Consider the following 72,089-nt stretch of genomic DNA (forward strand, 5'->3'; position numbering starts at 1 on the left):
GACGTTTGAGTGTACCACAGCCACAACATCCATTGAATGAAATCAATGTTCCACTCATGTCAAAGGAATCCACTAATATATAAGGAAGCTCTATACTTGAACTTCAAAGTAGGTCAATAGTTCGATCATGCATCATTCATGCATATCCAAGTGATTGACCGAGCATCACTATGCCCCTATAGCCCATGAAACTGCGCTATCCAATCAATCTTACATGCTAGTTCATTTATTGAAATCATTTATGTCCACTTTAATGATCTCGATCTAGGAACTTTAAATAATATATGAATTTGGTTCACCTGTGGGGTTTCAATTCACCAGGTCATCAACCTGATGAGCCCATCAATTCATAATTATTTTGGACATTTTATTTAATTTCCAAAACCATAATTAAATAAGAGAAATGATAATTTCTGTTTTAAATATAATTCTGCAAATTGATGCATTTCTCATGTAATATGTTTTCTCAAAACATATACAACTTAAATTACACAACTTGCTTCAATCCTAGGACTTTAATATGACTCTCATACCTTAGTCCATGGAAGGGGTTTAGTGATTTCTCACTCATAATAAAACTGTGCAGAACACGACCTTCCGCTGGTCAATGATCTCATATTTGAGGTTATATCTCATATCCTTTTGTTTGGATTTGTGATCTGACGCTGGCCTCTTTGTTTTTGGGCAAAGGTGACCTGTTAGTCACATGACATTCTAATCCGATCTTCCTCTGTAACTATCTCACTATAGTTTAATACACATATTCTGACATTGGGTATGCAACAGTGCTCTGCTTTTAACTCTTCAAGCTCACTGTCCTTTTCCATCCAGAAACAAATATGAGTTCAGATCACCATCTAGAATCATCTTGCTTGTTTGGAAAACTTGCATTCGTGTATCCTTTTGACAACTTGATTAATTTACCATTTAACACAATAGCTAGAAGAATTCCTTTTAGTGTTTCTCAAGTACTCAAGGATATGTTCCTGGTAATTCTCCGTATGCTTATTCTGAATTTGCTTGAAAACTGTTACATATGCATCAGTCATATGCAAAATCTTGCTTTGTACATTTCATGGCATAAGTAATGGACCCTTTTGCAAAAGCATGAGGCACATTATCCGTACAACTCAACTCTATTAGCTTTTGAAGGAACTGAGTTTTACTGAGTTTAATACCATGAAACATGGGAAGACATCCTCTCTTAGAGTCTTGCTTTATGAACTTGTCAAGATCCTTATCAACATAAGTCTCTCGATTCATTCTAATCATTCTTCAAGATTCACTTCATGGATCTTAATTCCCAATATGTACTCAACATCTCCTAAGTCTCTCATATAGAAACAATCTTTCTAACCATTGCTTGATTTATTCAAGCATTGATATATCATTTCATATGAACTATATGTCAACTACATACTAGACAAAAAAAAGACCAATTGCTCCCACTAAAATTCTTGTCTCTACAAGATTCCTTTTCGTTCTATTAAGGAAATCAAACGGTTTGATTGCCTAATCAAAATGAATGGTCTAACTCTTTAATGCTTACTTTAATCCATAAATGAATTTCTGAAGTTTGCAAAACTTTCTAGGAATTTCAAGATTTCAAAACTCTTAGGATGTATCATATACATTCTCACCATCAAGAACATTTCATGAAAGTGATTTTGATATCCATTACTAGAATAATCCGAATAGGCTTACCCAACTAATAGGTTTGACCTTATTTGTAAGACTATTATGGACTAACACATTTTTACAAACTTGGAGTCCATACTGGATTTCATGGCTTTGAGCCATATCCTGAGTTGGCACTTATCCAAAGCTTTCTTGTAGGGCATGGATTCTAACCGTTCTAATAAGAAAATTTTAGAATCCATCTTTCCTCAGAATTTCAACAAACTGTTTGTTTTGATCCCAAGTATCCTACAATAGGTATGAGCCACAATAGAATTATTCTCTTCAACTCTTTGAAGCCTTTCATTCTAGTGGGACGATAGAAGCCTCGCTAGTGGAATTAGCTTGCTTCGACACATGTTTTATCTAATTAGCTGATTTCATATGCCTTCGTCTCTGATGTAGTGTTATCCACATCCATTTGTTGCTCGTCTCAAATCTCATCGAGATCTAACTTTAACTTTACTCCCACTTGGCTTTGTAGGAAGACATTCTTTCTATAAAGACACTATCGCGAGCAACAAACACTTTGTTTCTACGCGATTGTAGGAATAATACCTCTTAGTTTCATGAGAAAAACCTATGAAGAACTACTTTTCTGATTTAGGGTGTATTATGTTATCTTTGTAAACATTTTACATTGATTTCATAACCCTTAATCCTATTTAGAAAAGATAACTTTTGGAACATTTCCAAATCATAACTCTTATGACATCTTTTCTACTGCTTTGGTTAAGTTTCTTGTTTAGTTTATCGCAATTGTTGTTGTTCTAATGCATATCCTCAAAACGATATTTGTAAATCATTAAATCTTGGATCGAACAATGGCAAGCAAAGTTTGATTCCTTCTTCATAAGCATACAATTTAATTATAATGTTTCTGGATTGTGAATTAATTCAACTATTCTCTTTAGATGATCATTCCTTTTTGAGTTAAATATTTATCACAACAATCATATTATGGTGTTAAATTGTTTATCTCAAATTGATTTTACATTTAATTTTTGTAATTTTTGAATATTTCAATGTTTCCAAGCTTTACTTCATTAAGTAATTATCGATATATTTACTTAAATCGTTAGTAAAAGCAATGAAATAGTTAAATCTCTTTGCTAATTTTGAACTTATTGGTTCACGTACATCATATGTATAAGTACTAAAAGGTCATTTTAGCTTCTTTTACCCTTTCTACTAAAAGGCAACTTGGTCATTTTAACTTTTATCAAGCATGACTTCTAATTCTCAAGTGATTCATAATCATATAAGAATGAGAGTCCATCCAAAACTTTGGATGTGAAAAAGGTTAATGTGACTTAACCTTACTTGTTATAAGTAAGTGTATTTTGAATCATCTAAATATTATTTTGTGATCTACTTATATCAATGTCATAAAACAAAATTAACTCATGTCTAGCAAAATGAAAACAATTTATTACCTTGGTCATGGATCAACACTTGTCCTAGCCAAGTAAACCAAATTCGGTATTCAAAACAAGAAAACCGAAATATTGTCTCATCAAAACTGGAAATTGTTCTAAAATCATGAAAAACTAATCAAAATTTAAAACTATGAAGCTATCTCTGGCCACTCAAATACTTCTAGTGCACCTTCAAGCTCCATTTCCAAGCTAGCTTCACTTATTTGCAGTTCCTGCGCAACATCACTATGTTAAGCACTGCAACTTGGTATCACATACCTAAGTAAAAGTTAAAATGTTTATAACAAGAGGGTAAGGTAACTCTTACCTGGCACTTCATCCTAGTGAGGACATCCATGTTGAAGCACTGGCTTATTCTCCTTTCAGATAATCCTCTGCATGATTCTTGAGTAAATCAACTAGTTTGAATCCAGAATCTTCATCATCTTGACAAAGTTTCTCGAGGTCAAAACCATCATGTAGAGAATGCAGAATTATATCATGAACTTGATGATCTACATATGGTCTCCCTAACATACTCATGCGGTCAAATAGTTCAATCATCGTATCCACATGAATCTATACTGACTGGCCTGGCAAGAGTTTTCTTGAAATTATCTCGCCATTGAGCTTGTAGGTTTCACACCTAATACTGCCAGTCCAGGAATAGTCATTCTTGGGAACCATATTAATGATTTCCTTGACGTTTTCATCCATTTCTCCATCAACATGGGAATTAAGAATTCCATAGCAAACATTACGTAAGCACTTGAATAAGAGATAAGGTTCATAGTTCATGAATCTTTTAGCCCAATCTTCTGGAATAGAAGACAACATCATATGCGCAATTCTCTTACAATCTGAAACATTCCTCAAATGCTTCTCAAGAGTCATGCCTGGACTAAATCTGCCCTCAATTGGTAAGTCTAAACGAAATTCAAGATTTTCGTTCCTTAGAACACTTCTAAGTTCGCTTTCCCAATCATTGAAGTTGAGAAAGTTAAGCCTTGTTATCATCGTTGGAGGTAAAGAATTGTCATCATAGTTACGGCTACCCATCTATATCAAAATAAGGCAAAGTTTAACAATTATTTTTAATTTAAAATTTTAAAGTACCATAAACACATTCATTTGGTAACTTTAAAACACTTTGTTCAATAATTAACTGATCCCAATTGAATTTAAGTGATTCCAAGAACCTTTATTTGTGCAATAATTGACCGGAATTTGGCCCTACCATCAACCATTACATTTTCAAGGTGAGTAAACTCTTTACTGATTACAACTCTTGTAACTCTTGGTTGAATAATTAATCATCACATGCTTAATTATTACCCTTAGCTTCAAGGTTCTAAACTCTTTAGGTAACCTTGTTGAGCATAACCAATTAAAAGTGTAAAATTTGTTTTACCCCCACTCCCCTAAGATATAATATGACACCCAGCTTTGGCATGACCCATCATAAATATCAAAGGTTTCATCGGGTTTTTAATTGGAAAAGCAATCTCAATATTACTGGGACCTAGATTTATTATGTTGTGATTATTTTATGAACTCTAGCGCATCATCAATCAACATAAATAAAATCTAACATGCATAATCTACTAATGCAATAAATTATGACATAGTATGGCCCCTTAGTCCTAAGAAAAATAGAAATGAAAAAGCTCCCACTTGAATCATCATGGATCTCCATCCACCTTGCTCCTTTGGGCCTTCACTTCATGGGATTATTTGGACTAACACTATTTAAATAACTATTCTATTTACTTTAAATAAAAGTTACAGAAATACTTAACGGTACGCAGACCATATTTAGATTACAAAAATACATGACGATGCGCAGATCGTATTTAAGAATCTATGGGCCATACTAGTCTATATATATATAGCAACATAATATTATATATTATAAAAGTGCCATATAATAAATCACTCAACATGCTTGTCTAAACTACAACATCGAATGTTCATAATAAAGTCAACGCATTTCCTAAAATATCTCATATTTTAATCATAATTAGATAATATCATATATTATTCATGACCGTTTATTAAATATCATATATTTAATTTAGTCATGAGATGTAATCAAATTATATTTTAATCTAGAAAGATAAATCATATTTAATCTTTCATGATTATCCTAACAAATTTAGGAGATTCTATCCTAATTACTAGCCAATTAAATAATTTTAAAATCAATTATATCCTAATCTAATTATGGGATAATCACATTATTTAAATCAATTATTATCCTTTTGGAATATGCTCAGAATATCCTAGTCAATCTTATCCAAAATTAACCACTTTAATTAGGATAATTACCAATTTAACAACTTTAAATATGGATAATATCAAATATAACAACTTTTGAATATTTGATTTTATCCTATAATAAAAGATTTTATCCAAATAAAACCAACTTTATCTTTTAAAATTAAAAGATCATATTTTCAAAATATTTTATCTTATCCAAAATAAAACTGATTTTATCCCAAAATAATTCATAATTATCTTGCATTGAAATAATTTTTAAAATGAGATAATTAATTTTTTTTTAAATACCGCAAGCCACCACCGCCGGCCACCGTGGTTGGCTAGCCGAAGCTAGCCACGATGGCTGGCTGCCATAAGAGCAGCCACTACCGCAAGGCAGCAGCGGGTAGCTGCTCTGGCAGCCGTGGCAGCAGCTGTGCAACGCTTGCACGCTGCTGCCCATAGCCACCCCGACCTCCTGCCCTCCCTCCCTCCTTCTCGGACTGCCACCTGGTCGGCATCCGCCGTGGCTGCGCCACCCAGCCGCGGTTGCCGACCAAAATAACACTTATTAAAATTAAATTAGTCCAAAAGATGAAAATTAAATCACATTCAACTTTAAAATTAGGGTTCTTCATAAAATTAATCCAAATTTAATTCTAACTTTTAAAATTAAATTGATCATCATACATAAAACATTTTTATGCATAAATCAATCTGATTAAAATTTGAATCATAAAATAAATCAAATGAAATCAAAATCAAGCACAAAAATCATATTTTAGGGCTAGAATTTTTTAAAAAAATTCGAAATTTAGGGTGAGGGGGTTCGAAAATTTCGAACATATTAGGGCTAAAATTCGGTCTCTTCATGGATATTTTGAGCATAATTAAATCACATTTAATCAATTCCAAAAGTTTAATCACAATAAATATAATAACTGAACTATAATTAAATTATTTTCTCCCTCTCAATTGATTATAAAATTAACGTGGACATCAAATGATCGTATAATTATGATCTAGCGCGTTCATGCAAGAGGCTAACTGATACCACTGTAGGAGTTTATAGGTACTACGCAGCGCAAAAACATAAATCATATTCAATCAAGTACCAATCCCAAGAATCACATGCATAACACACAAGACACATAATCATACCTTTGACGCGTGAATTCCACGAAGCTATTCAACAGGCAAATCTAGGAGAGAATAAAGCCCTAAGCGTTGCTCCTCTATTTAGTCCACGAGATTCGAACGAGCCATCCACCAATACTAGATTGGTCGAGTGATTGAGGAAAACCGCGATCACCACCTTTATGGACAACCAACCACCCGCACGAACTACCACCACCGCGACACACCACCGGCGCCTAGGAGGAGGAGAGACCCGTGAGAAAGAGGACTATGAGAGGGGTTGGGTTTCGTGTTTTCTAATTAGGGTTTGATCACAATGATCAGTTAGTTTCTCACTTACTGCAAACCTAGGCACCTAGTCTATTTATAATCTCATTATAATTAGATTAGGGCACGAAGCCCAAAACTTCCTTGTCAACTCCATATGGCCGGCCACCTAGAGTGATGAGGCCCATGATGGGCCTCGTCCTCTAATGCTCGATCTAGCCCCTTTGTGTGACCTTATAGGATCCGTCCAATTGGGCTTTGGCCTATTTTACTAGTCCAAAGATCGTTAGTACCTCTAGCTATGGCAAAACGACGACCCAAATGTACGAACTTAATTATCTCCATAATTTGATCCAATTATATATCTAGTAATTGCACACAACGAAGACATAACTCCTTCAAGATAACCCTCACTTCCATCTAAGAGCTTTTGAAACTATAATGAGCATTAAGGGTATCGATAAGAAGGTTTCCCCTCTTTGTTCTCACTATCTCTCGAGACCGTTTTCCAGCAATGGTTCTTTTCTCTCGTGAAAGAAAAAACCTCCACCTGGGGGTCCATAGAAAACGCTTTCATAGATAGATATAAGTGCAACATCCAAGACGAGACAGACCACAGACAACTTGAGATGTTAAAACAAAAAGAAAACGAAGGGTTCACTTCTTTCTTCAACAAATGGAAGGAAACTTCCGCTAATATGGTCAAGGCTGCTATCGAAAAAGAATCTGTGAGGATGTTTATCAAGAACCTCCAAGGGAATTATTCAAGGCACTTAAAGTACCAACACAACTTAAATACTTTCAAGGTTGTCTATAATATAGGCATTGACATTGAAGTTGAACTTCTGAAAGATAATAGTGCGAGAGGAAAGAAGAACGACCATCCTTCTTCTTCCTCTCCCATTAATGAGGTACATACCACGAATGCCTCTAAATCATGAATCTAAAGGTTAAAAAGGGTGTTCACTCCACTTGGTATGAGCTATGAAACAACTTTCGAGAAGTTACACCACAAATGACTAGTCATGCCTATAGGGCCTATCAAAGATCCATTTCCAGAAGCCAGGCCACCCAAGTGGGACCCTAATAAGCACTGCAAATATCACCATGGAAAGGGTCACGACACTTAGGAGTGTTGGAAACTCAAAGAAGCTATTCAAGATCTGATCGATAACAATGAAACTTTCGAAATTCTAGCCATCGAAGAAGATCAAACATCCTTCGATCCATCACTTCTTATCACATCTGTAGGAGAGCCCATGATCGAGACCGCTTATATAACCTCTCTTGATGAAGTGGCCATGATTGAGGAGGATGAAAGTCTTTTCTTAGATAATACCAGGGAAGACTCGTCAAGCCTAAAAGAGGACGTCCGAAAACTGCAAGATGTCATTTCCATGCTCTTGAATGTGGTAGAAGGATTAGCAAATCGGGTGATGGTCATCGAACAAAATCCTCGCCAAGGGTTTAATGAAGAACTCAATGCTCCTAAGCCACGAGCAAAATGGACCATTGAAGAATACACACCAATAGGAATGACTTACAATGAAGCTTTTGACTATCTTCATGATCAACGTCATATTCACTCCATTGGTCCCAGTCAAGACCCTCCATTTGAAAAACGTTTTCCCAATTGGGATCCAAATTCCTATTGTCGATACCATAAAGGTCGCGGTCTCACTAGTGAAAAGTGTCTCGCCCTCAAGGATCGTGTTCAAGACTTCATTGATTCAAATCTCCTTCATGTTCCTCCGTGCGACAAAAAGGCCAAGATTAGTAACGATAGTAACAGTGGCTGTAAAGGGAAGAAGAACGACTATCCTTCTTCTTCCGAAAACACCTACTCTAGTAATAGTGTTGGTACTTTCGACCTTAATGAGATCTTAGCCATGGATAATTGAGGATTTAGAAAGCAACAAAAAAAGGATTTTACCCCTATTGGAATTAGCTACGATGACGCTTTCAATCGACTCCATGCTAAGGGACTCATTACTCTTATTGGACCTCTTCAAGATCCCCCACTTGAGAAGAGGTTGCCTAGTTGGAGTCCAAATGCGCGCTTCAAGTACCATCAAGGTAGGGGTCATGCCACTGAACGCTGTTGGAAAATAAAGGAGGCTATCTTACATTTGATTGATAATAACAAGCTTCCCATGCCTCCAATTAACAAGAAGGACGAGTGATGATAAAACAAGACAAGAGGCGAGCTTCAACAACGAGATTTCATGACATTTTTTTTCTTTTTCTTTATTTACCCATTCCCCAATAAGTCTAGCATCGGCACCTTTCTTTTCCCTTAGATTACTTTTGTAAGATTATTTCTTTTCCCCTTTTTTTAATAAATGAGCATTTATTCTCTTACATATGATCATTTCATTATATTGCATTTAAAAAAAAAATCCATGTCGAATTAAGCACAAGGTATACCAATGATTTGAGGCACCTCTTGTGGCCACATCATATTACCTTTCACCCTTTAAATATGAAATCTTTTTTTTTTTTTTTGATAAACCACTTTGAGCCTCATCTAACGATAGAACTTTTAGTTTTCAACCTACATCTACCTAACCTTGGGATGGGATGGTGTGCAACTTATGCAATTTTTAATATCATAAAAAGCTTGGATGACTTCAAAAGATTAAAATAGCAATAAAGTAAGCTAAAAAAATAATAATAAAAGTGTACAAAAGGGCAAGTGTTCCAATGTCTTTGATATGAAAATATCTTATCGAGTGCTCAGTACCGTGCCTAAAAAACATGAATACCAAGTGAGTGATAGACCGCATGATCGGGATTGCCCACACTTATAAAAATAAAAAAAAATGCAAAAGAAAAAAAAAAGAAGAGAGAAAAAAAAAGAGAAAAAAAAAAGAGTAGAATACCTCAAGCATGAAAATATAAATATTCAAAAGCAAGGTTGCACACCTTGGGGGCTTATCGAGGGTCTTGAGCCTTTATCCCTTTCTTCTTCAACCTTTAGCCTAACCACGTTACAACCCTTAAAAAGACCTTTTTGAGGTATACACACACTTGTGCGAGGTTCGGCTAGAGCTACGTTCGGACTGATTCCTAACGGATACGTAGGCAACATCACATCGAGGTGCGGTCGTAATAAAAATGCATTCATATTCAAATTCACACAATTACACCATGATCATATCAAGGGATCTCCTATGCTCATCCCTATCCATGTAGAGCTAGACTTGGGGGCTTGATCCCTACATCATTAGCTTACCAAGCCTAAGAGTCACCACCATTTGACTCTTTTAACAATATCTTTCCACACACTTAGCCCTTGCGGCCTGACTTTAGTGTCACTTTCACACATTGCACATATACATGACCAAATATACTTCCCTTAGGAACCCTTTGTCATGAAATCTTAACATAACACTGAAGCATGCCTTGTCATGTCAAAATGCCCAACATAACTCATAATCATCATTGCATATCGAAGTATGAAGTGCTTAGCCTCCGTGCCTAAGTTACCTAAATACTTTCATTATCGAGTCAACTAGGATAGTCTAAGATGTTACAATCCTTGTACTGTGAGAAACAACATTTGACTAAGCTCATTCAACATGCACCTTTAAAAACTTGGGTTCTTTCTTTTTTTCGTGTCTTTCTTTTTCGGGAGAAAGTCGGTACCCTCCACAAAAATGACGGAAATTTTTTTCTATTTAGCATTATCGAATCTCACAATCATCATAATACAATGCATACACGGGTCATGAGTCACACATGTCATTTCACTTCGACTCGAGTCAACCTCGAGTCAATCACAGCGAGTCAAATTTATACCTTAAGTCGAGTCAAGTCGATGAGTCAAGCGACATTAAACCTTAGGTCAACCCTAAGATAATTAAAGAGATTAACAAATTTCTATAGTAAAAAATAAATACAGGTGCAGCAGAATAGGGAAGACCCTACTTCAGCGCCAGACGACAACATCTAGCGTATGGAAATAGATTTCAGCGCTTGGCGCTAGATCCCAGCATCTGGCGACAGAGCGAATTCTTGGCGCCAGAGATATTTCAGGAGCAACAGAGCTTGAAGCCTCTCTGAAAGGTGATTTCAACCTCATACAACAAATTCGGGTTCCTTGGTGCGCCAGTTAGCCCCTATAAGTAATTTGACATGATTAAGTAGTCGGTTTGATTATAATCGCAATAAGTGATCGACCTGACGAAAGATCGTCTCACTTAGCTTAAAGCGCATGAGCATTGGCTCATCACGGAGACACCCACATAATGGTTCGCAAGTAGCAAACCGCCGACGTACTGGCATAACGGAAGCAAAGTTCAAGCGAGCTTTAGAGATCGGCAAGCGTTGGTCTTCGGAAATTTTTCTTCGGAATATTATCATCGAAGCTCTTTTGTTTAGAGACGCGTGGACATTTCTTTCAAGATCTTTTGCTCGGAGACGCGTGGGCATCCTATTTTCAAGCTCTTTTGTTCACAGACGCGTGAACATTTCCATCAAGCTCTTTTGCTCTAGAGACGCATGGGCATATCATCAAATCTCTTTTGTTCAGAGACGCGTGGAAATTTCTTTCAAGCTATTTTTCTTAGAGACGCGTGGGCCTCCTATTATCAATCTCTTTGTTCAGAGGCGCGTGGACATATTAAAAAAAAGAAGCTCTTTGTTCAAAAGCACGTAAAAATATCCAAAAAAAAAGATGATATTTGTTTAGAGACGAGTGAACATCAAAACAGCAAGATGGCGTTCCCTAGATTGTGGAGAGTTGTCAAAAACAACTGAAGGTAATTTCAAGCGAAGTTATCTTCGATCGTGTTCCCTTAGACGTGGAAGATGGTCACAAAGCGGAAGAGGATTGTTTCAAGCGAAGCAATCTTCGACAGTGTTCCCTTAGACGTGGAATATTATCGAAGCGGAAGAGGATCATTTCAAGCGAAGCAATCTTCAATATTGGAAGTAGTTACAAGCGTAGCGGTTTTCAAGCAGGATGGCATTCTCTTGGATGTAGGTCATCAAAAAAGGAAATACGGCAGCAAATCGGTTACTTTCAGAGACGTGTGCTCGACGGTGCAAGATACGCGTTTCTTAACTCTTTTATCTGTTTAACTAACGCTAGTTTATAGGTATCGGCGTTACAAGAGTGATTAAGGATTGCAGAACGTTTTAAATCATTCTTCGTCCCTATCGATACTTTTGAATTTTGTTTTCGAAACTTACGTTTCTCCAAACTCAGTCAAAGTGGGGGCTTCTGTAGACACCCATTTGTGTCTCCCCAAAACCAAACACAGTGATGAGTACCTTTCGCGTCGAATCATAATCGAATGAAGTGAAAGTGTGGAAAGTCTAGTGTTGCTGATAGTTTAAATTTCTTTTCTCTTCTCTTTGTTTTTGAAAACTTATTTTAAGAAAACAGCCAATTCAGTTTGGTTGGTCCATGATATGGGTCCAATAGTAGTATAGTTCTATGGCGCTTGACAAGAGCTTTCCAATGATATATTATAAGCCCAATTCCGATGAATATTGAGGAAGTTATGACCAATTTACTGAACTAGGCCCGGTTTGAGCCTTATATGCGGCCCAATGATCTAGGGGAAGGCCTAATATAGATTTATCATTCCTAATGCAATTAGAAATGGTTTTAGTCTTCTAGATTCTTCTAGAAGGTTCTTTTCATTCCTAATTCAATTAGCATTGATAAATTGACTTTTGTTGACTTTTTAGAGTTTTAATTAGAATCAAAGAATGTTTTTTGACGAAAATACGATTTTATCCTCCTGTACGGCAATTTCTATCTGATTTTAAGAAAACGCGTGAATTTTTGAATCAACGCCAAAGGCCAACTGTAGCGCCTGGCGCTAATCCAATTTTATTTGCGTCAGAACTCTGTTTTTGATTTTTTTATCTTTTTGGCTCATTTTCTTTATAAATAACGTCGTAAAAACTCCGTTTTCATTCATCAATTCTTATTTTCACCAATTCTCACCAACTCTCATCAAGATTTTCTTGATTACTCTATCTCTCTCATTTCTAAACTAGCCTTCTCTCAACTATAAAAATTCCGCATTCATTAGATTTAGATACACCTAGCCATATTCGAAGTTGCCTTCGTCCTAGACGTGAAAGGTTTAATTTCTAAGGGTTTGGTCCCAAATCTCTCTTTCAATTATTTTGGCCAATCTCTCTATAAGAACCAAATCGGGCCTAGTTTTGTATTTTGGCCATAAATTCCTCATTATTCACCGGAATTGGGCTTATAATATATCGTTGGAAAGATATTTTTGAGCCCCATAAAATTATATCATTATTGGACCCTTTTCATGGAGCAAACTGAATTGGAATTGCTATTTTCATAAAATAGAGCAGGTTTTCGAAAACAGAAAGAAGGATTTTTTAAAAAAACTATTCGCAACACTAGGCTTTTCACACATTCACTTCATTCATTTATGATTTGACGCAAAAGGTATTCATCATTGGGTTTGGTTTTGGGGAGACACAAATGGGTGGCTACAGTTATACTTGTTGATTGTGAAGTAAATTATAGTGTTAGAACTAGTATTACTTTCATGAATCCTATTTTGAAAATTTTGAATCCCAAAAATGGCACAAAGTATATTCTTAGCTTGTTTTTGCCATGTTTGAACTTCAAGATTGTTTGGTAGGCGATAATTATGATTGTGTTACCATTATTCGCCTAAAAGTAGTTGATTATTTGAGATTTAGGAATATAATCTCTTGAAAGCTTTAGTTGAAACTGGTATAGGATGGCTTTTATGGGTGTTAAAAGCCCCCGTTTACTGAGTTTAACTACAGGTATCGTAGCCCCCAAGCATGGGTGGCGTTTGGTTTTTGTGTTATGTCCTTATAGTAGCCGTTATGCTGCCGAAATGGGTCTAGAACATGTGCATTTAGCTTAGTTCCAATTTTAGGAAATAAACTCATAGAGAACTTTTTCTGTTTATAGCACGGATACCCATCCGTTTGTTGATGCTGAGGAGGACTTGGGAGTTCTCGTACCTGACGAGGAAGTTCGTCCTTGAAAGAGGGTGACACGTCCTCGTAAGGAGGTTCAGAAGCGACGCGTCGGAGCTGATCGACGTCGCCAGGAGGATGTGGTCTGGGAGGCTCCTCCCAATTGGGACCATTGAGTTCTTAAGTGGGATCCAGACCATCACGAATTGATTAGGAGTTGGTGTGGCATAGTGAGTTTTTTTTACGTCTCCGTTTTTTGTTTCCCTCTTCTTTTTCCTTAAAATAAGACGTAATCGCATTATTTTTCATATGTTTGTTTTAGAGTGAGCCTAGCATGCGTTTGTACGGCTCGGGTGACTTGAGGGGCCGTTTTAAGAGTTTACCCGACATGGTAAAGGAGGTAGTGGAGCTTTCGAGGATCAGCCCCCAGCTAGCGGCTTTTCGGGATTTATCGAGTCAGCTTGCGTCGTCAGCTTTCTATCGTGGGTTGTTGGAGTTTTGGTTGGATTCCACCAACACTTTCCATTTCCCATGTGGAGAGATGACGGTTACCCTTTACGATTTTTCTATGTATTACAATTTTCCTTTCAGAGGTGAGCCTGTAGTTATAGAAGTCCTTAAGGGGTCAGACGAGAGACCGCATGACCTTGTGGGGGATCACCTTACAACGGCCCTCCACTTGTATGCACTGCCTTGCCCGTACTCGGTTCTTGCCGACGAGGTTGATCGGCAGTGTACACCTGAGCAGCTGGCTCAAATATATACATTGCTCACGTTCTTTCCGTCACTATCTTGAGTGATCGGGTAGAGCATCTCGCTATCGGGTTACTCATTTGCCTTAGTGATTTGAGGCTTGTACATAACCTGAGTTGGGCGGAGGTGTCGTATGCCCGTATGCTTATTGCTATAGGCAAGGCGACTCGGGTGATGGATTCCGCGGCGGCTAGGAGGTGCTTTGGATCTCAATTTCATGGCATGGTCGTATCCTCGAGGTGCATGTTCATTTTTAACTTTGTTATCTTTTTTAATCACAATTAAGATCTCTGTCCTTGGAGTTTGATCGTCGGAGTCCCTGAGGCTAATCGGTCTGGTATAGTTCGTTGCCATTTCCGGGCCCTTTATCAAGGACTTGCGGTGCTCTAGAGTATAGACGCTTGGTTTTTAAGCGAGTGTGTTCTCTGGCAGGTTTCGTTCAAGGAGCCTTTGGTTCATGCGAACCCTCCGATCCGAATGTTGCGTCTGGACCTGCTGTCTACCAAAGATTGAGCTTAGGCGATCCTTGGTTATCCAGCGGAGCAGCTGGTGCTACCGGATACATCTTACTTGACATTTATTGCATCCAAGCTGACTCCTTTTCCAGCTATTGTTCTGATTAGTATTTTTACTATCTTTTTATTTATTATTTATTTTATTTTCGAAAATTTGACTCTTTTATTGTATTTTCAGCGAGTCGAGCTTGGCGGTTGGGTGCCTCCTACGGTGGAGATCACGTATACTGATGCTTTTGGGTCAGTAATTCTTGAGATTCTCCCAGCAGCGGAGGATGAGGAAATAACGTTTGTTCTTGAGACGATTGAGTCGGTATGTTTATTTTGTATATGTATTCATTATTTTTTCTTTCATATACATTTGTTTGATAACTGTCATTGTATTTTTGGAAACAGGTTCCGCAAGAGACCGTGAACGACATGGTGATGACTTTGCGTGCTTCCCGAGCTACTTATCGGAGAGCCCTCGTGGCTTTGTCATGCCGTGTTCATTGGATGATCTCGGTAAGTCTTATTTTTATATATATATTTTTTTCAAAGTTATTACAAATTTGTGTATTAATCTTTGTTTTGGATTTTGTACAATGTACAGCAGCCTTCCGGGAGTCGCCGAGCACCCTGACTTCCTTTTGTATTTTTTTTAATTATGGAAAACAAATGCATATATATATATTATTTTTTGTACATATGACACACATATTTGGTATATATACATACATACATATATATATATATATATATATTTTTATATCATATATTTCTTTTGTTTCCATGAGTTTAAAAATTTCCGAGGGAGGGAAAGGGTTCCCGACTTACCCCCCTCGAAAAAAAATAACAAAAAATAAAGGGAAAGGCTATGAAAGGAAAAAGAAAAAGAAAGAGGAATAGGAAAAAAAAAGAGGTGAAAAGAGAAAAGGAAATAAAGAAAAATAAAAATAATATAAAAAAGAGAAGTTAGGAAGAAAATAAAATAATAAAATAAATGGCACAAAGAAAGAGGGAAAAGAAAGGATACCAGTGTTGACAAAGTCAAGCGTATGATTTGTTATAAGATTCCGTTATTTTGTAGTTCAAAATATGGAAATAAGCCTAATAATGTGTCGCGACAACAAAATCGCGCTCAACAAGATGGGTTGCGCATGTGAATTAGATGTGCGCGGCTGGTGAGCGGAATTCATGAGATGCGTGCGCCGCCTGCGGGTAAACTTCCCTTTGAGTGAAAATTACCGAATATTTTCCCCTTTTGGGTCTATTTAAACGGAGTTTCGTATAGGATTTTGATCATCTCGCATTCATTCCTAAGTAGTAATAAAAAAAAGAATTAACCTCTTGACCCTCTATTGAACAACCTTTGAACAACGTTTGAAACAATAGGTCACTTTCCTTTCAATTGAGGATAAATTAGCCTTCAAAATATACCATCTTGACCCTCTATTGGACTATATGCAATTAGTTATCAATTTTGACTTTCTTCATGCTGCTGTTAATCATTGGGATTTGAATCACCATCTTTTCCTTTTCAAAGAGGACAAAATAGTGACTTAAGGAAAATGTAATTCGTTTTCTAACCTTCTCTAGAGCCAAACAAAATTTATAAATACTCGATTAACCTAATAAGAGTATATGGTAAGTCAAGGGTCGAACCCAAAGGAATGAGTAGGTGCAAGCTATAGCCTAGGTCAAGCTACTTCGAAGATTGTAGAAAGATATGGTTGGTACTAAGGTATCAAAAGCAAGATAAATCGAGAAATTCAATATGCTAAACACTAGGGATATATGTTCCACATGCAAGCTCAATTATTATGGTAACTGATGGATCACTAAATCAATTCAAACATTACAAAGGACAAACAATAGTTACAATCAATGGAATCTAAAAGCTATCTCCTATAAGCCAAGCTAGAGTTCACTAAGAAAGGCTAACAAGGAAAATCACAATAAAATTCAATCAATTAAAGAAATTCTTAAATCAAGGGTCCATGTCATTGAAATTTGCAATGCAATCTAGATTAATCTTATAGGCTGATCACTCTTGGTCTAATTAATCACATGCACAACTATGTCAACCAATTTAATTGCCACAATTCAATCAATTAAGGATCATGAAATAGCAAAAATCATCAATCAAGCATGTTTCCCCTTCTCCCTAACAACAAATCTACTCACTAATCATGGTGAAATTGAAAAACAAAATAAATTCAATCCCAAACATATTCTTTTCAAGTTTAATCAAGAAGAAATTCAATCATTCAACAATTTCTTAAACAAAGATTAAAATTCAAATAAAACATTCAAGAATTAAAGGAAATTGCAATAAATGTAAATTCAAAGGAAAGGAATCTCACAAAATTTTATTGGTATGAAGAAGAAATCAAAGATCAAGTTTAAATCGAAGATAAAGTTAAAGTACAATAAAGTAATCATAAGCTTCTCTCTCTACTTTCTCTCTTTTCTATTTCTGGAAAATAGGTGTCAAGTACAATATAATTCATCTCCCCTATAAAAGGAAAAGTCAAAAGCTATAAATAGAAAATCGAGCGAAGAGGATCGGAGACCCTGGTGCGTGCGCACCACCCAAACCGCGCGCGCACAGCAGGGTCTGCGTGCACACATAGTGAGGTTTGCGCGCGCGCACCCCTGCTGTGGTGCTCGTGGCTTGACTCCTTTACTTGCTCGATCAATCTCTGCGCTCCCGAGCATCCCTATCACCGATGCAATAGAGACGATGCCTGCGAGAAGGGAAACCCTTTTAATCTCCAAGAACTTGAATACTTCAAACCAAAACATTGCTTTCATGGTCCTTGTGCTTGCGGAGCTACTATTAATTGCATGTTTGGATTCCCACACATAGCTCCATCAACTTCCTTGAATGCTCTCGAGATTCCTCCTTGATAATCAAACCTCGAGAAACTCAACACACCTAAAAAATAAGTTAAAGAAACAAAGAAGCAAGAGAAATAAACGAGAAATGAATAAAATAATAAGAAAACCATCAAAAGCACGCATTTCTCTAAACTTACACGCAAACACGCAAACAAGTATTATTATGTAAAAACATGACATAAAAGACTAAAAATGAGCATAAACCTATAAAGAAAGCCCAGCTTAAGAGTGCCATAAATGACACTCATCAAATAGTCCCATTACCTGGTGAGTTTGAGGCTCTACTAGGTTTCCCTGCAAATACACTCCCCGTGACATATGCCCCTAACTTGTCGAATTATAAACATGTATTCCAAAGATTTTTTGGTTTGAATCACAACGATATGGCCAATATGGGAACTGAAGAAGGCGTGAATTTAGTTCAATTTATTGAACACTTTGTCGCCCCTCATGACAACTTGACTAAACAACGTTTTAAAATTCGTGCTTTATGTTTTTGTCTTGTTGCCAACTGTTTTCTTAGGATAGGTAAAAAGTATGGAGATTATTCTATGGTGTCCATATTGGAGCAAATAAAGGGGTGTCACTCATTGGCCCCATTAGCTCTAGCAAAAACTGTTCTTTGCTTGAATAGCCTTAGAGGAGACCCTAACAAGAATGGTTTCATGGGAAGTCCACTCCTATTACACATACGGTTTTTTTTTGTCGTGTTTTCAGTGCAAGTAATAAAGTACCAGCGCAATCTTCTGAAATGTGCGCGAGTGGCGCGTGCAACTAGATGTGATGCTCGCGCCGCCTGCTTATGTAACGTCGAAATAATTTTTTTTCCAGATTTGGCTCATGGAGCATTTGCAAATCGTTGATTAGTCACAAAATCTTAAGGCTAACTAAGTGAGAATATTCCCCGCACATCAAATTCTATACAAGATTAAGAATAAAGAAGAATGGACATTGTTCTTTCTGTCACGGGGTTCCTAACATACACTTTGTGATTCCTTGGTGGAACATAAGTAATATGATTGGGAATAGTTTTAATTGTCCCTACATTAGGCTTTTAGGCCTTTCTGTACTACTTACATCTTTCCTTGTAGGGTAATGAGACAATATGGGATGAAACAGATTATTCCCCCACAAGATTGTGATGCCCCTAAGGATGTGATCATTAAACTCGAACGAATTCCCCGTTAGATGGAATATTGGTCAAGTCTTCTTAGGTGGATAGTGAAAAATCCCAAACCGAGAATTGTACTATCTTCCTTTTACAAAACTTGGATGAATGCGTTGTACAAGGGAGGGCTAAATAAGGCTCGATTTCAAAATCAAGCTGATTTGTCTCACAATCAACCCAAGTCTTTGATGCATTCGACCACTACTACTCCTTCTAATGGCTCCTCCTAAACCCGCGCAAAATGGTATGAAGATTAAGGAATCTTCATCAAATCCTCGCAAAAAGGCTCCAACGAACGATAAAGGAAAAGGAAAAAGAATTGAAAAATCTCCTATTCCAAGGTTAAAGAAGAACGTTTGGGTCAAGACGAAGAGCGAAGCGGAAAGCTCTAAGGTTGCTGAAAGCACTGCAACGGAAACTACTCCTCCGTCCACTGTGACAATTAAGGATATAGTAAAACCTTAGAGTCTTACATAATTATCAATATTTTAATTCGAATAAAGTGTAATCACTACTATGTTTTTTTTAATTATTATCTAGTTCAATGATGCCTTTTGTTTTTTTTTTTAAAAAAAATTTTGAATGGCCGAATCATAATGATTGCTTACGTATTCGTATCACGAAATCGGGTCTTTACGTAGTTCTTGCAAAATTATTATATTTTTTTATTAAAATTTTTCTTTAATTCCATTTGTAGAAATTAAATGAAAATTAATCAAACTTCGTTTAATAAGTCATAGTTTAATTTTTGTTTTTCTAAGTATACGATGTTTGAGAAACACCCCTTTTTTATCGCAAGTAAAAATTGAAATTTTATTCGAGTCGTAAAACTCTTGGTTTGCAGTTCGTCATTAGGTGGCGCACAACTGATTTAGTTGCGCTGGACATCCGACTGCATCTGTTTTAGTTGCGTGCGACACCTGTGTTACGATTTTTTTTTAAATTTTTATTTAATCGTATTATTACCCCCCAAGTGTGAAGTGTTTTTTTCGTGATGTTTGAAAAAATTTGAACACTTTGAATGGTATGTGTTTTTTTTAAATTACCCCCCAAGTCTTATGAACTTTACTATGTTATTCGGTAAAGTGCATAACAGTTAGGCTCTTTATTTGAATGCTAAAATGATTGTTTAATGAATGAACGAGTTTATCCGGATTTCATATGTAATATTTTTTTAAATTGATCAATGTTTATTAATCGGCGAATTTCATCACCCCAAATATCCATTAATCTGACAGCTCCTCCTGATAGAATTTCAATTACGCGGTAAGGTCCTATCCATTTAGGTTTGAATTTCCCTCTTGGATTGGTTGGTGGACCCTAACCTCTTTTAGTACAAAGTAACCTTCTTTAATATTTTGGGGTCGTACCCTTTTGTTAAAATGTCGTGCAATACGTCGTTAGTAGACTTGTACATGATGTAAGGCTCTTTTTACCTCGCTCTTACCCATTCAGCTTCAGGTAACTTACTTCCAAGTACGATGCGTAGGGATGGTACATCCAGTTTAACTGCGTCAATTTCGAAAACTAAGGAGTATTATTGAGTTACTCCTACTAATGTTCGTATGGATGTTCTATAACCCCATAGAGCGAAGTGTAGTTTATTCGGCTAGTATTCATAATTTTCTGCCATTTTCTTAATGATGAATGTTATGTTTTTATTTGCCAATTCTACAGCTCCGTTCATTTGAGGTCTGTATGGAGATGAGTGATGATGTTTTACTTTATAACGAGCTAAGAGGGTCTCAACTTCTGATTTGAATTGATGTCCCTGATCACTAATTAGTTCGTGTGGAACTCCATATCTACAAAATATATTTCTTTCTAGAAACTTTGCTACATGTTTAGAAGTGATATTTATGTAAGAAGCAGCCTCGATCCACTTAGTAAAATAATCGATGGCTACCAATACGTACTTGTATCCTCATGTTCCTGTTGGAGAAATTTTACCAATTATGTCAATTCTCCAAGTCGAGAAAGGCCGAGGGGAAGTGAGGTTGTACAGTTTGGACGCACGGGAGAGGTTGTAAGTTAGCGAACATTTGGCACTCTAGATATTTCTTGACATATTGTATGCAATCATATTCCATAGTGGACCAATAGTACCCTTGTCGTAAGATTATTTTAGCAAGCATTTTTCCGTTCATGTAGAGTCCACAAAAACCTTTGTGAGTGTCTTCCTTAAGGCGTGTGGATTCTGGTTGGTCTATACACAATAAGCTTTGACCATTAGGCCCCTTTTTGCATAATTGACCATTTCATAGACCATATTGGGCTGCGAGTGTTCTCAAGGCTCGTTGGTCTTTCGATGGAGTATTTTCAGGATATGCGCGTGCCATGAGTAATATATCGGAGGATATAATCATACCAAGGATTGCCTCCTTCAATGTCATTTATTTCCTCTATTGCGTTGCAATAGCTGGTTCTTCTCATCTATCAACGCATAATGGCATCAAATTTAAATGATCTGGAATGTTGATCATTAAGGTTACTTTTGCTAGTGAATCAGAAAATTGATTATCATCCCTTGGGAGATATTTGAAGTCAATATGTTCAAAATGCTCGATGAGTTGCTCTAGGTGTGCTTGGTATAATATCATTGTGGTGTTCTTTATTTTCCATTTTTATGTATATGATTTATTATCAAACTAGAATCTCCATATACCTCTAATTTTTGCACACCTATGCTAGCTGCTGCTTTTAGTCCAATAATGCACGCTTCCCATTCCACGACATTATTAGTAACCTCAAAGTTTAGTTTAACAAAGATTGGAGTATGTGCTCCTTTAGACTTATGAGTAACACTCCCACACCACACCCTTTTTGATTTGATGCACTGTCGAAGTACATTACCCATTTGTCATCTTGCGTCATAAAAATCTCTTCATCCGGAAGATGAGTAGATTCTACATGACTTGTTTGAATAGGATGTTGGGCCAGAAAATCAGATACGACTTTCCCTTTTATTGATTTTTCAGGGATATATTTTAGTTCGAATTTGGCCAACATTACCAACCACTTGGATATTCATCCTTGTATGGGTGGTTGTTCAAACAAATACTTTATCGGATTTTGTTGCGAAATCACATGAGTAGTGTGTGGTAGCATATAATGTCCTATTTTTTTTCAAGGTACTATATTTTGTTTCATATTAAATGAATTTTTTACTTATGTAATATATTGCACGCTTGACTTTTTCTACCTCTTGTGCTAACATGGCTCCTGTGGCCGTGTCTGTGACTGTGATGTATAGCCTAAGAGGTAGTTTGGGTACTGTTAGTACTAAAACTTGTGGACTATTGAGATAATCTTTTATTTTCTCAATGGCCTTTTGGAATTGATTGTCCCATTCATATTTTCCCTTTTTTTTTAATTTTTTAAATATTGGCTCACAAGTCATAGTCAATTTGTTGATAAATCGACTTATGTACTGTAGTTTACCAAGGAACCCCCTAATTTCTTATTCTGTTTGAGAGGGAGGCATATCAACAATTGCCTTTATTTAGAGGGATCGATCTTAATACCGCGCGTGCTAACTACGTATCCGAGTAACTTGCCAGAAGTTACTCCGAAGGCGCATTTTTGTGGATTTAATCGCATTTTATATTCTTTTATGCGAGTGAAGGATTTGCGTAAAGCTTTTATATGTCCCATTTTATCTTTGGAATTTACAATCATATTATCCACATACACTTATATTTCTTTATGCATCATATCAAGCAAGAGAGTCGTAGTCGTTCTTTGGTACGTAGCTTCTGCATTTTTTAGACCAAATGACATTATTGTATAGCAATATGTACCCCAAGGGGTGATAAAGCATGTCTTTTCTTCGTCTTCTTTTTCCATTTGAACTTGGTTGTAACCTGCATATCCATCCATAAAGGATAGCATCGCATGTTCAGCCGTGTTATCTACTAATATGTCAATATGAGGTAGAGGAAAATCGTTTTAAGGGCTAGCCTTGTTGAGGTCCCTAAAGTCGACACACATATAAACTCGTCCATCCTTTTTAGGGACTGGGATGATGTTTTCTACCCATTTTGGGTAATTACATACGCAAATGAAACCTGCGTCTAATTGCTTTTGTACTTCTTCTTTTATTTTCAGAGCGACATCAGGTTTCATACGTTGAAGCTTTTTTTTTGTACTGGTTTAGAAGTAGGGTTCAAGGGAATGTTATGTTCCACAATTTCCCTATCTATTCTAGGCATGTCCTTGTATGACCAAGCGAACACGTCTTTGAATTCTTTGAGCGTCGATATGAGGATCAACCGCTCTTCCGGATTTAAAGTTAAGCCAATCTTGATTTCCCTTTTGTTCTCATTAGTTCCGATATTAATTGTTTCAGTTTCTTCAATTATAGGGTTCTTTTGTTCTCGTTCATTCATTAATTCAACCAATTTGTTAATATTATCATCTTCATTAGATTAATTGTTATAGCATTCAAAAGATTCAAGAGAAGGCATATACTTGGAAATAGAGCTCATATTATTGAAATCAAAAGAAAGTACATTAAGAAAAGAATCCTTTATGGGATCTTCGTCTTTAGAACTAGAAAATAAAGACTCATTAATGGCCACAAGGCCTAAATTTTCAGCTTCCTTAAAATTTAAAGTGGACTCATCGTCAAATTCTTTAAACATCTTCCCTTTGCTAGTGATGATTTCTAGTTTATCACCTTTATGATTGGTCCATTTAAAAGATTTACTCCATCCATGCTCAAAGATCTCATTAGAAGGGGTGATCAATGAGGTTCCGTTAAAGGCTTCATCTTAGATGGCGTTTTGATTAGTCATTATAGAAACATGGTTTTTCTCTAGTCCAAATAGCTAGTTAAATGCTTGCCTATCATAGAACCATGGAGTTGGGTGTTTTGATTGAACGATTTCAAAATCGTTATTCAAGAAGTAGCAATCGTGGAATATTTCGAATCCAGGCTTCTTGATACCTTCTAGAACTAGTGGTTTTGGAAAGTCATAGCATGGGTAATCCTCTCTCTCCCTAATAAATTGTCCATTACAGGTTTGATTGTAGGACAGGAGTAAAGTGATTATCCCTTTCTTATTGTTGTCTCTACGTTTTTTGATTTTAGCATCGTGAGATCCTAGTTCTTCTTTGGTTGATTTATATCCCAATCCAAAAGAGAAGCTTTTCTTTGGGTAGGAAATAAGAGAGACTTCTTTAATCCTATTCCTAAAGGCATCCTGGAAAGTAACTACTATTAAATAAGATGTTGTTTACTATTGGGGTGGAGTATGGATCAAACTTGAATGGTTCTTCAAGGCTCTCCTCCAGTTCTAGTGTGCAAATTAACTACACGGCGAATCCCCACATTTCCTCTTCATCATTATCATGGTTTATTTCTAGAAGTGATTGATCGTTTATTGCTAATTTGAGAGGAGAAGCATGTATGGTGCTAAGAAGACCTTGATAGTTCAACCTAACCATTTGGTGAAGTGAGGATGGTATTGCACCAAGCTCATGTATCTAAGGAAGTCCAAGAAGAAGATTGAATGTAGGTTTAATATCCATGACATGAAATTCAACCGTCTTTTGAATTAGGCCTGTGGTAATTGGTAGCTTAACAGTTCCACACACCGATATCCTCGAGTTGTCATAGGCCCTAATGCTTTGTGTTGTTGATTCGAAATCCTTTTCTAGATTAAGGCCTACATATTTTTCAGTTTGTAATGGGCACATTTCCAACTTACCCATTGCCCACCAAAGTAAGAGGGATGTTGTATCCCTCGCACCCCACAGTTAAGTATAATGCGTTGTTATGGGTAATGTCTTTTAAAGGAAAATCATCACTAGTAAAAATGATTGATTTGTCGGATTTCTCGCTAGTAAGTAAGCTAATGAGATCCTGGGGAGTTGTGTCTATAATTACAAACAAATCCGTTAGAGCATTCATAAGAGAATTCCTATGTTCTTTAGAAGTAATTAGGAGTTCCCAAATGCTAACATTCGCCTTGGATTAGCGAAATTATTTGATCAATGGATCTTTCACCTCGAGTGGAGGTGGTATTCAATTTTGATCTTGACCTTGAGTTTGATTTTGAGTGGTCGAAGATCCATTTGATGGTTCTTGATAAACTCGCACAGAACGAGTCAAATGATTTATCTCATTTGGGTTAGTTGTAGGACTCGTGAACCTAATTTTTTCTAGAGGTTTTGAGTGTGCCTCCATTTCAAGATGTTCCATGAGTTGTGCTTGATGACATTGTTCATCCAAGGAGTGATTTGATAAATCTTGTGATTTCCCTAAGAAATGATCCCAATCAACCGCTCCACTTGTCTCATCTTGTAGACAAGGTGTAGGTGGGACGACGGCGTATTTAGATACATATAAGTCTTGAAAGTCGTTATCCCGTAATCCACACACTTTGTTAATTGCCCCTATGAGTGTTGTGGCTAGAGGTTTCCCTACAGGTAGGATATAGTCCAAAGGATTTTACGCATCACTTCCCATATGTTTCTCATCAATGTGAAATGCCCCTAATGGGGATACATTATTGTTGGGCTTAGGTGTGGGAATTCTCCCGTCGTCTACTAGATCTTGTACCTTGTTCTTTAGGACATAGCAACGTTCAGTATCATGCCCAACACCTCTATGATAAGTACAATATGCATTGTCATCCCATTGGGCGTATCTTTTTTCTGGTGGAATGGCTGGCGTTGGCCCTGTTGGTGCAAGTAAACCTTGTTCGCATAATTTTTCTAGAAACTCTTTGTAACTCACAGGGAATTGTGTAAATTTTCTTTCTTTTGTCCATCTTCACTGAGGATCATTACTGTGATATTGAGTCGTGTTATTGTATTGTGTAGAAGTCGCAAATACATCAATAGAGGATGAAGTGTTATCATTCCCCTTTTTGTAGTTATTCTTAGGTTGATGATGATGAGGCTTATTCACTTTTTCTTTAGCAAGATCATCTTCAATCCTAGTAGCCATAGAATAGACCTTTTGGAAAGTGTCTAAACCAAGGTAACGTAGATGTTTGTTGTACTTTTCATGAAAATTGTCAATGAACTTTTGTACTAACTTGAGTTCAGGTGGTCTTTGGGCAAGGTGGGCCGCCTTTTCTCGCCATCTACCATAGAAAGCAAGGAAACCTTCATCGTCGGCTAGCTTAAGCAATTAAAGTTCACATAGAGTTGTTTTGTACTCTACGTTACTCTCATATTGGGTAATGAAAGCCGAGACTACATCTTCCCATGTTGTTTTTGAAAGGAATGGTGTCCTTCGAACAAGTGTATTATTTTGATAGTGGGTTCAGAAAGAAATCTAATGTATTCAATGAGGTCAAGTGATCAGAATGCCTAGGTGGAAGCCGCTTCTGATCAGTAATATTAATGCATAATTAATATTACAGCTTAATCTTGACTGAACCCTTCGGGTCACACCCTTAGCAGTAAACGAACCGACTAGGCGAATTAATTAGGAAGAAATTAATGTGTCGCCCGAGTATTAAATATTTAGACCTCAGAAATTCGAGCTTAGAGCGTCAAACCGACTGTTGGAAGTCAAGTCAAAAATAGTAAAAGATGAGACGAAAAAATTAGTAATAAATCAACAATGACCAAAATACCCCTAGCATTGGAACCCAGAGTGCTAGGGGTTAGGCAAGATAGCAGCCCGCAACATGTGCGAGGCATGCTTGCAAGCTACGACTAGCAGCCCGCACATAATGTGTGGCTTGCTGGCACGCTGCAGCTAGCAGCCCGCACATGTGCGAGGCTTGCTAGAAGTAGCCTTCGGCAGCAACAGCCCGCATAAGCGTGTGTGGGCATGCTGGCCGAAGAGGCTAGCAGCAAGCAGCTTGCATGTGCGGGGCTTGGCTAGGCCGGGTAGCTAGGGTCGTGGTCCATGGGAGTGCATGTGAGGGAGTCCTCAAGTGTGAGAGACAAGTGGCACAAGGAGAGGAAGGAGTGGGGAGCAAGTATGGTCCCCTCCTCTCTAAGTGGTCCTCACTTCCCTTTACATACAATGATGACAATTGTTGATTTATTACTTGCTTGCTTATTTAATTTATTTTAGCTTTAAAATAAATTGTGTAATTTCATGATCCCACATTGATGGGATAGAAATTCCCACTCTCCCTCTTGCCTCTAAATACCCATCTTGTGTTTTTGGGAAGAGTGCTTGAGTAGGAGTTCAATAGAGCATTGCATTAGCAAAAACTCTTAAACTCATATAATACTCTGGTTTTTGTCGGACCTCGCTAACCTCAAGGTAACGGACCTAAAAATCTCTAGTAGATTTTGCGAGTGGATTTCTGTAGGAGGCTCTCGTATTTTCGGAGGTCGAGCTTTCAAGTAACAGGCCGTCTTTGAGGGCGAAGCATGCTTCATAGGTAAATTCCCATTTTACCCTTTTGTGATTATTTGTTATGCTTTATGGTTTTATTAACTGCGAGTGGTTCCTTGGGTCGGGGTTGGTTCCGCGGTGAGTCGGACTCACCAAACCCCAATAGTAGTATCAGAGCCCCGCTCGTTTATTTTTAATTATCATATTTTGCTTCAAGGTATTTTTTATGGCTTAATTTTTCTTGTTTGAGTTGCTAATTAAATTAGTAGCTCGTATTATCTATTTTATGTTTTTAACCTTGTAATAGAGCTAACTTCAGCTCCCAAACCTAGATTTTGACCCAAAAATAGTGAATTTTTGGTGGAAAAGGTGATTTGGAAATGGTTTTACCCTTTAGGACTCGGTTTTTAGCCAAAAAACGACCAAAAATGCATTTTTTGAGGGTTTTTATTTTTTACGAAGAATGTTAAGTCTTTCTAACCTTGAAAATTAATTGCATATTTATGGTGATTATGTAATTGGTTCAATACATATTTTATATGTAATTTTAAACCTCTTTAGGCATGATTACTTAGTGGTAATTTGCGTTTGAAAGCTTGGTTTTATTTTTCACATAATTGCAAATTAGTTACATTAAGTGTGAGAACTTTGTTTTTTGAGGCTTCTAAAATGCTAAAGATTCAATCTTTAATTATGTTAAGTGATTGAAACTTTAAAAGCTACTAAATTCCATGAATTTTATGTTGAACTTTGTTGTTTTAATCATTTTTTGTTGATTGGAAACATAAATTTTCAAACTTTGTGATAAAAAATTTGTTTTTCTTTATATTGGAAGATATAATTTTTCAAGGATTCACAAATGTTAGTAGTTGGATTTTTCATTTGAACATTAAAGTTCATATTTTTCCAACTTCCTCTTACTTTGTCAATATCTCAAGTTTAATTTAAATTGATTAAATTAATAATGAGAAATTGCCTTATTTATTTTGTTGCACCAAGTTAAACCAATTTAATTAAAGAATGGTTCTTGGGAATTATTTTGGTTGAATGCACTTTGTTAAATTTTATTTAAGTTAGACTTGTTTAAATTTTCAATTTATTGCTCATTGAATTAATTCTAAAATCAATTTAGAATTAATAATATGTCACACAAAAATGGGATCAAAATCCCGAGGCTATGGCACGCAAAACGAGGCAAAACTCCTTGGCTAGCCAGGATGCATAGCAGCCTGCATGTGGTTGCCAAGAGGGATGCTTGTGTGTGCAGCCATGTGCGTGGCTAGAGCACACAACAGCTGTTTAGCATAATTTTACCCCGCTACGTGGTCCAATCAGAGGACGACACGTGTCAGCCTCAGGATGGCCCAAAGTGGACCAATCACTGCTTGACACGTGTCACTCCAGAAAATAAGGGAAAAAAAGGCGGCCTTTGTTGGGGTTTGGTCAGTCCGACTCACCGCGGAAACAAACCAAAAAATAAGACTGCACTCGCAATAAATAAAACCATAAACATAATTAAATTAATCACAAGATTAAGATAAGATAATTACCTTTGACGCGTGCTTCGCTCCAAAATGATCTCTTACTTGAAAGCTTCAAGTCCCGCTCACACGGAGACCTCCAACGAAGTCCACCCGCACCAACAAAACCGACTAGGTCCAATGTCTTGGGGTTAGCAAGACCCGACCAATAAAACCCGAGTAATTATATCGAGTTCAAAGGTTTTCAATAATTGTGATGCCTTTTTCAACTCTTACTCAAGCATCATTCCCAATGCCCATACTTGGGTATTTATAGGAAATGATGGGAGTATCATTTACTCTCCCATCAATGTGGGATAGTATGATTTTTCCATTTTATTTTAAAGCTAAAATAAAATAAATAATCAAGCTAGTAATAAATCAACAAGTGGCAAGCTCATGTGAGTGGTTACGTGAGGACCACTTGGAGAAGGGGGGGACCAAACTTGCTCCCCACTCCCTCTCCCATAATCGGCCACCTCACTCCACACACACTCAAGGACCACTAGCCACATAGCACCCACCCTTGGGCACCAAGGCAGCCAAGGTGGGCTGCCATGTGCTGCTGTCCGTGGCAGCCACGCCCAGCAAGCCCAGCAGGCCCAGCACTCGCATGTGGGCTGCCAGGCGTTGCTGGCCCGCAACCCCAGCATGCTTGTGCGGGCTGCTGCTGGCCTTGTGCCTTGGCCAGCGCTTCTAGGCAGCAAGCAACGGCCTAGCCATGCTGCTGCTAGTTGTGGCGAGCTGGCGCGCCTAGCGTGCTAGCTGCTGCAGCTTGTTGCGGCATGGCTTGCTAGCCATTGCGCGCACAAGGCTGTGCCTAGCATGCTAGCACGCACTAGGTAGCGCCTAGCCTTGCGATGCTAGCATGGGTGCGCTAGCACGCACCAGCCAGCCTAGGCTCGGCTTGGTGCGCATGCTAGCCACCATGCTAGGCCATACGCCCTTAGCACTCGGTTAGCTTGGGCATTCCGATGCTAGGGGTATTTTGGTCTTTTGTTGATTTATTACTCTTTGTCGTCTCGTCTTTCAATATTTTTCGACTCGACTTCCGACACTCGGTTTCGACGCTCTAAGCTCGAATTTCCGACGTCGAAATAAATATTACTCGGTCGACTCATTAATTCCTTCCGAATTAATTCGTCGGTTCGGTTTGTTGAATGCTTGCGTGTGACCCGAAGGGTTCAGTTAAGATTAAGCTGTAATATTAATTATTCATTAATATTACTGATCGGAAGCGGCCTCCACCCAGGCATTCCGATCACTTGACCTCACTGAATATATTAGCTTTCTAAGAATTCTGAACCCACTAACGGAATAGTACACTTGTTCGAAGGACACCATTCCTTTCAATCTCCCACTTGTCCTTCCGGACAAGTGCGCATTTTGTGTACATCCTTTTTCCTATGTCGCTTAATGTCTCTTCATGAACTATAAGGTAAGATTTGTTTTGTCATCCTTAATACGTCCAGAAGTGTTTCCCGATTCTGAGTCCGACTGCCAATAAACAGATGATTTCTAAGATCCATCCGAGCACGGCCATGCATTTTACAGTCTCGCTCTACGAGAGGCCTTGTATACAACAAAGACATCTTCCCTATTTCAGTAGGGGGACATTCCCAGTCTTGTAATGTAGCTCCTCTTACTGAGAGGACCTAGTCGCCCAAGTGTTGCCGTTATAATCCCCTATTACGGCAGACGTTTGACAACATCAAAGCGAACTAGTACTCAAACAAGAGAACTCACAATACTCATGGTCGAGGAAATAGGTTCCAATAGCCATACTGAGAAGTATACTTATGACAAATTTTTTATTTCTTAAAGTATTCTCATAGGTCGATCTAGTATGGTTCTAAACCAATACCTGTGCAAATTATTTATGACAATCATGTCCTTGTAGCATATGATATGGTGCTATAAATCAGACTACACACTAATCTCAATTGGTCATTAATCGTCCATCGTTTAAATGACCTTGATTAGGGATAATTTTCGATTATAATATTCAATGTTCTCTTAATAGGTGTTTCCTTACCAAGACTGGTCTTGATACCCTATTTTGAATATTCTCAGAATCGAATGGACTCATTATTTAATCCTAAACCACAATTTAATAGCATAACTGAGTAATAAAATATTGCATGAAATTTTATATTACTCCAAAACTTGAATGGTTTTCCTTAGCGTCTTACATTAATTTTTCTCAAAATTAACTAAAACACTAAACAAGGAAATCAAAGCCAGTCTCCTACATGCTTGATTCCCATTCCCTCAACGTGCTTGTTGTGCTTCACTTGAGGCAAAGGTTTAGTAAGTGGATCGACTACATTGTCATCCGTTCCAACTTTGCAAATTCTGATTTCACCCTCTTATTTCCATTCTCGAATCATGTGAAATCGCCGCTTGACATGTTTGACCTTCTGATGTTCCCTAGGCTCTCTGGCCTGAGCAATAGCTCCATTGTTGTCACAATAGAGGGCTATTGGACCCTTTATAGAGGGTACAACATCAAGTTCACCAACGAACTTAGGAATCCAAACAGCCTCCTTAGCTGCTTCAGCAGCTGCTAAGTATTCGGCTTCAGTTGTAAAATCTGCAGTTGTACTCTGCTTTGCGCTCTTCCAACTAAACGCCCCTCCATTTAGACAAAACACATATCCAGATTGCGATTTGAAATCGTCTCTGTCTGTTTAGAAGCTTGCGTCGTTATAACCTTCCATAACTAAATCCTCTACACCACTATACACCAGGAATTTATCCTTGTTCCTTTTCAGGTACTTTAGGATATTTTTTGCTGCAGTCCAATACGCCTCTCCTGGGTCTGATTGGTAACGGCTCGTAGCACTCAAGGCACACGATACATCTGGCCTAGTACATATCATGGCATACATGATCGATCCAATAAGCGAAGCATATGGAATCTGATTCATTCTTTCCGCTAATCAAGTGTATGTGGACACTGCTTCTTGCTTAGGGATATGCCATGTGACATTGACAGGTGACCTCTCTTGGCCTCCTCCATGCCAAATTGAGCAAGTACCTTATCAATATAAGTACTCTGACTCAATCCAATCATCCTTTTCGATCTATCCCTATAGATCGTGATGCCTAGTATGTACTGAGCCTCTCCCAAGTAATTCATTGAGAAGCACTTTCCAAGCCAGGCCTTTACAGACTCTAACAACGGAATGCTGTTACCAATGAGCAATATTTCATCGACATATAAGACTAGGAAGGCGATGTCACTCCCACTAACCTTATTGTAAACACAAGATTCATCTGGATTCTTGATAAAACCAAACTTACTGATGGCTTCATCGAATCGCAGATTCCAACTTCTGCTTGCTTGCTTTAGTCCATAAATGGACTTCTTAAGCTTACAAACTTTCCTAGCATTGTTTTGGTCGACAAAACCTTCAGGTTGGTCCATATACACAGTTTCTTCCAAATAACCACTAAGGAAGGCGGTTTTGACGTCCATCTGCCATATTTCATAATTGTAATGTGCAGCAATCGCTAGGAGGATCCGAACGGATTTAAGCATTGCGGCTGGTGAAAAGGTTTCATCGTAATCAATACCATGAACTTGTCTGTAACCTTTTGCCACCAATCTAGCTTTGTAAATGAATACATTTCCATCTTTGTCGGTTTTCAACTTGAAAATCCACTTACATCCGATAGGTGTATAACCTTCGGGTAAGTCAACCAAGTCCCAGACTTGATTTTCAAACATGGAATCCATTTCAGATCTCATGGCCTCTTGCCATTTAGCACATTCGGTGCTTGCCATCTCTTGCTTGTAGGTTGCTGGTTCATCTCCATCCATAATCAGGATGTCCTGATTCTCGGTTAATACTAAACCAAGATATCTATCAGGTTGAGATCTCGGTCTCTGAGACCTACGTAGGGTAATGGATTGAGCATTTGCATTGTCGGTTCGACTTTGCACATTTTGATCATTCTGATCTGCGTCAACAGATCCTGTTTGAGCACTTTGACTGTCATTATGATTTTGTTGCTCATCCTCACGAACTTCGTCGAGTTCGATTTTCCTCCCACTTGTCATTTTGGAAAGGTGCTCCTTCTCCAAAAAGACACCATCGCGAGCAACAAACACTTTGTTCTCCGATTTGTTGTAGAAGTAATACCCTTTGGTTTCTTTTGGGTAGCCCACAAAGTAAACCTTGTCAGATTTGGGATGAAGTTTGTCAGAAATCAATTTCATGAAATATGCTTCGCATCCCCATATCTTTTGAAAAGATAACCTAGGAGGTTTCTTCGTCCATAATTCATATGGAGTCTTTTCTACAGCTTTTAATGGAGCACGGTTCAGTGTAAGTGACGCAGTTAGAAGTGCGTGTCCCCAAAAAGAGATAGGAAGATTACTAAGACCCATTGTTGATCATACCATGTCTAACAAGGTTCGATTTCTCCTTTCGGATACTTCGTTCCATTGTGGAGTTCCTGGAGGTGTCAATTCTGAAAGTATACCCTTTTCTTTCAGATGGTCATCGAATTCTTGGCTCAAGTATTCACCACCTCGATCCAATAGAAGGGCTTTGATTTTCTTGCCAAGCTGATTTTCAACTTCACTCTGAAATTCTTTGAATTTTTCAAATGCTTCAGATTTATGCGACATGAGGTAGACATAGCCATATCTACTATAGTCGTCTGTGAAAGTGATGAAATATTGATGTCCATTTCTTTTGGTTGAGCTCATTGGTCCACATACATCGGTATGATAAGACCCAATAAGTCACTTGCCCTTTCTCCCAACTTGGAGAATGGCTGTTTAATCATCTTGCCTAATAGACATCCCTCGCAATTCTCAAACGATTCTAAATTGAAAGAGTCAAGAACACCTTCTTGTAGAAGTTTCTTGATGCGTTTGATGTTGATGTGGCCAAGACGACAATGCCACAAGTAAGTCTGATTTGACTCTATGGTCTTAGCTCTTTTGGTATCATTATAAACAACTTGCCCAAAGACACAAACGTGTCATTCCATAAATATAAACAAGATGATTTGTCTTGTGATCAAGTTCAAAATGATGTCCAACGCCACAAGATCAAAATATGGTAGATAAAACTAAACAAGTTTTAAATCTAGATAAAATATAAGATTACAAGCTTTCTTTGAAAGATTATCTTCTTCTTCCACTTGTGTACTCATATCCACTTGAAAAGCACCGTTCACTTTGTTCCTGAAACAGGAGCATATAGTGAGCCAATTTTCCGGTATCTAATACCTTATAAATGGCTTATGTTCAAGTGTAAAGATGATACCTGAGATTGAGGTTACTTTCCTTTTCGCCTCATCTTCTAGATACATGCTACATTCTCTTTTGTAGTGTCCGGGTCTACTACAATAGAAGCAGCGCATCTTAGCTTTATTCTTGAACTCCTTCTTCTTTGGTCTTAGAGCAACCTTAGCCTTCTTGCAAGAATAGGTTTTCTGGAGCTCTTGAACAACTTCCATCAAGGACAGTTTGTTCCGCTGGGCCGTAAGTCGCATCTTTAATGGAACATACCCCGAATGGAGTGAGCTTAGTAGCATGAGAGCCGCTTGCTCATCGTCCACTGGTTTTCCAATTAGCTCCAGATGGGTGAATAGCCTTGTCATGTTGAGCACATGAGCTTGAAATGGAATCCCGGGTCTAAGTCTTGCATTATAGACCTTAGTCCATACTTCTTGTCTCTCTTTCGTGAGACACCCATCTTGCGGTGGCTTGATCCTCATGTTCGAGAGTGACCTAGTCACATCTTCCACAAGTCCATCATAGTTGCCTCTGGTACTTTTGGTGACTCTCAAATTGACTACATCTTCTAGAGCTTTGAGCATCATGTCCGGAAAATAGTTGGAGAACTTCCCCTTCCATTGTACCAGGATGGAGTTTGCCATGAGTTTGGAAACTCTTTTACAATCCACACTCCATACCTCATGTGCCTCATCACTCATAATCCCCTTTGAGTAGAAACTCGGGATTTGAGTGTCCAGAATGTGCTCTAGGTAGCAATTTCGGAGGGTCTTTCGGAGTTCCTTTTCCCATTCCTTAAAGTTTACCAAGTTCAGAGAAATTGGCAACTTTTCGGGAAATTCCGGGAGCATAAGGTCGTTAACATTAGTATGATTCTACAATTGAAAGAATTTGAAATAAAAAACCATTCATTATATTTAAATAAGATTAAATTCATGCATTTTAATCACACTTATTTAAAACGTCTTATTCACACATTAAAGATTGTCCCCATTTTAGGTGAGAATAAGTTGATTCCAAGATCCAAAGAAACAAAGAGTGGTTAAGCATGCTTTGGCTTATCTTAACACTCAATGTCCTAAGGTAAGCAACGCTTTGCTAATGGCTCCAAGCCACTCTTGGTTGAATAAATCGTCGCATCCAATGCTCTCTAAACAATTTATTCACTTTACCACGACATGTTAGGACTCCATCACTCATATCGTTGAGTATAACCAAAACCACCTTGCATACCCGGTATGCCTTACGTTCCTTGGAGAAGTAGTGATGCCTCGCTTTGGCGTAGCCCACCACTACCCTCGTTCGGTTGGTAAGTGTGTTTTGGAATGGCAAGTTTTACTCAATATTTTAGGGACCTAGGGTTTCTATGTTGGTTGATTTAAGTGAACTTAATTAATCATCTCAACATTCGAAATCCTAAACATGCATCTAACATATAATTCATATATATATAAACATAAATATATATCGAAAACATAAATAGAGATGCATTTGGCAACTAGCATGACCCCTTGAGATCTTCAAGTCTTCAAAAGGTCTTCATTTGCAACTTCATGGCTTTGTCTTCTAAGAACCCCGTCTTCAAGACTTGACCAAAATATTACAATTGCTAGTATCTACGATTAGGACTAATCTAAATATTAAGGTACAAAAATACTCAACGGTTCGCAGACGGTATTTAGATTTACAAAAATAAATCACAGATCACAGTTCGTATTTTCTATCCTAATCGGGCCCCACTAGTTGCCATTTCATAAAACCCGTGAGAGAATTTACATTCCATTCATCCATTCACTATCTATGAATGGCCCGTGCATTTTACAACGATAAACAAGTAACAATGCATAAAACGCGCGAGAACTAGTAACTAATCTAGGTGGTTAATCCAATTAACACGCCTAATTAAACTAGTCAAAGTTGTTTTAACCGGTTATGGAAATAACTAAGAGACGCTCCCACTAAATTCCGCATCCAACTTAACTAATCCAATTAATTAAGTCGGTGAACCCAAATATTTGCCAAAATTAATTTTGCAAATGTCGCTCAAAACCCGAGGCCTAGCCTCCAAAAAATTTTAATTAAATAAACAAAATAATTAAAATAATTAAAATGATAATTTAAGCAAAATTACGAATTCCAAAATGTCTAAGTGCCTAGCACTAAGACTTGGAGTCCAAAAATTACCTTTACTTACATATTAAGCAACGCTAAAATTAACTTTAAAATAGCATCGCCTTAATAACTCGGGGTTATTGTGCCAATTATGGGATTGTACGTACCGTACAACAAGCACGTAGTATGCCCATGCGCACCCCCGCAACAACAAGCATGCATGTGGGCTGCTTGTGCTCGCATGCGCCATGCCCAGCCCAGCCAAGCGTAGCAGCACGCACAGCGCGCACAACATTATGCTGCTGCTTGCTGCTGGCTGGCGCGCTATGCTGCTGGCAGCGAACAACAGCCCACGCCCTTCCTCACACACACACACGCACAACACCAAGCACCTAAGAACGAAGTGCCCAGCAGCCTCGGCAGCCCAGCTGGCCGAGAGCTAGCTCGGGGCTCTTAGACCTCGTGTTGCGTGCTAATGCTTCGAAAATTATCAAATTTTGTGTGTGACATTATAAATCAATTCAAAATTAATTTTAGAATCAATTTTGAGGAAAAATGAAAAATTACAAGTCCAACTTAAATAATTCATCCAAAAGCAATTAACAAAATTTATTTCCAAGAACCATTCTTTAATAAAATTGGTTTAACTTGGTGTAATAAAATAAATTAAGGAAATTCTCACTATTAATTTAATAACTTTAAATTAATCTTGAGATTTTGAAAAAATAAAAGGGAGTTGGAAAAATGAACATAAGTTCAATAAAGACTCCAACTTGAATACTTGTGACTCCATGAAAAAATTATATCTTCCAATATGAAGATAAACCAATTTCAATCACAAGTTTTAAACTTTATGATTCCAATCAACTAAAAAAACGATTAAATCACCAAAGTTTAACCAAAATTCATGGAATTTAGTAACTCAAAGTTTCAATCACTTATCATAAATAAAGATTGAATCTTTAGTACTTGGAAGCAACAAAGAACAACAATTTCACACTTAATGCAATTAATTTGCAATTATGTTAAAAAATAAAACCAAACTTTCAAGCACCAATTACTACCAAGTAATCATGCTTAAAGTGGTCTAAAATTGCATATAAATAAAGGAAAGAACCAAATACATAACCACCATAAATATGCAATCAATTTTCAAGGTTAGAAAGACTTAAAATTTTTCGTCAAAACAAAAAATCCCTCGAAAAATACCATTTCCAGAACGCCTTTTCCACCCAAAATTCACTATTTTTGGGTTGAAATCTGTGTTCGGAAGCTGAAGACAGCTCTAATACGAGGTAAAAATTGGAAAAACGAGTTACTAATCTAATTAGCAACTTAAAACCAGAAAAATTAAGCCATAAAAACACCTTGAAAATATTATGATTTTAAAAATAAACGAGCGAGGCTCCGATACCGCTGCTGGGGTTTGGTGAGTCCGACACACCGCGGAAACAAACCCAAAAACAATACCTCACTCGCAATAAATAAAACCATAAACATAATTAAATTAATCACAAGATTAAGATAAGCTAATTACCTTTGACGCGTGCTTCGCGCCAAAATGAACTCTTACTTGAAAGCTTCAAGTCCCGCTCACACAGAGACCTCCAACGAAGTCCACCCGCACCAACAATACCGACTAGGTCCAATGTCTTGGGGTTAGCAAGACCCGACCAATAAAACCCAAGTAATTATTTTGAGTTCAAAGGTTTTCAATAATTGTGATGCCTTTTTCAACTCTTACTCAAGCATCATTCCCAATGCCCATACTTAGGTATTTATAAGAAATGACGGGAGTATCATTTACTCTCCCATCAATGTGGGATAGTATGATTTTTCCATTTTATTTTAAAGCTAAAATAAAATAAATAATCAAGCTAGTAATAAATAAACAAGTGCAAGCTCATGTGAGTGGTTAGGTGAGGACCACTTGGAGAAGGGGGGGACCAAACTTGCTCCTCACTCCCTCTCCCATAACTGGCCACCTCACTCCACACACACTCAAGGACCACTAGCCACATGGCACCCACCCTTGGGCACCAAGGCAGCCAAGGTGGGCTACCATGTGCTGCTGTCCATGGCAGCCACGCCCAACAAGCCTCGCAGGCCCAGCACTCGCATGCGGGCTGCCAGGCGCTGCTGGCCAGCAAGCCCAGTATGCTTGTGCGGGCTGCTACTGGCCTTGTGTTTTGGCCAGCGCTGCTAGGCAGCAAGCAATGGCCTAGCCATGCTGCTGCTAGATGTGGCGAGCTGGCGCGCCTAGCGTGCTAGCTGCTGCAGCTTGTTGCAGCATGGCTTTCTAGCCATTGCGCGCACTAGGCTGCGCCTAGCCTTGCGATGCTAGCATGGGTGCGCTAGCACACACCAACCAGCCTATGCTTGGCTTGGTGCGCATGCTAGCCACCATGCTAGGCCATACGCCCTTAGCACTCGGCTTGCTTAGGCATTCCGATGCTAGGGGTATTTTGGTCTTTTGTTGATTTATTACTATTTCTCGTCTCGTCTTTCACAATTTTTCGACTCGACTTCCGACGCTCGGTTTCGACGCTCTAAGCTCGAATTTCCGACGTCTAAATAAATATTACTTGGTCGACTCATTAATTCCCTCCGAATTAATTCGTCGGTTCGGTTTGTTAAATGCTTGGGTGTGACCTGAAGGGTTCAGTCAAGATTAAGCTGTAATATTAATTATTCATTAATATTACTGATCGGAAGCGACCTCCACCCAGGCATTCCGATCACTTGACCTTAGTGAATATATTAGCTTTCTAATAATTCTGAACCTACTAACGGAATAGTACACTTGTTCGAAGGACACCATTCCATTCATCCTTCAGGCCCAAATCCCGAGAAAGCTACAAAGCGGCGCAACCCACCACTGATTAGGGTACAGTGACCTAATCAGGGGCTCAAATCCCAAAGACCCTATAAATAAGGAGATGACCCTCTTTTTGGGGGCACGTTTGATCATTGATTACACATTTACTCTTTGATAGAGACATCCTGAGCTTGGAATCCGAGCAAATCCCTACCTAAATTTCTGCACCTTTTTATCCCTTCAAGTTTCTAACTTGTGCGTCGGAGGCGGAGCACCACTCATCTGGTGTCTTCGTTTGTTTTGCAGGTACAGCTCACCCCGGATCAGTCTTCGTGTTGTAACTCTCCCGAGGGACAAAAACACCCAAAACATTTGGCGCCGTTTGTGGGGAGAGTACCTCGAAGATGGTTCAAGAGTCTGTACCACCACCTAACCGTCTAGGTGAAGACCCAGAAGTCTTTACAGACTATGAGGATGAAGATCCTCAGGTCAAAACCTTTACATCCAAAAACGGCTCTCTCAGAATCAAGCGCGTCCGGCCTAGAGAGACTCTGGAGCGGGGTGCCTCCCAGGCGGGTGCAAGTAGATCCCTTGGGCTGCCGGAAGGGGAAACCCAAACGGCAGCTGGATCAGCGCCTGTCACCCAGGACGAGCTCATGAGATTCATGACAAGTTTCGAGGGTGAAATTAAAGAGCTAATCACCCAGAGCCGGGCTGGCCCAAGTAGAGGTCAGTTGGCCAAGAAGACTCCTCTGGAAAAGGGGAAGTTAGTCAAAGATCGGCAGCCCACTCCTCATCCAAAGGAGAAGGCAGCCGGGACCATTGATTGGTCCAAAATTCTTCTCCCCAAGGGGAATAACAATAACTCCCGCCGGACTCAATAGCCGGATAAAAGTAAAAAATCAACTCTTGATGCCCGGGAGATCATTAACCGGAAGAGAAACCAGTCGCTGTCTGAGTCGGCTTCAACGTTGAACTTTCCATACAGCTTCAACAATACCTCTGCCGGGAATGCATCTTCCTTGCATGAGAGTCAGACAGGTGGTAATACCGTCCATTCTGGCCCTTATATGATTGGAGCTGTACCGTATGTGCCTACTTAGGTCTACGCCCAGTATCCCCCTCATTTCATGCAGCCGGCCCTCTTTGGAGGTTAGGCGGCATATCCAAATGTCCAGCCATTGGACTGGGAGCTTCGTCTGCTACGCCTGGGTGAACAGCGTTTTGCGTTCACCCGGGAGATAACCGAGGCGGCTCAGCCGTCCAAGGTTAAGAATGTGTTGGTTGGTACCTATGACGGTACCACCAATCTGGAAGACCACCTAATGGCTTACACCAACCTCATGTATCTGCAGGGGTTGGATGATGCCACTTGGTGTCGGTGCTTCCCAGCTACATTGAAGGGCATTGCCGAACAATGGTTTGGCAACTTACCGGCCGCGTCCATCGATAGTTTTAGGAAGCTCGCCTTCCTGTTTGCTTCCAACTTCTCAATGAACATCCCTGCTAAGAAAACAAGCCTTGATTTGAGCACTGTTAAGCAGGGAGAGAGAAAAGGTCTGCGCTCCTATGTCAGGCAGTTCAATGTGATCAGAATTCAGATCCAAGGATTGTCTGACGAGGTAGCTTTTACGGACTTCTTCAAGGGTCTAAGAGACGGTTCGACTTTTAAGTTGGACCTAGTAAGAAAAAGGGCTTTCACCTTACAGGAGGCCCTAAGGGAGGCGGAAAGTTACATTCAAGCTACCGACCTCTGCTCGCCTGGTAATCAGTCGGACTCCAAGAAGTTCGACAAACCGAAAGACAGCTGGTCTGCTCAGCCGGCCAAAAATAAAGAAGAGAGAAAGAAAAGAAAAGAAATCTGGCCGGTTAATGATTCTGACCAGCCGTCTCAGAAGAAAAAGAAAGAGTTTAAACCGTACGTCCCCAAGTACGAGTTTAACAAAGACTGCAACTCCATCCTCATGGAGGTAAAGGACCGACTGTCCATTGAGAAGTCGAATCCTATGAAGAGTTCTGTCCAGTAAGGGAACAAAAATAAATTCTGTCAGTTCCATGAGGAGGTCGGCCATGATACCAACGACTGCTTCAGTCTTCACCGGCCGTTGGACCGTCTGGCTGACAAAGGGCTGTTGAAGTCCTACAATTCTAAGTCCCCAACCGGGGCAAAAAAGAAAAGCAAGGGTCAGTCCTCCAAGACTACCCCCCAGCCTTCTAGTAGCTCGGATACCGACAAGGAGCCGGTCTACACAATAGCAAGCGGGTTCTCCTGTGGTGGCCCTACCATCCGGGGCACCAAAAGCCATCTTTGAAAGATGGACAAGGATGAGGATGTTCAGGCGTCTGCAAGCACCTCCTTCCCTAACGTCTTGATTACTGAGAAGGATAGGGGCAGCGTCCTCCGTCTGCATGATGACCCGGTTGTCATTGAATGTAAGGTTGCCAACCAGCTGGTTGGACGGATCCTTATTAACACCAGCAGCTCATCTGACATCATCAGCCTCCGGTGCCTGCAAAAGCTGAAATACAATGTCAGCAGCATGCATCCGGTCACCCACCCCTTGGTTAGTTTTGGGGGTGGGATGGTCTACCCAGCCGGAAGAATTGACTTGCCCATCCGGCTGGGAGAGAAAGGCCAGGGACGACATATTGTCGTCAGATTCTTGGTCGTTGAGGAGTTGACCGCCTACAACGTTATCCTTGGCCGGCCAATCCTCAATGAAGCCAAGGCAGTAATCATCCCGTCTCTGATGCTCATCAAATATGAGAGGGATGACGGCTCTGTTGGTTCCTTGAATAGGGATCAGAAGACGACCCGGGAGTGCTATTTCTCAGCCGTTAGGGACACTGTGGCCCCAGGCGGTCAGGAACCAATTGACCTTGTTAATGTCAAGGATGCCGATCCAGCACCTGCCCCACCAACAGCCAGAAAGAAAAGAAAGGCACCTCTGCTGGTGGAGGTGAAGAAGGAGAAAAAATAACAATCACTGACCGGTGAACGGTCAGATGAGCTCCATCCCCAACCGGCTGGTGAAAGCATTGATCTCATTCTGGATGACAGCCGTCCGGAACATACTGTAAAGGTTGGGACCGTCGCTCATGCTACTTTGGGTGCAGACTTGCACCTTCTGCTGAAGGAATTCAAAGACATTTTTGCCTTTGAAGTGGAAGAGATGTCAGGCGTCATCTCGGATCTTGCTGTCCACAAGCTTGCCGTGGATCCTAAAAAGAAGCCCATCCGGCAAAAGAAAAGAAACCACGGGGAGGAAAGAAGTCAGGCGGCAGCTGCCGAAGTCAAAAAGCTGTTAGACGCCAGGTTCATCCGGCCTTGTAATTTTCCCGACTGGGTGGCCAATGTGATCCTTGTTAAGAAACCGAATGGGACCTGGCGCATGTGTGTTGATTACACAGACCTTAACAAGGCGTGTCCAAAGACAGTTACCCGCTTCCAAAGATCGACAGTCTAGTCGATTCTACAGCCGCTCACGCATTGATGAGCTTCATGGATGCCTACTCCGGCTTCCATCAGATACCCCTGTGGAAAAAAGATCAAGAGAAGACGACCTTCGTCACTGATTTGGGGTTATTCTGTTATACTGTGATGCCGTTTGGCATGAAAAATGCGCGTGCCACTTTCCAACGGATGTTTAATACGGTCTTCATTAATCAGATTGGGAGGAATGTGGAGGCGTACATTGATGATATGATAGTCAAATCCAAGCTCCAGACGGATCACCTTGCTGATCTCCGAGAAACATTCACCACCCTCAGGCGGCATAAGGTTATGTTAAATCCTAAGAAATGCGTCTTTGGTGTTGAGTCTGGGAAGTTTCTCGGATTCCTAATTGATCAAAGGGGGATAGAGGCTAACCTTAAAAAGATACACGCGGTGATAGACATGAAGTCACCCCGTTCTGTCAAGGAAGTGCAGAGACTCACCGGCTGTCTGGCCGCCCTGGGGAGGTTCCTCAGCCGGTCAGGCGACAAGTGCCACTACTTCTTCCAAGCAATCAGGAAGAAGACTAGATTTGAATGGGGGGATGATGCTTAGACGGAATTCCAGAGGTTGAAAGAGCACTTACATTCTCTACCTAGGTTGGTCAGTCCTTTACCTAGGGAGACGTTGTACATTTACTTAGCCGTCTCATATCATGCCCTCAGTGTCGTTCTCCTTGCTAAGCGAGACGGTGTGCAGCTCCCGGTTTACTTCATTAGCCATGTTCTTAAAATTGCTGAACTCCGGTATCCCATGGTTGAAAAATTTGGCCTTGCTCTGTATATGGCTTTCAAAAAATTGAAGCCCTACTTTCTGGCACATCCGGTAGTGATTTACACCGACCAGCCACTCAAGCGGCCAATGTTTACCTTGGACTCATCCGGGAGAATGTTGAAATGGGCTATTGAAATGCAAAGTCTTGAAATCACTTACGAACCAAGAAAGGCAGTGAAAGGTGAGGTGTTTGTTGCTTCATTGTTGAAATGACCCGTCCGGTGGCTCCGGAAAATCTTGATCAGGTTTGGAAAGTGTATGTAGACGGGAGCTCTACAAAGAACGGCTGTGGTGCAGGCGTAATCTATGAGTCTCGTGAAGGGGACAGATTTGAGTATGCACTACGCTTCAAATTTCAGGCCTCTAACAATGAGGCGGAATATGAAGCCCTGCTAGCCAGCATTCGCATGTGTAAGGCGGCAGGGGCCATGAAAATTGACGCCTACTCTGATTCTCAATTGGTTGTTAGCCAGTATGAGGGAAGCTACGAGGCTACTCATCCGGCTATGATTAAATATCTTCAGGCAGTCAAAGAAGAGACCAAGGCACTTGAGGAATTCCGGCTGAATCAGGTGCCTAGGTCGGAAAACAATCAAGCGGATGCATTGTAAAAATTGGCGTCTTCTGCCTGCCATGATACGCCTCGGTCAGTCTTCTGGGAATTTTTTGAAAAGAGAAGCATCTATGAGGATCCCGTTGGAATTCTGGACCAAAGCTCTACCTGGATGGATGGCATTCGGGCCTACCTCTCAGACGACACACTTCCTGATTCGCCACAGGAAGCAGCCGTCCTGAAAGGCGAGCTGCAAGATTCGAGTTGAAAATGGAGAACTCTTCAAGGCGGGGTTTCTGAAGACTTTGTTGAAGTGTGTCACCCCATAAAAGGGGAAAGAAGTTCTCGAAGACTTGCACTCGGAATTCTGCGCCTCTCACATAGGCGGCAAGTCCCTAGCCGTCAGAGCCAGACGACACTATTTTTGGGCCACTCTTGAGGCAGACGCCAAGGAGTTGGTGAAGAAATGTGACAAGTGCCAAAAATTTGGCAAACTCATTCACCGTCCGACTACAGATCTGACAGCCATCCACAGCCAATCCCGTTTGCAAAATGGGGCATGGACATTCTAGATCCTTACACGCCTGCTCCAAGCGGAAAGCGCTACATCTTGGTGGCTGTGGATTATTTCACCAAGTGGGTAGAAGTTGAGGCGGTTAAAAACATCAAAACCTCAAACGTGATTTCCTTCATCTGGAAAAACATAATCACCCGGTATGGGGTACTTATGTCTATGGTGTTTGATAATGGTCCTCAGTTTGAGACGCCTCAGCTAAAAACATAGTTGGGAGATCAGGGGATCTCAAGCTATTTTGCATCCGTTGGCCGGCCCCAAGCAAACGGCCAAGTTGAAGCCTTCAATAAACTCATCTCTGACGGCATTAAGAAGAAAATAGAAAGAGCCGGTGGCTTATGGGCAGAAGAGTTAATCCATGTCCTATGGGCCATTCGGACAACAGCAAAGGGGGCAACCGGTGAAACCCCAATTCTCGTGGTTTACGGTGCTGAAGCCGTCTTGCCCATCAAATATTGCGAGCCGACTCTCAGAGTCATGCTATATGATGAAGAGGCAAACTGGGAAGCAATGCACTTGGCATTGGATTCACTTCCTGAACGCAGGGGCAATGCCGCCTTGCGTCATAAGATTTACCGTCTGAGAATGACGAGAGCCTACAACAAAAAAGTACACAAGCGTCCTTTGAAAGTTGACGACTTAGTGTTACGAAAAATGGAGGCAACTGGTAGGGCCAATGAGCTGGGGAAGCTAACCCCAAATTGGGAAGACCCCTACCGGATCTATGAAGAAGTAAGGGATGGCACCTACCGCCTGGAAACTCCAGACGGCAGGCGACTGCCTAGAACTTGGAATGTGGACAATCTAAAAAAGTACTACTTCTGAGATTGTAAACTTTTTGTAAACAGTGAGTCAATTAATGAAGATTCAGACTTTGTTTGAAAAATTGAGTTATTGTTTGATTATCCATCCGGGTCATACCCAGGCGGATTCTTCTTTTACTAACTAAGTTTGACACTTAGTAAAGGATACATTTTATGGACCGCCTGGGTAATACTCAGATCCCTTGTTTATTTAAGTTTGATACTTTGTTTATTCAACTGCTTGACTATCTGCCTAGGTAATACTTAGACGGATTCTCCATTTATCTAACTAAGTTTGATACTTAGTATGATCAAATATTTGCCTGTTCGTCTAGGTAATACCCAGACAGACTCATTTGTTTTTAAAACTGAATTCGATACTTAGTGTAAATTCAATACTTTGACTAAAAACTAAGCACAAAAACGTTTAGTGGCTATACAATCGGTCTCAAACAAGACCAGAGGCTAAAATGGCCGGATGGTTGCTCATTTTATAAAATCGCCTGTCCCAACATGGACAAAGGCGTCTGGCGACACCCCTCCGGGTGCAATCGTCGCAGAGAACAGACTTTGTCGGTTCTACGTACCCATGCAGACGGCAAAAATTGAACGACCAAATTGGTCAACTCATATCCGTCTGACCAAAATGACCGGTGAAGAATGATCAAGTTCCCAAATACCGAATTCCCTGGGGCATCAGTCGGTCACCGGCTGAAGATCTCACTTGGTTATTTATTCCAAAATTGCAATTCCTACCTCAATTGGGGCAAAGGAGTCGTGCAATGGCTATGAAATCTCTACCAAGACGGATAAGAATTGTCTGGGTAGTAACTGGAACGCATGTTGGTGTACGGCTGTGCACTTGGTTGGGGCAATCACTATTGTGATTGATTGACTTGCAAACATATCATGCTCTTTACAGCATCAGATGTTTTCAAGTCAATCAACCAACTCCACTTGAAACCAACCACACAGCCGTCCAGGGGCAAGGACAGCCGGACTATTGATTAGTTAGGCAAAATGAAAAATCGCCGCATGCTTTTGATAAGTTGGGTAAAAATGAAAAATCGCCGCATGCTTTTGATAAGTTGGGCAAAAATGAAAAATGAAAAATTAAAAATTCAAATGCAAAATGATCAAAACCGACTCAGTCGGTGCATTTCATAAAGACCACCCAACCAAACGGTTGTGATGGATCAAATATTTACCGGACCTCGTCCGGGAGAAAGAGAAATTGTTAGTTAACCCGCCTCCTTAGCCGGTAAATACAAATATACTCGGCACGCAGGCCGAAAAAACAAGTTTTGGCATACTGCCGCTGAATAAAAGAAAGACAAAAAACAGAGATTGGCATACTGCCGCTGAAAAGTCACTTCTGGCTTGCAGGCGGCTCCTCCTGGTCCTCCTCCTCATCATTTGAGGGTATCTCCTACGCTTCACCCGGACCAAGTAGCTGAGGTACGAGGGGCTCATTGTTGGCATTAACCTAGTCTTCGAAGGATTCAGGCTCTGGGTCACCCTTCTTTCTCAGGTACACCACGTCCTCGGCGTACCTGTGAGCAAGTGCCTAGACGCCATAATCCGCGTCCGGGTACAGGGCAGCCCAGGCGATCTTCATCCGGGCGTCATTATCAGCGTCACTCTCAGCAACTAGATGGTTTTGCTCCGCCTCCAGGGTTGCTGCAAAGTTTATCTGAGCCTGAGCAGCCTCCTTCTCAAGTTTTTGAACCTTGGTCTTCAAATTGCTGTTCTCTTCAGAAACACCCTAAATATTGCCAAGGTCCGTCTGGGCCTTCTTGGCCGCCTCCAGATCAGACTCCACCTGCTGGATTCTAGACGCCTGTGTCATAATGATTGCTTTAGTTTCAAGTTCATTTACAATAGTTGAGTGCAAAGAAATATTGTCGGCGTCTGTGGCGGACTTCTTGGCCCTTTTTACCTCTTCCCGTTTACGGGAATAAGGACGTTTGAGCCCGTCCACCCGCAGCATAGCCTGCAGAAAAGCAAGCGGTGTGAGTATTGCAGGTGGGATAGAATAAGGACGTTTGAACTGACAAGGTTCTTACCTCAGCCAGAAGGGATAGAATGCGTTCAAGATTGAACGTCTCTATCCCAGAGATACTGTCTTTATTCCTCTTCTAGACGGCTTCCAGCATGGCCTTGGCATGCTTCTAGACGTCTCGCCACCGGGGAGATTGATCTGCACCACAATCAATACGTGATGAGTGCAAAACTAAGGCAGCACCTATTTGTTGCCGGCCGTCTGAAGATGACGTCTGTTGAGAGTGGGATTTCACCCGCAAAGGCCACCCCAGCTCAAGCGGGGATTCAAAAGGGTTCTTACCTTCAGAGCCAGCCAAGCGGGAACCGCTTGCAGGCGTGCTAAACCCCGCGACTGCCGATAAGGGGTTGACAAGATCAAGGCTCACGCCGCCGCCTATCTTCTCGAGTCGCCCTGCTATCCGCATCTGCTGATGCCCGGCTGAGGCGCCAGGAGTTGATGCAAAGGTGGATTTTTTTTATTTTGTTGAGAACGACAGGGGTCTCCTCCCTAGACCGTTTAAGTTTCTCCTCAAACGAATTTCCAACCTCTCCTCCCTGTAAAAATAACCAAAGTTACGGTTAGCATCCGGGAAAAATGATTTTAAAAGATCAACTTATGAAAGGGTCAGGCGTTTGTTACCTTGGCTTTGACCTCAACCGCAGCCTTCTCCGCAAGCGCCTTGCAGATGACATCAGAGGATCGCTTTGGGGTTTTCTCCGTCTGCAACATGTTTAATGCTTCTTCTGCAAAAAGAAAGAAATTGGTCAATATCATAAAACAATTTCGATAGAAAAATACTACAAATGGATATAAACTCAGGCGCATACGTTTGGATAACATGTGTCCTAGCCCGCAGGCGGCTAGGAAGCACTCGTCCCTGAACCAGGCACTCTTGGGGATCCAGTTCTTGGGGACCTTTATTGTCTCCCTGGTTGACAAGGTCGCGTCTGAGAGGCCAAAAAAGTCAGCCTCAATGATCTTGTCAAAGTCTCCCTCTGGAACCCGGGGAAGAGCACACTTCCGACCCAGCAAGTCGGGCTTCTTATTGACCAGCTGTCGAATTTCGAGACCATGTCAAAGGTCATCATATATTTGGGTTGCGTGGTTAGAGTGTACCACGCCCTCCAACCGCCTGGGCTTCTGCTAAGATAATGCATGCTAGCAAAAGCCTCCCAGCCGGGGTGAAACCCTTGAAACTCGTAGGCGACAACATACCCCAGAATGTTTTTCCAAGAGTTGGGGGTAAGTTGCCAGACCCCGAGGCCGTAGCCTCTCAAAATTGCCTTCACCGCCTGGTGAAGGAGAAAGCGGAGACCAGGCTTGAACGCCGCCTCATAACACCCGAAATAGTTGTTGGCGTTCTCCTGATCGTCCTCCCAGGCGACGGTGCCATTCTCAGGCGGCACCTGGATCATGTACCCGTCTCCAAGCGGGTGCATTTTAGTAAAATTCTTCAAGTTTTCCTCCATTTGGATTCGGTCCTTAGAGGAGACGTGGATGTTGAAGGGATCATCCTTCTCGTTCCACTTTTTCCATTCTTCCTCCTCGCTATCCGGAAGCGAGGGTAAATTGTCACTACTCTCAGAGGTAGAGGCGGAGCTGTCTTTGACCTAAGGGGGCAGAGACGGCCTCGTCGCCGCCTTGGTCGCACTCTTCCAAGAAAGAGTCAGCAGGGGTTGAAGGGGCGCGCGGAGGGGATCTCTCCAGAGCCGTCTGGTCACCCTGACCAGACGTTTCTCCCTCAGGCGTTTGGCCGCCTGAGCCTTCACTCTTGTAATTTGGATTAGTTGCTGTCTGCTTTATCCGAGCCATTGTGTCCTGCACAGACACGTAACTGGTCGGAATCTGAGGCAAAGGGTGGTCTCAACACCCCGAGACGGCACTCCCAGTCCTAGACTCAGCCGTCCCTGGTGACCGGCTAGACTCTAACCTAGGCTGTGCCGTGTGTGTTGGTGATGCATCCATTTATTGCAAGAAATATGTACAAGAGGTGAAAAAAGAAAAAAGATTGAGAGAGGCAGAGTCGGTACCTTTTGAAGAGATATCTGAAACTAGGCGGGTCCGGCTGGGTCTCTAGAAGACGAGCTTTCTTGTTTGCGCCTGACTCAAACGGATGAGTTCTACTCTCTCAAAGTGCTCTCTAGAAAAATTTTTGTAAACATACAAAAATTATGAGGGTAAACGGCTATATATAGAGGGTAAAAACGGGGGCATTTCCGTAATTTACCCGGAAGGTGAACGGTTACTCTTTAATGGTAAAATTACCGCTAATCGGAGCGTGACACATGTCACAGATGCCACGTGGCGTGCCACGTCACATCTGTGAGGGGAAAATATTTAGGGTAATTTTACCCCGTCACGTGGTCCAATCAGAGGACGACACGTGTCAGCCTCAGGTAGGCCCAAAGTGGACTAATCTCTGCTTGACACGTGTCACTCTAGAAAATAAGGGAAAAAAGGGCGGCCTTCAGGCCCAAATCCCGAGAAAGCCACAAAGCGGCGCAGCCCACCACTGATTAGGGTACAGTGACCTAATTAGGGGCTCAAAATCCAAAAGACCCTATAAATAGGGAGATGACCCTCTTTTTGGGGGCACGTTTGATCATTTATTACACATTTACTCTTTGATAGAGACATCCTGAGCTTGGAATCCGAGCAGATCCCTACCTAAATTTCCGCCCCTTTTCCTCCCTACAAGTTTCTAACTTGTGCGTCGGAGGCGGAGCCCATCTGGTGTCTCCGTTTGTTTTGCAGGTATAGCTCACCCCGGATCAGTCTTCGTGTTGTAACTCTCTCGAGGGACAAAAACACCCAAAACAGCAGCAGCAGCACACGATCGTGCGTGTGTGCGTGCATAGCAGCCGCCGTGGCTGTGTGCGTGTGTGCTGTGGTGCGACAACGAGCAATGTGTGTGTGTGCTTGGTGTTGCGGTAAGAGAGTGTGTGTGGATGTGCTACGTGCTTGCGGCACGATGTACACAACCCCACACTTAGCACTTTACCCCGAGTTGTAAGGCAATACAATTTTTTTCTATTTTGCCATTTTATTTATTTTAATTAATCTTGTTTATTTTAATTAAAATTTTTAAGGCTAGGCCTCGGTTTTGAGCGGCATAGGAAAAATTTGATTTTGGCAAATTTTTGGTTCTACCGGCTTAATTAATTGGATTAATTAAGTTTGATGCTGAATTTAGTGGGAGCTTTAATTATTAATTACGTCAATTTCATAATCGGTTAAATAACTTTGACTAGTTTTAATTAGGCGTGTTAATCGGATTAACCACCTATATTAGTTACTAGTGCGCGCGCGTGTTTAATGCATTATTACTTGTTTGTTGTAAAATGCATGGGCCATTCACATATAGTGAATGGATGAATGGAATTTATATTCTCTCACAAGTTTTATGACATGGAAACTAGTAGGACCCGATTAGGATAGAAAATACGGACTGCGTGCCATGATGTATTTTTTGTAAATCTAAATACGGTCTATGTACCGTTGAGTATTTTTGTACCTTAATATTTAGATTAGTCCTAATCGTAGATACTAGTGTTGCATAATTATGGTCAAGTCTTGAAGATGGAGGTTCTTGGAAGACAAAGCCATGAAGTTGCAAAAAAAGACCTTTTGAAAACTTGAAGAATTCAAGGGGTCATGCTAGTTACCAATGTTCATCTTATACTTATGCTTTATATATTTATGCTTGTGCTTATATATGAATGATATGTTAGATGCATGTTTAGTTTTTCTTTATGTTGCGATGATTAGTTAAGTTCACTTAAATCAACCAACATAGAAAACCTAGGTCCCTAATAATATTGAGTAAAACTTGCCTTTCCAAAACAACACTTGCACACCGAATGAGTCTGATGGTGGGCTACGCCAAAGCAAGGTACCATCACTACTCCAAGGATCGTAAGGCACACCGGGTGTGCATGTTGGTTTTGGTTGTACTCAACGATATGAGTGATGGAGTCCATACATGTCGAGGAAAAAGAGATAAATCGTCGTGAGAGCATTAGATGCGACAATTATCTAACCAAGAGTGGCTTGGAGCCATTAGAAAAGAGTTGTTGACCTTAGAAGATTGAGTGTTAAGACAAGCCAAAGCATGCTTAACCACTCTTTGTTTCTTTTGATCTTGGAATCGACTTATTCTCGCCAAATAGGGACAAATTTAATGCGTGAATATAACGTTTAATAAGATTGAAGTTTTCATGAATGATCTTAAATTTCAAACTTATTATATTCTTGATAAATGGTTATACTTTGCACTTATGTTTATAGTATTCTAAATCAAATAATATTGTTTCCATGATTAGTAAAGGAAATCTTTGAGGATAATTCTCAAATAAAGGAAAAGCATTTCTAAAATACAATTCTCATAAATGACTTTTACAACAAAGTCCGAAAGGACGGTTGGACATCATGTATTCAAAATCTAGGTAGTTTTGATAAAACATGAAGTATTGATAAATGGTTATCTTCACAAGTATCGGATACTACTTGAGTGTTCCACTTTGAAAGTGACCTCAAACTATTGAAGTTAAGCTAAGTTATGGACTTACAAGCTTACAATGAAGCAAGTGTTGCTACATCAGTTGTAAGGTCGTATGCTTTGTTTAAAGACCTGTAAGCCAAGGCTGGAACAAATAAATGGTTATTGTGTTCCATAATCAGCAATTGATCCGTTTACACACGAAAAGACTCACATTCAAAGCAATGATCAATAGTTGCAAATTAATTTGAATGGCATGGTTGTCTAAACCGTGAGTCAAGAATGCATAATTATAAACAAAAATTTCCCAAAACATGATAAACTCACTAAGTTCAAATCATAGGCATGATTTGCGTTCCAAACATCTTTAGCAATGTCACATTGACAAGAACGTACTCAAGGCTCTATTAGATAGGCTCTTGATAGTTTCTCAATTCAAAATCGTTCTAAGACAAGCAAGTCTTACTTGTTAAAACCGAAAAAGTAAAGAGCTATTGTTCTTAGTATAGACAATTGACGCGAAAGCTAAAGAGGATTCATTCACTTCAACGTTTCACAAATAATTTGAAAGAATATGGCTATATTAATCAAATGTGAACAAACTTGACCTTGAATAGTTCACGAGTTCAGTGAAGTACAAAATCGACTTGGCAAGATATCAAAACGTCTAGATTAGATCGAGCGATGTTTGTTTGGGCCAAGCGTGACCATCATAAAGTTATGAAATTGAAATTTTCATAAATAACTCCACAAAGAACATAGTGTGAGACCTCTATGCCATTTAAAAATAACTCGAACAATGATGGATCACTTCCCTTCCTATAAAGTTCTTAAGATTTGCACGAAGGACTAATGTTACACTAAACAAAATGCCGAAAGTAAGAAAGGACGCCATATTCAGTTATGGATAGAATTATCTTCTAAATGTCTTTTAAAGTATATGTCTAAAACTCTTAGCCACAGTGGGAGTTCACTGGCTCAGTGGGAGATAAGTTACTCATTGGGAGCTCACCGGCTTAGCAAGAGCTAGGTGATTAAGTGGGGGCTTAATGGCTCATTAAAGGCTAAGATAGCTCAAGGGGGAGCTAACTGTTTGTTTTACAACGAACTTTTATCCAAATATAATATACAGGTCTCTTTGTAAGCATTCAAGTAAGACCATGGGAATTACCTCCACAACCTAATTGAGAACATAGTGTTTGTTGCTCTAAGTGGTGTCTTTCTGGAAAGTAACACATTTCCAAAATGACAAGTGGGAGAAATTAACTCGATGATAATCGAGCTTAGCAACAAACTAAAACTGAGAATATCGGAAGACCTTTACAAGTGCCTTAAAAGAGAATTCATTACTCACAAAACATCAGAAATGTTGGAGTAAGATCAACATAATAAAAGGGCTTTGGAAGAGCATTAAAACTCAATGGTTGATGCAATTGCCCTGTATAGGTATACAATTCACCAAAGGCTTGGATTGAATCCTATAAATTTCTATTAAGTTAGAAATAAACCTAAGACTTAAAAGCATACTATTTACTATTAGATAGTAATGGATTAATGTATTGTAAGATAGCTACAACAAATCTAAATTCTGAATAATGGTTAGAGGCCATGAAAATCCGAAACAGATCCCATGTTTGAAAATCGTGTTTGAAACTTGATTAATTTGCATGAAGGGTGAAAGACCCATCGATTGCAAATAAGTTTTCAAGGAGAAAACTAATATATGTGGAAATGTATATGCATACATAGCTAGATTGGATGAAAATGATACAATTAAATTTACGGAGTTGATTTTAATTAAAACCTATTCACCAATCGGAATGCTTAAGTCTTTTCGTGATTGATCTAGCAAAATTGCACATATGAAATATGGCAAAATAGATACCAAAACCGCCTTCCAAAATAGGATTTTGGAAGTGACTATGGAATAGTCTAAGGGTTTTGAAAATCTAAATAATGCTAGATTTGAAAGCAAGCTCAAGGAATCCGTTATGGGATTTAAGGAAGCATTGCATATAGAAATTGGAACGTGATTTCTCATGAAGTTAAGGAGAGGATTAACTCATGGAGAAACATAGAAATTCTTATGAGTAAGAAGTTTAGTGGGAGCAAAAGTAAATTATATAAAGGTCCAATAATACGTCTATGAACTCTGTTGTGAAACAACTATCAAATGTTAATGTTCAGATTTGAAAGTATTTTGACAATGGACCAAGCTAAATGGGATACTTAGTATACATATTGGGAATTAAGTTCTGTGGTATAGACTTAATTAAATATTTAAACGAGTAAAGGAATTTACCATATTAAACATGAAGGACTTTGAAAGGCTTTCGACCCATATGTATAAAACTAAGTAAATGTTTGAACTAAGTATAAGCTAGGATAATTACTAAGTCAAACAAGAAAGACTCTAGTAAGATACTTCCAATCATATCATATAGCGAACAATTTAGCAAAGACTCGGTGAAACTAAATGAGCTAATTTAAAATATCAAATTGATGGGATAAAGATTTAGAAGCATTCTACAATGAAATCCATCATGTAAAGCTATGATATATCGTCACACGACTTACTTGCTTAGTGCATGTGAAGTACGTATATAGTACCAATCAACTTGAATCTAAGTATTAGATTATAGTCAAGAACATCCAAAACACTTGGATGAGTTAGAGGATGAGTTAATGACACATGGAAACAATTATAATTTGAGCATTGATGATGCAAGCACAAACCTTAAATAAGGATGAAATCCTTAATAATCCATTTGTAAGCACGTGGTAAGAAGCGTCGTGGCTTGAGAAATTGTAACATGGATGTGCATCCATGTATAATGTGTGGAAATTTAAGGGAAATTTCCATGATCACAAGTGATTAGGGTATTCCGAATCATTGTGAGCCATTAGGAGTGAAACCCAAGAAAGGCATCATCAAGAAGTCTACTAAAGTATATGATGAGAATATTGTTGCCTTAAAAGGCAATAGTAAAGAAGATGTTAAATGAAAGTTCGTTGTTGAACGTTGATGATTGTAGGTTGTCAAGCCAAAGGTCGCAAATCATGAAAATGAGTGGGAGCCATTGCTTGGACAATAAATCCTAAATCACATGTAATTCATTAACACTCTCAAAATTTTATCATCTTATTATGGAAATGGTCGATAATGAAGATTTGCAAAGTAATTATAACTAAACCTGTGCAATAAGTGAAAAACAACGTTCACAAATTGCGTGAAAGAAATCAAGCATATTAGATATGGGTGTGATTTCTATAAATGTTTTATGAAGAGTACTTCTCTTAAAGCATTTGGGAAAACTATTTATTATAAGATGAAACAGTGAAGTTTCATAGAAGAATAAAAGTTTTCTAAATATTCCATAAGAATATTTAATTGTGGTTTAAAATTAAATAATGAGTCCATTTAATTTTAAAGAATATTCAAAATAGGGTATCAAGACAATGTCTTGGATAAAGAAACACCTATTAAGTGAACATTGAATACTTTAATAAAAAATTATCCCTAATCAAGGTCATTTATTTTGTGGACAATTAATGACCGAGAGATTAGTGTGTAGTATGATTTATAGCACCGTTTCTTGTGCTATGAGGACATAAATCATTTTCACAGGTATTGGTTTAGAACCATACTGGATCGACCTATGAGAATACTTTAAGAGATTTGAAATCCTCATAGGTATATTTCTCATTATTGCTATAGGAACTCTTTTCCTTGACCATGAGTATTGTTAGGTCTCTTGTTTGAGTACTAGTCCATTTTTGATGTCAATCAAACGTCTGCCGAAATTGGGGATTATAACGACCGGTATCAGGTGGCTAGGTCCTCTTAGTAAGAGAAGCTACATTACAAGATTGAGAATGTCCCCCTACTAATAATAGGGAACATTTCTTGTTGTTTACAAGGCCTCTCGTAGAGCGAGACTGTGAAAATGCATGGTCGTGCTCAGATGTATTTTAGAAATCATCTTCTTATTGACAGCCAAACTCGGATTTCGAGAAACACTTCTAGACGTAATAGGGATGACGAATAATCTTACCCTGTAGTTCATGAAGAGACATGAAGAGACATAGGAAAGGGGCTATACACTGAAAGCTCACTTGTTCGAAAGGACAAGTGGGAGATTAAAAGGAATGGTGTCCTTTGAACAAGTGTGTTATTTTGATAGTGGGTTAAGAATTATTAGAAAGCTAATATATTCAGTAAGGTCAAGTGATCGGAATGCCTAGGAGGAGGCCGCTTCCGATCAGTAATATTAATGCATAATTAATATTATAGCTTAATCTTGACTGAACCGTTCGGGTCACACCCTTAGCAGTAAACGAACCGACTCGACGAATTAATTCGGAAGAAATTAATTCGTCGCCCGAGTAGTAAATATTTAAATGTCGGAAATTCGAGCTTAGAGCGTCGAAACCGAGCGTCGGAAGTCGAGTAAAAAATAGTAAAGACGAGACGAAAAAATTAGTAATAAATCAACAATGACCAAAATACCCCTAGCATCGGAACCCCGAATACTTGGGGTTAGGCAAGCTAGCAGCCCGCACCATGTGCGAGGCATGCTAACAAGCTACGGCCAGCACCCCGTACATAATGTGTGGTTTGCTGGCACGCTCCAACTAGCAACCTGCACATGTGCGAGGCTTGCTACAAGCAGCCTTCGGCAGCAGCAGCAGCTCGTACTAGCGTGTGTGGGCGTTCTAGCCAAAGAGATTGGCAGCAAGTATCCCGCATGTGCAGGGCTTGGGTAGGCCGAGTAGCTAGGGCCGTGGTCCTTAAGTCCTCAAGTGTGAGGGACAAGTGGCACAGCAAGGAGAGGAAGGAATGGGGAGCAAGTATGGTCCCCTCCTCTCCAAGTGGTCCTCACTTCCCTTTACATACAATAATGACACTTGTTGATTTATTACTTGCTTGCTTATTTAATTTATTTTAGCTTTAAAATAAATTGAGGAATTTCATGATCCCACATTGATGGGATAGAAATTCCCACTCTCCCTCTTGCCTATATATACCCATCTTTGTTTTTTGGGAAGAGTGCTTAAGTTGGAGTTCAATAGAGCATTGCATTAGCAAAAACTCTTAAAATCATATAATACTCGGGTTTTGGTCGGACCTCGCAATCCTCGAGGTAACGGACCAAAGAGTCTCTAGTAGTTTTTGCGGGTAAATTTCCGTAGGAGGCTCGCGTATTTTTGGAGCTTGAGCTTTCAAGTAAGAGCCCGTCTTTGTGGGCGAAGCACACTTCAAAGTTAAATTCCGATTTTACCCTTTTATGATTATTTATTATGCTTTATTATTTTATTAATTGCGAGTGGTTCCTTGAGTCGGGGTTGTTTCAGCGGTGAGACGGACTCACTAAACCCCAACAGTTTTTAATTTTAGGTCTAGCCCATAGTACCACTCTCTCGTGGTTGGGTCTAGAGATAAACGGAAAGTCAAAGCATAAAGCTTAGGATCAACTTCCTTTAAAGCCATAGTGCCAGTAAAACACATTAAATGGTTTTGTGGATTATTGGTCACCTTGAATATTGGCAAATTCGTAGCTACAAACTTTTCTGGTAAAGTGAATCCTGTAGGAGGAGCAAAATTTTCTGCGTCGAAGTACTTGTCCCCCATTGTAGAACGATGAACAAGCTTCTCCAACGACTTTTCTTTGATGGATAATTGTTCCATATTTTGTTACAAGGATAAAGCTTCGGCATTTTTCTTTATAGTTTTTTTTTCAAATTTCTTAATTCTTCTCTCCTTGGCCTCTTGAGCCATTTCTTCTCTCAAGCGAGCATCCTCTTCTTGAAGTTGCTCTATGGTTGACATTGTTGTTGGACTAGAACTTGTTGTAGAGTGAATGTGGTTTGAAAGAGGTGGATTGTTTGATGGTAAATGTAGAATGCAAGCGCCCGGAAGAATTCATTCCCAAGCTTGAAAACTAGCCCTAAAAGAAGTACAAAAGAATAAGTAAATCAATACGCTTGTTTAGGAGACAAAAGAAGAGGAAAGAACGCAATATATATTTGAACGGATAACATCACCTTTAAACAATTCTTCAATGAAGATATTTTTTAAACAAGCCAATTTGTTTTTCGCAAAATAAAAAAGGCTCGTAATAGTAGGCTCGTGCAAGTAACTAGGCTCCGCGCGGAAGGCGCGCATATTCTAATCTTTTGCGTTGGTTGTGGTCATGCAACTCAATGAGTTGCGCCCGCCACCTTCTCGTGCAACTTTTTTTTTTAATTTCGAGTAGTTTTTTTTTTGTTTTGTATTTTTAACACTTTTTTCGATTTTTTATGTTACCCATTCGAATATGACTAAAAATTACGAAGAGACAATTTTGTAATTGGGAACCTAAACCAAACTAAAAAGAAAAAAGAAAAAAGCTATCTTAACACGTCACACATAATCATGTAATCATATAAGCATACAATAAGCCAAGGTTCACGCAATGCTTTTCTAAGGTCATAAGCTTGGGTGTCCAAAGGTACCATATCTTAAGGAATGATGCACGAATCCATCACTCAACGTGTTGACTCATGACATAGCCCTCCCAACATTTTGTTGGAAATATATGTGGGATGATTGTTATTGATTTTGAGATAGAAGCCTAGTGTTGGCAACCCCTAGTCAATGAGCCAATCCCCAAAGGTTAAAGTGTGTTACGATTATGCATGATGCAATGTTGCTTGTTTGATTTTTACTTTTGTGAAAAAGAAAGATATTATGCGTTCGAGTCTCACTCTCTAACTAGAGATTATCCAAGTTAATTCTCGTTATAATCCATAGGCAATCTAGTGTTCGAAATCTTGAACCATAACTACGAACTAATCTTGTAATAACCGCTAAGTCCCCAGCGGAGTCGCCAGTGTAAGGAGGGTGTTCCCATCATATGGGATCTTTCTCCTTAGATTCCCATGACCCTTTCAAAGCCTAGGACATTACACTTGTTAGGGTGTATTAGGATTTGAATTCCTGACTATTTGGGAGACCTTGAATTAGAAATGATAATCTCATCATGATTTTTTGTAAGAAACAAGTAGGAGTCGCCAATGAGTTTTAGGAAAACTCATAAACCTCGTTAAAGCTTTTCTCTCAAGTAGAGTTCAAGGGATAATTAGCACGAATCGTAAGTTTACCCATGCCCAAATTGGTCTACATGTACCAGAAATGAGTTCGGGAACGAGGGTACTATAATAACATTCCTTTTAGGGAGGAATCGCTATTCTAGCCCTAGTTACGGCCTCTACTAGCTTTTCCTTTTTCACAATTTCATTACCAAACAATATACGTAACGTGATACCTAAAACTAAGTTAGTTGATTTTATTTACATGCATTGATCACGTAGGAATTACATTGCAAAGTTGTTATTTTTTATTTAACTTAAATTCGTGAGAAGAACAAAATAAACAAGATTCGCATTGTCTTAAGTGATCACTCAATAATTAATTATTCAATTATATTCTTATTTAACACAAGATATATGTGGAATTGATTAAATAGAAATCCGTTTAAAGTGATCAATCAACACTAATTAATTAATTAAAGTTATTTTAAATAATAAAATTAAAGCTTATGAATCTAAGTGCTCGGAATTTACCACTTCTCTATGCTAGATCTTCGTTTAGAACAATATTGGACTCCTTCTTGTTCAAGAACCTCCACCGTAGTAAATATTAAAGGGGGTGAGTGTTTACGACAAGAAGGTTTTGTAGTACACAAGTTTACGAGATTTTTTTCCAGCATTTTAGGTAAATTTCTGTTTGTTTGAGAATCGTATTAATCACCTATTTATAGGAAATGGGTACGATAAGGGTTTTGAACGTTCTGCCGCAGCAGGTGTTGCGCGCATCTGAATGGGTTGTGCGTGATTGACCAGCGCAAGTGGATTAGTTGTGTTGCTGCACTGATTGTCTTGAGCGCGGTATTATGGTAAGATTCGATTTCATATTTTCATAAAATTTTGAATCTTTTGCAAGCGCGTCACTAGAAGTTATGCGTGCCAGACTAGTGCGACTCGTTGAGATGCTCGCGGATTTATCTGCGGCAACATTAATTTTAACCTAGGCGCCTCTAAATCCATCATTTCTAGGGTTTAAGCTCGGGCTTTAGCCTGATTTTGATCTGGCTTAGTTGATTGGACCTTAACGCTTTTATTTTTGGGTTAGGCTAGCTTATTTTTATGTTCTTGCAACTTAATCAGTTATCCATAAGTGTTCTTCACGTTAATCAAACACGAAGATGGTTTTATTTATCGTCATTGCACTTCCTGTTGGGATAAGAGGCCAAAAGTAGATGTCTACACTAGGAAATGGGGATCAACGAGTAACCATGACAATTGTAGAAACTCGGGAACAACATGAAAATCAATGGTTGTGAAGACTAATGGTAAGAGCAATCAAAAGAGCTCGATAAGCTATCTCTTAGAGGTCTAACTAGCGCCAACTACGAGAGACACTAAATAGGACCGTCACCAACCAAGCTCAATCGACAATTGCAATTCCTAAATCAATGGTCCGTATCATTAGAAATTATAATGCAATCTAGCATAATTCTCAAGGCCTATCGAATTACACACAGAAAAATTTTCATTAATCACTTTAATCTCAACAATTAATCAACATAATCCCTAAATTAAGCACAAACAATCAATCATACAAGTTTCACCTAATCCCTAGCCAAACAACTTCTCTATTATCATCATATAATCAATTAACAACTAAGGAATTAAAGAATGAACAAAATATCAAGAACAAATACACTAATCAAGCATCAAACACCAAAATCAATCCAAACAAACATGAATATTAAACAAAGCAATAAAATGAGATAGATTTAGAAATGCTCATTGATAATAGAGAAGATCTTCAACACAATTGTCACCATTGAATCTTCAATCTATTAATCACCATTGAAATTCCTCATTTTCTCTCTCTAAATCTACTCCTAAACTAACCCTATAACTAGAGAGAGAAACTCTCAACTAAGCTAAATTATGATCAAATATTATTTATAATTGCTTCTAATTCCCCTCCCAAAAATCAGGTTACAAGGTATAAATAGGAGGCGCGAAACAAAGCCGATCAAAACAGGGACCCGGGGGGGGGGGCACGCCCTCGCGAGCTGGTTGGCGCACCCGCGCTCCTCTTGGTTTCTTTGGTTCTTATAAAGGCTTTGTGCGTTCACTAATGGATTCAAATGAGCGCACCAAATGATGATGATGGACACCAAGGAGGCAGGTCAAAAGCACTTGACAATGGGTTCAACACAACTCCTTCATGAGAGCGCGACTTGAGAGTGAAAGAGCTAGAACTTAGAGCAGGGCCAGCTGAGGACCTGTGCAAACAGACCCTTAGCACAGGGCACCGTATTATTTTAGGGCCCAACAATTTCGGAGCCTAATTGTTAAAAAAAAAATTAAAAAAAAATCCATTTCCTCTTGACTTCTTGTATTCACGCAAATCAGAGCTAAATAAACACAATTATACAAGATTCCTAGAACTTAATTACCCCCATAAAACTGTCAAAACTTTAAAATTTCATTTATTGCTAATTTTCAGTTGAGGTTGCTCATAAACTGTTTGAGCTCCGCTTGGTCAATGTTAGGCTCGAGTTCGAATTCGGCTCAAGACTAAAACAGACGATAACGAGCCAGGCTAGGCTTGGTTCGAAAACATCGAAAGAGGCTCGAAGATTTTTTTTAATAAATATATGTTTTTTTAAGTTTAAATTTAATAAGTTAATAAGCATCTTGTCAATTATGCATTTCAATATGCCTTGGGTTGTTGGGTTAAGCTATGTGACGTAAATTATGCATTTCAATATCAAGCTTATAATAACTCAAGCCAATAAAGAGCTACGAGCCGAGCTCCACTTTTTGGAGCACTCGAGCTTGAGCTGAGCTCCACTTTTTGGAGCACTCGAGCTTGAGCCGAGCTCAATTTTCAAGGCTCGGTTCATTAACAGAACATGTTGGACTAACTTTTTATTATTATTATTATTATTATTATTATTACTATTATTATTATTATTATTATTATTATTATTATTATTATTATTTGTAGGGAATAGATTTCAATCGCTAACCCCATGCTTGAACCCCACTGTGATCATACACTAAAGTACGGTGGTGTCCAAAAGGGAAGAAGATAGAGCAAAAGAGTCGCCAACAAGTTTTAGGAACTTGTAAACCGTTCATAGGATGAAAGTTACACCCCTTAACGATCCAAGAGATCGTCAACTCCATAAGGTCTAGAACCAAATAAGGGTTCGGGGATGAAGGTACAAATCCAACCTAAAAGAGATTGAACCTGCCCTAATAATAGGCCTCTACTTTATTCTGATCGTATTCATGTGCGCTTTCCGACTAACATACAATCAATAGGATTAACCCTAAACCTGTTTAATCTATGTTGGTTGAATTTAATGCACAAATAAACTATTATTGGTGATCACTTGAATTATAATCAAATTAACCCTAAACAAGATTATTAATTATCATATTAAGCGTGATTACAAGTACCAATTCCCTTTAAACATGCATAAAGGCGTGATCAAGCAATAAAGAATAAATATCAAGCAACATAATAAATAATAATAAATAATCAATCATTAGAATAAACTTGAATAATAATAATCATCATCAAAATAATAATAATAATAATAATAATATTCATAAATTATAACAATTATAATCATAATCATGTTCATGCTAATACTAAAGCATAATAATAGCAAGATCCTAGGCATGATACTAACAAGATTAATAACCAACTCTAGCATGTCACTAAGCAATAAAATAAAATCTTTAACCCTAACATGATACTAACATGAATAAATATTAGGAAGAGAATAAAAGGCATCATAGCAATCATATTTAATATTAAATTTTCCCTAGACATGATACTAGGAATATCATAACAACAATTTAAACATGATTTCTACATCATAACATCAATTAAAACCATTAAAGCACTTACTTTGATGCCTCGTACCTCTTTCTAATAACAAAATACACACGTTGGTAACTTCAAGGAAAATAATAAACAAAACAATCAAATTAAATAATTGAAATAGAGATTTGGGACCAAACCCTCATAAATTAAACCTTTCACGTCTAGGGCGAAGGCAACTTCAAATATGGCTAGGTATTTCTAGGTCCGACTGTCTCTGTGTCTATGTAGAACATGATGGCCAGAACAAAACAAACTGCTAGGATTTCGAACTCAGACGGCTCCTCCCACAGGGTGCCGATTAGTGAAACATCTGACCAGGCGCCAGATGTGGAAGTGAACCAAAGCGGCTTGAAAGCCGACAGTTCTGAGGGAGGAGTCAAAGTGACCCCTTCCAACTTTACAGTTGACAAGTCTACATTCTCTCTTGCTCCTTTTAAAGGAGAGGAGGCGGGCCCCTCTGGGAGAGGGGAGGAGTCGTCCTCTTCGGACTCGTCAGAGGACGAATCCGAGTCTAGCTCTTCTAGTCATGCTTCTATGGACACAGAAGAGAAAAACAGTCGCCTACAAGAGGCGAGGCTTTCTCACGCAGTTGAGAAGGGGGACAATTGGGCGGAGACATCCGCCTCTTACCGAGAGCAAAATACCCCCTACTACTGCACTGTCCCACGGGGTCGGATCACGGCCATGCAAGAGAAAGTGGGGAGCTTTATTGCGAACCACACAATGGGCCCCGACTTTTTAGTGTTCGTGCCGGATCCAGAAGACACAGTCGTCTGGCCGGCTGGTACTAGTTATGATGGCGCCTGCTTTGGCTGCTACGAGGCGGCCATCAAGGCTGGGCTGCACTTCCCACTACATCCGGCTGTTCAGCGGATCTTGGATGGGTATGAGTTGGGGTTATGGCAGTTAGCCCCGAACTCCTGGGTCAACGTACTCGGCTATGTGGCCGGGTGCGAACTGCACGGGGTGGAGCCAAACTTCGAGGCTTTCGCCCACATGAACTACCTCAGCCGGACCTCTAAGGCAGGCGTTACCGGCTGGTATCAATTGACAAGCCACAGAGGCTACCTCATGACAAGAGGTAAAACAAACAAGTGGAAGGACTGGCGAAGCACCTTCCTTATCATTGAGAGTTCAGACACAGAGCTAAACAAGCGCTTGAACAGGTGGAACAGGAATCCGCCTCTTCTTGGAGGCGGCCGCAGCATGCCTCCTGTTCCCCCTAAAGCTAAGAAAGAGATCCTGGATAAAGGACTCTTTAAAGTAGAGTCGAGGGTCGACTCTAGTTCAGGGGTACGAGAGCAAGTACCCCTGCACTGCGTCCCGAGCTTCAAATGGCTCTACGACGAGTACTTTTTGGCCGCCTGTGGCCTCAGCAGTCGGTGCTCAAGAGGTAGCCGGCTTGTCAAATACTCTGTTTTTCCATGCATTACCGTTATGACTTTTTAGTAACTTTGCTATTTGTTTTTGCAGCGGACGCCATGAGCAAAATTACTGCCTCCAAGACTGCGGCGGCCATGTTGCGGGCTTCCATCATGCAACAGTCCTCAACCGACTCCCCCAACAAGGGGGCGCCCTAGGTGAGCTTCGAACCTTTCACTCTCTTTTTGGAGTTGGGTTTATGCATATACTGACCGAGTGTTTTTTCTTCTTTTTTTTTTTTAGACGGGCGCTCCAAGAGCCTCTTCTTCCCAACAGCCGGACTCCAAGACCCGGAGGACGACTGTTGCGAGCTCTCCTGGTTCTGCCAAGAAACATGTGGCGGTTGAGAAACAGCCGGCCACTCCTTCTAAAACTCCAATCGGGCCGCCTAGAAGTACGAAGTTGTCTTTGTTAATTTAGACTTGCTCCCTTCTTTACTAGGTCTAACTCGTTTGTTTATGGTTGATGCAGTCGGCCCTCAGGAGCCTGACTTGGTCAAGGTGGCCAAGACTATGATCAAGGCCGTTCCTCCAGCTGAAAGGGAGGCGGTCAGGGGTGTCGGCATCCTTGACCTAGAAGGGATTGCAGGGGTCCTTGCTGAGGTATACTTAGCATATTCTTGGTTATTTAAATTCCAGGACACCTGTTTTTTGTTTGAAAACTGACGCCTGTTCCCTTTTACTTAGGCCCTGCTCCGAGTGAACGACCTTCGCAAGCCGCTTGACAGGAAGAAAAAAGAGGTAAAAGCTGCAAAAGCTATGGTCGCCTCTGACTGTGATAAGGCAATGTTTCAAATTGCCCAAAATGAGGTTCTGACAATTGGCATTCTTTATTATAAGGCGCAGGCTACTTCTGCTATTCGGGCTTAGTTAGAGGCGACCTAGAAGAAAAATAGCGAGCTGGAGGCGACCATCAACAATCTCAAGGCCGAGCTGACATCCTCATACGACACCTTGGAGAAATCCTTGGCGCACGTTAAGGAACGCCTGGTGATCCAGGAGAAGATTCTTACTCAGGAGCTCTCGGAAAAGGCCGAGCAAGAAAAGAAGGAGCTGGTCCGGGAGATGATGGAAGACTCTGCTCAAATCCAGCGCATGACCTGGGGTCGCCTCTTCCCCAATGCCGACTTTGCCTCCTGGGAAAAAACGTATCGCCAGTGTTCTAATAGATATAATCAAGAGATCCTGGCGGCTGCTGAGGACGAGGCGTTGGAGGAGGAAGAGCCGGTAGTGGCGCTTGTGCCGCTTGGGGGTGATGCATCGAAGAAGGATGCAGCTGAAGCCGAGTCCAGCAAAAAGAGTGTTGACCAGGCGGCAGCTGCTATTATTGAAGATCTGCCCCCTTCTTAAGCTTTATGTCTTCTTTTCACGGCCTGCGTGCCGTTTGTTTCTATTTACCCGGCCAGGGCGCCGGGGTTCTGAATATTTGGCCGGTCTTTAATGACCGGCTTCTTTTTTATGCCAAAATATTTCGTTTTTGTTTTGTTTCAAATTTGTTTAAGTATCGAATACTCTAATATCCAATTGCACACTATACCGACTGTTTTGCATGGCCGATAGTTGCGGACAGGTACGAGATAGTTAGTCACGCCACCTATGCCCCTGGACGACTGGTTGTCTGTTTCCAGGCTAAGCGATCAGTCGGCCACTTTAAAGAATGGATTTCCTTTAACCAAGTAGGAAGGTGGTTTCCTACCTGCCTTGTTTGTTTCTTTGTTTTTTAAGCTAGAGACTCTAGTTGGTCCAGGCCGACTGTTCCCCGCCACTTTTAATCTAGTGTGAACAGGCGCTGTATGAACACCTTTTTAGCTTCATACTAAATTTTTTAAGGAGTGACCATGGAAACATAATTTTTACCTAGTCGCCAAGTGACTGAGTAGTAGAAGTATCAAGCGGTGGGTACCGGTTGTTCCCCTTTATTCGCCAATGTTTGTTGGCTATTAACTCATAAGATACCAACTGTTCTTATCCCAAGTAGTTCAGTCGGTTGGTTGACACGGATGGTTACTGCGAACACTTGTTTGACCTGATTAGTCAGTTAAGTGAGAGGTATCCTTTCCCGGGAAACGGCTACGTGGTTGTCTTGGTTAGACAGTCGTATAGGTGCCGTGTAATGATTTTATAGAACAATGTTCCACCCAAAAGGGAGCTTCTCTCTGCGACGAATTTCATCCGGATGGATGCCGTCGGACGCCTGCTATAATGTTGGGACAGGTCGAATTGAATTTATTTTTGGGTCAGTTGGCTTGGCGCCTGGTATGATCATTTTAGCCATGAGCCTTTGATAGTTCTTAGTGAACTGTGTTATGGGAGAGTAACCGGTTGTGTGGAACAAGCGGCGTGCCCCTCTTAAGTAAGAGTAAAAATTAAACATGGAGAGTACCCGACTGTTTGTCAGTAGGCATGCCCCTCTTAGGTAAAAATGAAAATTAAACATGGAGAGTAGCCGACTGTTTGTCAGTAGGCATGCCCCTCTTAGTACAAAATTGAATGAAACATCAAACTTTTATTAAGTAGCCCTCGACTATTTACATCATTTAAAAGAAATATTTCTTAAGATTATCTACATTCCAGGTTTGAGGCAACGGTTGGCCGTCTGGTGTTTCCAGACGGTAGGTACCGTCCCTGACCTCTTCAAAGATTCGGTAGGGTCCTTCCCAGTTGGGAGTTAATTTGCCAGACTCATTAGCCCTACCAACTGCTTCCATTTTTCTAAATACAAAGTCTCCCACTTTGAGTGGACGCGTGTGTACTTTTTTGTTGTATGATCTAGTCATTCTCAGGCGGTAAATTTCATGGCGCAAGACAGCATTGCCCCTCCTTTCTGGAGTGAGTCTAATGCCAGGCTCATGGCTTCCCAGTTTGCCTCTTCGTCATATAGCATTACTCGAAGAGTCGGTTCATAGTGTTCTATTGGAAGAACAGCTTCCGCACCATAAGTTAGGAGGAATTGAGTTTCTCCAGTCGCCCCTTTTTCAGTCGTCCTAATGGCCCAGAGAACATGTGGTAATTCATCCGCCCATAGGCCGCCTGCTCGTTCAATCTTTTTCTTGAGACCGTCAGAGATGATTTTATTAAAGGCTTCCACCTGGCCGTTTGCTTGTTGACGGCCGACTGATGCAAAGTGGTGTGCAATTCCTTGGTCACCCAACCAGCTTTTGAGAACAAGAGTCTCAAATTGGGGACCATTATCAAAAACCATAGACATGGGAACCCCGAACCGAGTGATGACATTTTTCCAGATGAATGAAATTACATCCTTCGTCTTGATTCCCTTTACAGCCTCCGCCTCTACCCATTTAGTGAAGTAGTCGACTGCAACAAGTATGTACCTCCTTTCGCCTGTAGCAGGCGTATATGGACCCTGAATATCCATGCCCCACTTAGCAAACGGTAGTGGGCTATGAATGGTAGTGAGGTCAGTAGCCGGACGGTGAATTAGTTTGCCAAACCTTTGTCACTTGTCACATTTTTTCACCATCTCCATTGCATCTGCTTCTAAAGTAGGCCAAAAGTAGCCCTGCCGTCTTGTCCTTTTAGCAAGTGACCTACCGCCTATATGGGAAGCGCAATAACCAGAGTGAAGATCGTCTAGTATCTCTCGCCCCTTTTCTGGAGTAACACACTTTAAGTAGGGTTGAAGGTACCCTCTTTTGTGAAGTTCTCCCTTTATCATTTCAAAACTGGCTGCTCGTTTTTTCAGCGCTGCCGCCTGGTGATGATCATCCGGCAGGGTACCGTCTGTTAGATATGCCCTGATTGGATCCATCCAGGTTGAGCTTCTGTCTAGGATTCGAATAGGGTCTTCCTCGATGGTTCTCTTCTCCATTACTTCCCAAAAAACAGTTCGAGGAGTATCACAAGAGGCTGATGATGCTAATTTTGAAAGTGCATCTGCCTGGTTGTTTTCTGATCTCGGCACTTGATTCAGATGAAAATCTTCAAGGGATCCGACTGCCTGTCGTACCGCCTGTAAATACTTGATCATGGTCGGATGGGTTGCTTCGTATTCGCCATTATACTGACTCACTATCAATTGTGAATCAGAACAGGCGTCTATCTTTCGTGCCCCTGCCGCTTTGCACATGCGGATTCCGTCTAGTAAAGCTTCATATTCTGCCTCATTGTTTGAAGCGTGAAAACTGAAGCGTAGAGCGTACTCGTACCTGTCGCCCTCTGGCGACTGACATATGACGCCTGCTCCACAACCATTTGAAGTGGAGCTTCCATCCACATATACCTTCTAGACTTGGTCTGGATCTCGAGAATCAGGGGGACGAGTCATCTCAACAATAAAGTCAGCAAAGGCTTGCCCCTTTACTGCTTTTCTAGGCTCGAATGTAACTTCGAGGCTCTGTATTTCTATGGCCCATTTGATCATCCGGCCTGACGACTCCATGGTGGTCAGTGGCCGCTTGATAGGTTGATCTGTATAAACGACGACTACATGTGCCAAAAAGTAGGGCTTTAATTTTTTAACAGCCATGAAGAGTGCAAGACCAAATTTCTCCACTAAGGGATACCTCAACTCGGCATTTTTCAATACATGACTACAAAGTAGACCGGGAGCTGACAGCCGTCTCTTTCAGCAAAAAGAACAGCGCTTAACGCATGATCAGAGACGGCCAGGTACATGTAGAGTACTTCTTTGGGCAAAGGGCTGACCAGCCTTGGCAAGGAATGCAAGTGAACTTTCAATTTCTGGAAGGCCGCCTCAGCATCCGGCCCCCATTCAAACCTTGCCTTCTTCTTAAAGGCCAGGAAAAAGTATAAGCATTTGTCGTCTGATCGGCTTAGAAATCTTCCCAAGGCCGCCAGACAACCTGTTAACTTCTGAACCTCCCGGACGGTACGAGGCGACTGCATGTCGATGACCGCGTGCACCTTCTCAGGGTTCGCCTCTATTCCTCTCTGATTGATAAGGAATCCGAGAAATTTCCCAAACTCAACTCCAAATACACATTTCTTGGGATTGAGCATGACATGGTGCCGCTTGAGTGTGGCGAAAGTTTCTCGGAGATCCGACAGATGATCTATCTGAAGCTTAGACTTGACAATCATATCTTCAATGTATGCCTCGACGTTTCTCCCAATCTGATCAAAGAACAAAGTGTTTATCACTCGCTGGAAGGTGGCCGGGGCATTCTTAAGACCGAACGGCATGACCGTGTAACAGTATAACCCTTGATCAGTGACAAAGGCCGTCTTCTCCTGATCTTTCTTCCATAAAGGAATTTGATGGAAACCAGAGTAGGCGTCCATAAAGCTTATCAAAGCATGGCCGGCTGTTGAGTCGACCAGGTTATCAATTTTAGGCAGAGGGCAACTGTCTTTGGGGCACGCCTTGTTTAAGTCTGTGTAGTCTACACACATTCGCCAGGTGCCATTCGACTTTTTAACAAGCACCACATTTGCAACCCAGTCTGGGAAGTAACATTGCCGAATGAACCCTGCATCAAGTAGTTTTTTAACTTCGGCGGCTGCCGCCTGACTTCTTTTTTCGCCATGGTTCCGTTTTTTCTGCCTTACCGGTTTCTTTTTCGGATCCACAGCCAGTTTATGTACCGCCAGGTCAGGACTAATGCAAAGATGTCCTTGTATTCTTTCAATAGTTTGTGCAAATCGTCACCCAGGAATCTTAGAGCAGTCGTCCCAACTTTGACTGTTCGGTCAAGACGTGATTCGTCCAAGATCATGTATGCTCACCAGCCGGCTGAGGGCGGAATTCGTCCGACCGCTCCTCTACCAATGATTGCTATTTTCTGTCTTTTCTTGCGGCCCCTGTCAGGGCTGCCTTTCTCTTCTTGCCGTCTGCTTCTTGAACAGGTGCACTCTCCTTGACATTGTCAAGGTCTGCTTTTCCACCACTTGACCCAGCGGTCATAACAGTGGGCTTGATATCCGAGATATAGCACTCTCGGGCCATTCTCTGATCTCCCCTTAGGGACCCGACTGTTCCATTATCCCTCTCAAACTTGAGCAACATAAGAGATGGGATTATAACAGCTTTGGAATTATTCAGGGTTGGTCGTCCCAGAATCATGTTGTAGGCCGAGAGTTCTTCTACTACCAGGAACCGGACTACCATGTGTCGTCCTTCCCCTTTTTCACCCAGGCGGATGGGTAAATCCACTCGTCCCACTGGGTGGACGACTCCTCCTCCAAACCCTACTAAAGGGTGGTATGCCGGATGTATGCAATCAGTCTGATACTTTAATTTTGACAGACATTTGCTACTGATAAGATCTGAGGAGCTTGTAGTATTTATAAGGATTCGGCCAACTCTCTGGTTGGCCACTTTACACTCAATAACGATAGGGTCGTCATGCGGCCCCCTTACCCCTCCTAGATCTTCTTCAGTGATGGCAATCTCAGGAAATGAATATTTGGAGGACCGTTCTTGGTGAACGGAATTTACATCTAGCCGCCTGATATTGTCTTTGTTGCTCCTAATAGTGGGGCCGCCTGCAATGGTGTAGACGACTTCATCATCTGTATCAGAGCTGTCGGCCTGTTGACTCTTTTTGCCCGACTGCTTTTTCGAGGAAGTGTTCCCCGTAGATTTCTTGACATAAGTTTCAAGATCGCCCTGCTCAGCTAGGCGGTCTAGGTACCGCATGAGACTGATGCATTCGTTGGTGTGATGACCAACATCTTCATGATACTCACAGAACTTTTCTTGGTTCCGGTTGCTTGCAAAACCCTTCATGGGGACCGGCTTCTCAATTGAGATTCGTCCCTTGATTTCCTTTAGGATAGCTTGGCTATCCTTTTTAAACGCATACTTTGGGGAGTATGGTTTGATTTCCCAGACCTCTTTTCTTTTCTTCTCATCTTTGTTCGACAACTGTTTCTGTCGCCCTTCTTTTTTGTCGAACCTTTTCCCGTCCGACTGTTTTGTACTACAAAGATCAGTCACCTGTATATAGGCTTTCGCTTTAATCAAGGCCTCTTGAAGAGTCGCCACCCTCTTTCGGACCAAATCAAATTTGAATGTCGATCCGTCTTTGAGGCCTCTGAAAAAGTCAGTATAGGCTACCTCATCCGGTAACCCTTGAATCTGTATTCTCATTAGGTTAAACCGCCTGATGTAAGAACGAAGCCCTTCCTTCTCGCCCTGCTGAATCGTTCCTAAATCAAGGGTCGTCTTTTTCGCAGGTATGTTCATGGCAAAGTTGGAGGTGAATAAGTAAGCAAGCGTCCTGAAGTTATTCACACAACCAGTCGGCAGGTTACCGAACCATTGTTGTGCGATTCCTTTGAGAGTCGCTGGGAAACACTTGCACCAAGTGGGATCTTCCAACCCTTGAAGGTACATCAGGTTGGTGAATGCCATCAAATGGTATTCTTGGTTAGTAGTGCCGTCATAGGCGCCTACTAATACATTTTTCACTTTGGCCGGCTGAGCGGCTTCAGCAATTTCCTTGGAGAAGGTCGACGGCTGTTCCCCAAGTCTAAGAAACCGTATTGTTGCTGCATGCCCACCAAACAGAGGTGGCTGCAAAAAATATTGTTGTTGCGGTACAAATGGTAAGTTTGGTACCGCCTGGTCGCTATGAAAGCCGGACTGACGGGGGGCGCCGCCTGACTGACTCTCATGACACGACTGAGTATACTTCATCGAGGTATTGCGTAGACTGTCTTGGAAGTTTGAAGTAGAGGTCGACTCTGACAATCGGTCATTCTTCTTCTGTTCTAGCAATAGCTGAGCATTTGTGTATGTTTTCTTCGACCCGTCCGCCTGAATATGACGAACAGGTTTTCTCTTTCCTGGAGTAGGAAAGCGGTACATTGTGAAATCAAGGGCAGGCGGCTCCCACTTCCTAGAGTTAGGATGAGGGGTCGCCTCTCGCCCTTGAACTGGCTTCCTCTTCCCTGAAGTGGAAGGTTTCTTAGCCGACTGCTCCTTGGCCAGAGCAGGCT

The sequence above is a fragment of the Chenopodium quinoa genome, unplaced genomic scaffold (assembly GCF_001683475.1).
Source record: "Chenopodium quinoa cultivar QQ74 unplaced genomic scaffold, ASM168347v1, whole genome shotgun sequence".
In the NCBI taxonomy this organism is placed as follows: Eukaryota; Viridiplantae; Streptophyta; class Magnoliopsida; order Caryophyllales; family Amaranthaceae; genus Chenopodium; species Chenopodium quinoa.